The sequence below is a fragment of the Arachis duranensis genome, chromosome 7 (genome assembly GCF_000817695.3).
Source record: "Arachis duranensis cultivar V14167 chromosome 7, aradu.V14167.gnm2.J7QH, whole genome shotgun sequence".
NCBI classification, from domain to species: Eukaryota; Viridiplantae; Streptophyta; class Magnoliopsida; order Fabales; family Fabaceae; genus Arachis; species Arachis duranensis.
This window is the reverse complement of record NC_029778.3, coordinates 23,486,214-23,558,302: the sequence shown is the minus strand read 5'-3', so window position 1 is coordinate 23,558,302 and position 72,089 is coordinate 23,486,214. Positions and strand designations below refer to the sequence as shown.

Genomic DNA, 72,089 nt, shown 5'->3' with positions numbered 1-72,089 from the left:
TGAATCACACTTTGTCACAACTCCGCACAACTAACCAGCAAGTGCACTGGGTCGTCCAAGTAATAAACCTTACGTGAGTAAGGGTCGATCCCACGGAGATTGTTGGTATGAAGCAAGCTATGGTCACCTTGTAAATCTCAGTTAGGCGGATTCATATAGTTATAATAGTTTTTTGAAAATAATAATAAATAAACAGAAAATAAAGATAGAAGTACTTATGTAAATCATTGGTGGAAATTCCAGATAAGTGTATGAAGATGCTGTGTTCCTTCTGAATTTCTACTTTCCTGCTGCTTTCATCCAATCCCTCTTACTCTTTTCCATGGCAAGCTGTATGTAGGGCATCACCGTTGTCAATGGCTACATCCCATCCTCTCAGTGAAAACGGTCCAAATGCTCTGTCACAGCACGGCTAATCATCTGTCGGTTCTCGATTATGTCGGAATAGAATCCATTGATTCTTTTGCGTTTGTCATCATGCCCAACAATCGCGAGTTTGAAGCTCGTCACAGCCATTCAATCCCTGAATCCTACTCGGAATACCACAGACAAGGTTTAGACTTTCTGGATCCTCAAGAGTGGCCGCCAAGGGTTCTAGCTTATACCACGAAGATTCTGGTTAGGGAATCCAAGAGATACTCGCTCGTTCTAAGGTAGAACGGAAGTGGTTGTCAGTCACACGTTCATAAGTGAGAATGATGATGAGTGTCACGAATCATTACATTCATCATGTTGAAGTACAACGAATATCTTAGAGTAAGAATAAGCCGAATTGAATAGAAAATTGTAGTACTTTGCATTAAAACTCGAGGTACAGCAGAGCTCCACACCTTAATCTATGGTGTGTAGAAACTCCACCGTTGAAAATACATAAGTGATCAAGGTTCAGGCATGGCCGAATGGCCAGCCCCCAAAGTCTAAGAACTAAACGTCCAAAGATGGATGCTAAGATAAAAGACGAAACCAAGATGTCTAATACAATAGTAAAATGTCCTATTTATATTAGACTAGCTACTAGGATTTACAGAAATAAGTAATTAATGTAGAAATCCACTTCCAGGGCCCACTTGGTGTGTGCTTGGACTGAGCTTGAGCTTTACACGTGTAGAGGCTTCTCTTGGAGTTAAACGCCAAGTTGTAACGTGTTTTTGGCGTTTAACTCTGGTTTGTGACGTGTTTCTGGCGTTTGACTCCAAAATGCAGCATGAAACTGGCGTTGAACACCAGTTTGCGTCGTATAATCTCGAATAAAGTATGGACTATTATATATTGCTGGAAAGCTCTGGATGTCTAATTTCCAACGCTATTGAGAGCGTGCCATTTGGAGTTCTGTAGCTCCAGAAAATCCATTTCGAGTGCAGGGAGGTTAGAATCCAACAACATCAACAGTCCTTTGTCAGCCTTCTATCAGAGTTTTGCTCAGGTCCCTCAATTTCAGCCAGAAAATACTTGAAATTACAGAAAAACACACAAACTCATAGTAAAGTACAGAAATATGAATTTTGCATAAAAACTAATGAAAACATCCCTAAAAGTATCTAGATCCTACTAAAAACTACCTAAAAACAATGCCAAAAAGCGTATAAATTACCCGCTCATCATCAAGTCACACATCTTCCTTCCTTCCTTTTTAACAAAACCACATTCTTCAATTATCCATCTCTTCTTCTTTGGTACGTTGCTTTCAAGTTAATCTTTTCTTTTCTTTTATTAATGTGGTGGTGGTGGTGGGTACAGAGGAGAAAGCAGGAAGCAGTGAAAAAGAGTAGATTAGTAGAAAGAACTGAGCGGCGAACACAGAGAGCACATGCAGTGAGACTAGGAAAGCAGAGAGCAGAGCAACAATGATCAATCGTAGATTGGTAAGATCTATTTACTTCCTGTTATCGTTTTTCTTCTTTGATCTAAGATTTATAAGTAATGCAACATGAATTATAAATTTTTTCTTTGTTTTTTAATGTCCTTATTTTTGTAAATTCAGAGTAATTTAGGAACTACGGTAAAGGATCTTGCTGCAACTACTAAGGAGGTTTGTATCAATTTTATTATATTTTTATTAGTTTTTTATTTAGTTGCTTAAATTTGTTCTTTGCTTCTGCTTATTATTATCTCCTCTCTTTGAGTTATCACTATATTTGATTGATGGCCATAATATATCTATTTTCTTAATATGGATTTCAACCTTCAAACTATGTTACATTCATGATAGATTCATATTAGGAGTCATATTTCATGATGCCATTGTAGTTGACCACTTACTTTCCTAGCTTGATTCAATTACACCATTTAAGTGATACCATTATGTGAAAAATTATTGTTCTTATGATGCGAGAGCTTATGCTTTTAACCAGCCATCTATTAAAAGAAAGTTTACCCATAGTGAGAAGATTATGACATTTTATTTTTCAGTTCTTATTTTCTCCGTTTGAGTTTTTTTACTTCAGTAAAGTTTGTCACACTTGAAAATATGAGGTGTGTGTACTCATGTTGATATCTTTATGTTTCTTTTTTATAGGATTGTATTTTTTCCTCTATGGTTATTTAATGCCAAATATATCACATTTACCCTAAATATGCATTAAATGTTATCTTAATTTCAGTTTTTTTTATCTCATCATAAACTTCTTAATAGTTATCTCTTTTCAACTATTTGTTTATCCTTACTTTCATTGAAAAGTTTGGTTATGCCAAAGTTAAGGGGAATAACAAAACTTTGTTGAATTCCATTAGCTGAAAAGGAATCAGGTTTGTCAAATCCATAGCTTTATTCTTTTTCTGAGCCATATAGCTTGCGTGGACAAGATTATATTAATATCAGCTTATGTATATATCAAATAATGATTCAAGAGTGCAAAAATTGAGTTATAAGCATGACATTTAAGTTAAGTTTATTGGAAAAAGAATTGTAATTTTTTTTTGGTGACTTAAAAAAAAGAATTATAATTTAAAAAATTCTTTTAAATATTTATTTATTTATTTTTAACTAGCTCTATTATTTTTCCTTGAAGCTTATGATTCGTAATGCCACTTTCTTTGGATCTTCAGATTTGTTCCAAGAATTTTAACAAAAGAATACTCTCTTTGTAAGAGTACAAAGAAAGTATTCTGTTATGAAACTCTTGAAAAAAAGTACTTTATTTGCACTTTACAACTAGCTTCGTGTTGAGGACTTATGATTACATTTCATTTAAAGAGTAGCTTTTTATTTGATATTTTTTTGGTTTAAGTTTTAAGTAGAGTTTCTTTGTTATACTAAAGGACATTTACCTTGAACTCTTTTCAATTAGTTCAACTTATTATTTTATAATACATGCAACATATTTATGGTTAGATATTTGAAGTGAATATTTTTGCTTAATCAAATTTGTGTAATGTTGTGAATTATTTATCAAATCCATTTCAAGAGTTATTATTATTTTTTAATCTAATAATGTTCTTATTTATCAATATTTACATTTGTGATATGTGTGAAAGTTAGATTGTTATAATATTTAAGGATCTATTGATTGTTGAGCATTTTTATTTCTTGAGGCTCCTATTTTAATAATGAAACATTATTGTACTACAAAGAAAATGAAGTGACTGAAGTGTCTGAGTCAAATTTTCTAATCAAAATACTTACAATTTCATGCAGCAGCACAAAAGAATTAAGAGGAACATCATTGATTTTTTGAGAAGCTTAGGCACTGACGGTCATCATTCCCCTAGAGAAGCCCAAGAACAATTTAGGCTTTAAGGTGAATGAGTTGAAAATTTTAATATAGACATGTGATTTGGATATGATTGGCTTATTATATGTGCCCTTTTTTTCACTTTAAATTTTGGAATTGGAATGCATTGTGTGGTGTTTGTTGATTTGTTTAACTGAAAATACATTTTATTCATTCCTTGAAAAGAAGGGTTTTGCAGCTGGTTGGAGACTCAGTATATCCTTCTTTAACCTTGCTCATAATGCTCTCAACTCACTTGGCTTCCTAAAGAGAATCTCTAGGTGGCTACCTTCTCTTTCTATGCACTTAACTATTTGAGTGTATCATATCTTCTCTCACTTTAGTTTTGACTAAATATCTTCTCAATCCTGTAGTTTTTTGCCAATAGAGTATTTTTTGGTAGTGTTGCCAATTTTATCTCTAAGAACCAACACTTGCTCTCACTTCCAATGGCAAGATTAGAAAGGTTTATATCAAATGATTGTATTGTTTTTTCTACTTTAATTATGTTCACTTTAATTCTTTTTTTCCCTATTTTAATTACTAAATTGTGTTAACTTATTTTATTTACATTTCAAGTAAGTTACGACAATAAACTTGCTGGGAGAGAATTTCAAATTAAAGTTGATTGTTATCATGTAATAAAGCAATTTGAAGTCTTTTTAAAACAAAAAAAAAGAGTTTTATTTCTTTAAATTTTTCTTTTTATTATAGTTTTTGAGTTGGATTATTTTTTTAAGGTGAATGAGTTGAAAATTCTAATCTAGACATATGATTGTCAGAATGACCGTTATTCTATACTCTATACACATCATATCAAATACACGATGTGACTAATGCTCCTTGGTTCACCAAAGCTACCATCCAAAGGTTTTGTTTTCTTTTCTTTTTCTTGGGAATTTTAAGCAAGATTGTTTATCTCTTGAATTATGAGTTTCAGGTATCTAAATGGAGTTTATGAGTTGTGAACAAAAGGAGCGTGTTTCATGGTGGTGTTGATGTTGTTTACGTTCCCTCTCCTATTAAATCATCTGGGCACCATCATCTTAACAGCAACAATTCTTTTTGTTTTCTCTTCACATCCTCTTTATGTTGGTTACTTTTTCTATTTTTTATTCCCTATCCTAATTTAATTCGCATCCTTTCTCTTCTGACACTTTTTCTCTATAACTTCCTTCATTCCCCAATCCTCTGCTTTCTCCATCATCATTAACGTAATTCGAGGTAATATCCAAAATGGTCCTTGAAAATCTCAAATCGCTTCAGATTATTTCCTCACTTTTTAAAATGACCAAATAAATCCCTCACTCTTAGAATCGTGAATCTCTGTTAGTCCAAAAGTTACTAGACATTTTAACGGTGCAAAGGTGTATAGTTAAGTGCCAAGTTGGCACTTAACTGCACGCTGATGTGGACAAACAATGAATTCAACTCAAACTGGTGTTCCAAATTTGATTAAAATGCCTAAATTGATCCAATTTTCACTTATAAAACCCTAACCTCCAAATGTTTATCTTTATTCTTTGTCTCCACTCATCTCGTCCTCGTTGTTGTTGTTGTTCTAGCCATAACAAACTTTACACATCAGAATCATAAGAAACAAAACACAAAAAGAAAGAAGAAAGCAAATTAAATGAAAATAAAAATATTAAAATAATTTCCAAATTTCTATTTTTGTGAGATTAGAACTATTCTGAACTTTCAAGTTTCTTCTCACACATACACCACCTTTGTAAGTAAGAAACAATCTCAAAGAAAGAAAAATTGAACCTTGAAAATAAACTAATAATTAATAAAAGCAAATCAAATGCACCCTTATTCCAATCAATACAATAATGGATCCAAAAGTAGCATTACCCTTTGGTTGATCCTAACCACCATCTTACTCTACATTTCATATTCTTCCAACCTTCTCCTCTTTGACAACAATGACCAACAAGATTGCCCCACATCACCACCACCACCAAACTCGATGGCACCGGAAAACAACAAATCCTCCAAATTAGTACTGACAACAACACATCCATAACCATATCAAATAAAGAAGAAGAAGCTTCTAATGACAAAAAAAAAACAAAAACAAAAAAGAAGCGATTACGTCATCAGAAGAAGAAGTGAAAAATAACTACCCCGTGGTGGTTTGGTTAACTCCGGACAAACGGCACAAACAACCGAAATAGAATGAAAGCACGTTGTTTTTAGGATTGTCGCATCATCGAACTTGTGGGAACAAAGAAAAGAATACATCAAGGTATGGTGGAGACCAAAAGAAACTAGAGGCTTTTTTTGGATCAGAAAGCAAGAACAACAAAAAACAAAATGTTACCAGAGATTGAATATCCTTTAGATTAATGCAAAGATCAATAACATTATTAAGAATGAGAGGAGTGAAGATGAAGAACAAAGATGAACATTTGAGGGGTTAGGATTTTATAAGTGAAGATTGGATCAATTTGGGCATTTTAATCAAATTTGGAACACCAATTTGAGTTGAATTCATTGTGTGTCCACATCAGCGTGCAGTTAAGTGCCAACTATATACCTCAGCACTGTTAAAACGTCTAATAACTTTTGAACTAATGGAGATTCACAATTTTGAGAGTGAGAGACTTATTTAGTCATTTTAAAAAGTGAAGGACTAATCGAAAGCAAATTGAGAATTTCAAAGACCATTTTGGGCATTACCTCAACGTAATTCATCTTTCTTTTTATTCAAATTTTAATGATGTATCCCCCTTTCTCTTCCACCCACCATGCAGGCTTCCTATGATGACAAGAATGGTGTTGTTGTGCCGTTATGATATATGGTGATGATTATGAGATTCGGCAGCAAATAGGCGGTGACGGCAGTTTCTATGGCTCCATACATTATTCCAGAAATAATCCTGATGTAATGGTCTCTTCTTTATCTCACTTCTTATTTCTTATTTCTTATCTTCAACAAAAGAAAAGATATAAAATCGAAATCTTTACCAAATTCTCGGTTTGTTAGTTTTTTTTTATGTTGGAAATGGGGTTATGTGCAGATGTGGAAAGATCTAATTCAAAAGGCGAAAGAATGAGGCATTGATGTCATTGGAACCTACGTCTTTTGGAATGTTCATGAGCCTTTTCCTGACAGTGTACTTTGCTTTATTTTATTTTTACTCTTTCTCTCTCAAGTCATTGGTTTTGTATTTGACTCAACCATCTTTTCATAAATTTTTCTAACATTTTGAACTATGTTCTGTGGTGTATTTTGGTGATGTGAATGGAATTTAATACAATTTTAAATTTAGGTATTTTTTATTCAAAAATTTAGGTATGATCTGGTGAGGTTTGTGAAGACAATATAAAAAGCAAGGCTATATATTGTTGTATATCATTAAATTATTACTTGGTTTTTTTTTCATCACAAGTTTCTGAGATTTTTTCATTAAATTACAAATAATAGTAGTCACTTAATCCGTGTATATTTTCTTTAATGTTCAGTATCCAAGGTATATTTGATCCCAAATCTCATATTCTCTAATAGTGATGCTAATTATATCATCTAAGTACCTATGTAATATATTAAAATTAAAAAACCATGTAGGGATGACCATCATTCTTCTAACATTTTTGTAGATTAAACTCTTCATCAATAGATTATTTTTATTATATTGACTGATGAAAGCATATTTTCTGTACCATCTAATGTGTCATAATTTTAGTCATGTGTTCACTATACTATAGATGTATTCATGTAGGTATTATTTGTTACAATTTGTTTATGTAAATCGTTAATGAATCATACATCCCAACTATATTCTTCAAGAGTTTCAATGTATTATATGGGGGAATGTTAGAATTTTATTTCTGTCATCTTTTTTTCTTTATGTTTAATGTTCAAATCTATTGTGTTGCACGTATTGGGTGTTGGTGGTACAACTAGGCCGGAGGCGGTGTCGAAAATGAAGTAAAATTTATTGGTAGTTATTCACAGGAATGCATTCTCAAAGAGTCCTTTAAGAGGATTTTCAATTTTTATCCATAAGGTGGTGGTCTATATATACAGATTAGATTTGTTGTATCATCCATTTCCTTTGTTGTATCAACTATTTATTTCTAGATATAAACCAATGTGCTTATTCATTTTATTTTCATTGTGTAGTATATTCCTACTGCTTTATGCAAGGAGCTCAAACCTTTTGGTGTTAGAAGCGTATGAATTATAATTGGTCGTGACTCTTCTACTAATAGAAGATTCTACTTTAAGTTTTTCAATAATTTTGGTAGGCAAATTGAGTTTTAAGTTTGATTTTGGATGGATGAATTTTATTTCTGTTTACAAGTTGTAAGTTGGGGATGTTTGTATATTTAAGATTGTATCAACATATCCATTTGAGATTTGATATATTCAGAGATTGATGTTGGATTGTCGATGTGTTTAATCATGTAATTTTTCTACCACTGAACTTTAATTCTTTTTTCTGTATAGTTAGTATATCGTATGACCAACTCAACTTTATTATATTTAATTGTAAATCTTATATTAGTACAACTATATTTAAGTGTGTATTACAAGTTTAAATGTTTCTATATGATTATGTTTTTGTCTTACAATTTGATATGAAGTTTATTACGCTACACAATTGTTACTATATTATCAGTGTTAGCATGCTGACAATATATAAGCTCAATAGAAAATTAACATTAGAAAGTATTTTTAGTTATGTAATACATGAAAAAGCTTTTTAACATTAGTGATTACCATGTAAAGAATGATTTTAGTTTATATTCGTGTATCTTAATTTGATTTGATTAACGGTACATATTATGTTATGCATGTATAATGTAATTTTTAATTCCCGTGCTTAGCACGGTTTCATTCACTAGTTAAATTGAATTGCACCTTTCGTACTTCCGGCTTGTGAAGATTTTATTCTTTGTTGTTTTCCAAAGTTAAAAAAAATCTTTGATGGTTGAACGAAACTTTGTGAAAAGAGAGAATAGAAAGGACAATCACTACCGTCATCACAAATTTAAAATCTTGCATATCGCTTTTTTTTTAAATGAGAATCTAATAAAACTAGAAAACAAGAGGATCTTTCACTACATGAAAACAAAATTAATAGATAATTTATTAATTTGCATAACGATAAATCATGGAATATATTTACAGTATAATTCAAACTTATGAAAAAATTAAAACAAATTAGAATCTCTTATGGGTGGTGAAAAAATTCAAATCCCCTAATTTTAAATTTTAAATTTTTAAAAAATCCAATTAATTATTTCAAAAAAATAACGAACCCAAAATTCTAATTTACCAAAATATTTCATTTCAATACCCTCTTTTTTTTTTCAATTAGCGACCACCCCACCTTCATCAATAATCATTCCACTCCACCTTTACTGTTTGGCTTGCCACACGCCACTCACCCTTAGTAAAAATAAGCATCTACTTAAAAATAAAAATAATCATCTGCATACCCAATTAAAATTGAACATCCAACATATTTTAATTATATATAACTAAACTCAATCCAGTCAAAATAATCATCTACATAAAAATTAAAATAATCATCTGCATACCTACTAAAATAACCATCTTAAATTGACCATTAAATATATTAAAATATCTCATTTACACTAAAAATAAACATCTTATTTACATGAAAAATAAACATCTACATGCATATATAAAACTTCGGCTCCATACTGTCTCCCAACAAAGAATTTCTTCTGTTGGTTGCTTCAAAGGAAGTGTCACTGCAAGTAGGTTTATGTAAAGGTCTTTCAAAGATACCAACATTTTGCTTCTTGGCATTTTTCTTCTCTGGCCTTCGCTTAAAGCACCACAGTATAAAAATACAAATGCCTAACAAAATAAATATCATCAAAAGACCAGCACCAACAATCCAAATGATATTCTTAGCTATAAATGACTTCCTAACATTTGCAAGCATTGATGCAGTTGGAGAAGAATGACTATTTGCTACTCTCCACGGTGATTTCTTAGGGGATGGAGCCATAGCCATATGATGTATGATCTTATGTGTATTCTAATCTAAACATGCAGGAAGTATTTAATTTTCTTGCCTATTTAATTTTCTTTCTGAAATATAATTTCAATAATAATAATAATAATACCATTAGCTGCATTTCATATTCAATATACATCACTACTAATATTCCAGCGGATCTATTGCCATCATGCACAAGAACATAGGTGCTTACTTATTGGGTGTCAAAGTCTCCAAAGTATTTAAGTCTCATGCTTGTACATGCAATTTAAATTTAGTCATATAAATTTATATATCAATAAAAGATAGTCTAATAAATATCTAGTTTCATCCAGCGTCAACGAAATATGCCATGATCAATTAACACAAACCAAGGGCTTCATACATATAAGCATACCATGAATATAAAATCATCCCAAATGTGGTTGAATCATGAATGTTTATGATGCATCTGAGTAAGCATAAAACATAAAACTAAACACACCACTTGCATTGATTATGAACATCTAAATCGCTTGAAAATAACCATCCATTATCAATACTTTCAACGTACGTTGCTCACCTTATTACATTGCTCACCCTCAACGATGGAGTGGTTGGCTACGTTTTCATGTGGATGTGATGAATTCTCATTACCTCCGGAAGATGGAACACAACACAGTGGTTCAACCAAACTAACCTCTATTAAGAAACTTCCGGGGAATGATGAACGTGAAAGATGAAACACACTCGAGAGCCCTTTCTCTTGCGACGTCGACGTCGACGTCGGGAAGAACATCGGCTGCGATGGAGTCGCTGGACGTCCGGGTTACTGCGGTGCCGCGCATTCGGCTCACACAATATGCGTCTCCTCCCTTGGCATTGGGCGTTAGCGGATGACGGCATGAGTCAGAACAATGGCGGGGCAATGTCCAACGGCAGTTGCTGATGGTGGCGGCGTTGTACCGGTGAGATTCAAGGAGAAAGGGAGAAAGGAGGTCACACTGTATTGAGAGAAGGAGGTCGTTTATTTGTTTCCATAACTGACGGTAATCCTAATTTGATTCAAATTTCAAAATACAAACTATTCAAAATTAACTAACTGCCTATAACTTAATTTAATTTTCAATTTAACCCCATTATACACATTATACAAAATATATATTGACTCCTCATACTTTCTCTTAAAAATTATAGAGCCAGTTAAGACACTCTCACACTCATCATAACAAAAAAATAAAATAAAGAGTCCAATAACCTTCATTTAATACATATAGCTTAAGTTATTTTGCAAAATGGTTCTTTTGAATATTTATTTTCAACTGCATGATTCAAACTTTCCAATACAAATATGATATATTGAATGAATTCTCATTAATGATTTTTAATATTTGAGGAGTGATAGGGACTAACAATTTTTGTAATTTATAGCTATCAATTAATCATCAATAATATTTTTAATTGTGTGAGATTACATCTAATAATGTGGACTTTTTATTTACTGATTAAATACTGGCCAAATTTTAATAAAAGTGTTGGCTCCTAGATTTTCTCTTTATACTTTTACCTCATGCATGGTCAGAATTGATACACGTTGACAAAAATGTGTTACCCATAGTTTTATTGCAGGTTTGGAAAAAATCACCTTATATTATATTATAATGAGTATATTACTATTGAGGTAAAATCTCAATTATAATAAAATAGATATATTAAAAAATATTAATAAAATTTTTATTTTTTTATTTTATTTTTATATCTATTTTCTCTTTTTTATTTATTTATTTTACCAAAAGATTTATCTAATTTTAAATATTTATATTTTAGTATTTAAACTTTTTTCTTTAACAATGAAATTTAAAGTTTAAAAAAAAATAAGATTTAATTATTCTGTAGGTTCCTATAGTTTCATCGAATTTTCAATTAGGTCTCTATACTTTTTTCTTTTCAATTGGATCTCTATACATTTTTTTTTCAATTTAGTCCCTATTAACATTAAACGTCAAAAAAATGTTAGTAAATTATGAAATTACTTATATACCCTTAAGGACCCAATTGAAAAAAAAATATAGGGACCTAATTGAAAATTCGGTGAAACTATAAATATTCAATAAAAGATATTCCTATAATCCATATTCAATGATTCTACGACATGAAAAATATTCCTATAATCCCTTTTATTTTGTCACTATCATTCTTTTACTTATTTATATACAAATTATACCAAAAATACTTTCTCTTTTTTTTTTTTACTTTCAAAATATCTTATCATAAGAACCTAAAAAAAGAATGGATAAAATGAAATAGAAATAATAGTAATAAGCATATATAAAATTCAGTTTTCATCCTTCAAGTATTCATTATGATAATGTAACATTTTACATTTGTGTAGATTCATAGAATATAATTTGTGTCTTTATCATATCATGGTACACAATAAAAAACCACAAGGCTATGTAATTTGTGTTATTGAAATTTAAAATTTGAAAATTAGTTCTTGTGTTGCACCCTCCCACTCCTTAGCATAGAGATCAATAATAACAATCCAAAAAAATTTTATATAGCATCAATTTAGTCCCACAGTGAGGTCAAACTTAAATAATTAACGGAATGTCCTACATAACAACAGTACAATAACAAAATCGATAACCTGGAGAACAAGTACAAGCTCCAGAGGCACAAAATCAACTGTTGATGCATCAATACATTTATTTATTATTTTTCTTATAATATAAATAAAATATTTTCTATAGAACTAAAGAGAATGATAAATAAATGTATTGATGCATCAACGGTTGATTTTGTGCCTCTGGAGCTTGTACTTGTTCTCCAAATTATTGATTTTGTTCTTGTACTGTTGTTATGTAGGACATTCCGTTAATTATTTAATTTTGACCTCATTGTGGGACTAAATTGATGCTAAATGAAACTTTTTTGGATTCAAATAGGACACTTTAAACCTTAAGGATCAAAACAGAGTTACGCCCAAACATAGGGAACTAATTTAGTACTTTACCCTATACATAATTCAATTTCCATCATTCAAGTATTCATTATGATCATGTAAAATTTTATATTTCTGTGAATTCATGGAATATAATTTGTATCTTTATTATATCATGGTACACCATAAAAAATCACAGGACTATGTAATTTGTGTCTTTATTGTGTTGCAGCCTCCCATTCTCTAAACCAGTATACGATTTCACAATAATAAGAGATCAACAATAACATTAATAACTGCTGGTTTCTGAGCCGAAAAGAATTTTGAAAGAGCAATGTATGGTAATTGGTACCGAACCAATGTCTAGATTGAAAAAAAAATTAATCATCACACAAATTGAACCATTATATCAAAAATGATAATTTTAGAGGTTATATAACCATAGTGGAGTGGGGGCATTTTGATATACCAATCAAAACCATTTGATACATGAATCAAGAAAGGAACGATTCCCTTAAACAAGAAATTATTAATTTTAAAACATTAGATACAGTACAAATTTAAAAGCAAAACCCAAAGAACATTTATTATGCTGTGTTTTTGTTTTTGCTTGTTTAGAATCATAAGCTACTTAATCAAAGTTTCTGTAGACCCATTTGAAAGTCGTTAGCTCAAGCACTGGTGCTTGATTTGAAGCTCAAATAATTTAAAACATAGTTATTTTTTAATGAGAATTTTAAACGATTTGCAAGGATCTTCTTAAAAGATACAAAATTGAAAATTTCCTCTCTACCAAACAAATTAACAATACAACAAACAAGGTGTTGGGTTCTCACCTAAAAACTCCGAAGCCATATTTAGAAGTACGTTCTAAACTCTATTTCATAACTTCCTTCACCTCTATAAATTTTGTCCTTCCTTTGGTAAGAAAATTGATATTAAGCATAGCTCACTCTAATACTAAGGAAGTTCACAGTGTTTATTCTTCTCAAATTCTTTATTATTACACCTATGTCTTACTTGATTATAAACCTACATGCTACTGTAGCTTAAAATTTATAATTGAAAATAAAATCATGAGACAAATTCTGAAGTGGAAAGTCCTTTTTTATTACAAGATTTGTAAGAGTATGGCTTTTATAATATTGCCACCCAACTTAGTTATCTTTTATATAATATATATAGATCAATCCAATGCTAACTAATTGGTAATCCTCTTGTAAGGACTATTCTTTGCCAAAGAGATTAAGGGATGTGATTAATAGCCGAAAGCAGGGAACATAATAAACTAATAGCAGACGATTAAATCATTCTATGTGACTAACCTTCCTAGAATTAGGGCCGTAAGTTATCGAACCAGACCGAAAATTACCGCAAACTGAACTGAAAATTACAACAACCGATTTGAAAACTGAAAAAATCGATTTTTTTGTTTTTTTTCCTGACAAAATCGATCGGTTCGGTTCGGTTTTCGGTTGGCTCGATAGAAATCGAACCGAACCAAACCAAACCGAACATATGCATCCATTTCAATGTTTTAACAATTTTAATATTTAACCTAACAACAAAAATCCCCAACCCCTAACCATTCAATGTTTTACTCTTATTATTTTAGTTTATTGACTATTTTGAACCTTTAATTATTGTGATTCATATTTTTCTCATTAGAAATTAAAAATCAAAAACACCGACCAAACCAAACCGCTATTAGTTCGGTTCGGTTTGATTCGGTTATTTTAAAAACAGCAAACCGAATGATTGTGTGTCTGTAGGAACCGAACATATCGGTTCGGTTGGTTTTTGGTCCAAAACCGAACCAAACCGAACCGATAACACCCCTACCCAGAATCACTAGGATTTTCAGCATAGATTAGATACGGAGGTGGGAGGAGATTCACATCCAAAGGCTCATAAACTCCATGTCTCAGTTTATCCATGTTTTCCTTGCTGAAATCCTATAAAAGCAGCCAAACAAAGTCAAATGACTTATTAGCATTCATTTATCATTCTACAACAAGATTTAATAACATCTATAACGAGCGCCATCAGAAAATAACATTAAAACAAAAAAAAAAGTTGGTTTTATGAGATGGATGAAGCATACCTTCTTCAAGAACAATTGTAACAAAAGATGGATGGGGAACCTTAAACAAAATTCGACGATAAATTTGACAATTAAAACAAAATTAAAAAACATAAACAATTAAACAAATTAAACAAATTCAGCAAATAGGAACAAAAAGAGAATCAAATATGAGGTATTAAACAGGAACAATTAAACAAATTCAACAAATGTTTATTAAAAAAAAATTCAACAAACTCTCATCCAAACAAGAAAAGAAACAGGAACAGAGAGAATCAAGCATGAACAGAAATAGAAGTAGAAACAAAAGAATTAAACAAACTCACATCAAATTCAATGGGGATGGCGCAGCGACGGGATGCCAGCGAAAGAGACGGCGATGACAAACGCGAGTGAATGAGCGAAGGGAATGGTGATGGAGGAGCGGCGTGGCATTCTGTGAGTAGTGGAGCACATCAGGATTATGATAAGTGACGGCGGACGACCACGCGACGGATGCCAAGCGGAGGAAACGCAGCGACAAGGGAGCTCAGCAAAGAACTTAGGACAAGGTATGAGTGTGGTACAATGTGAAGGAGTATTTTGGAATTTAAAAAAAATTAAAGTCTCTTTAATTAGGTTTTTAATTCGTTTTTTAATAGAATTGTTTGTTATTTTAAATTGTCATGATAAAGATTAAATTGAAAATAAAATTATAGTATAAGAACTTAATTAAAAAGAAAGAAAGCATAAGAATTTAATTAAAAATTTAATAAAATTATAAAAATTAACAAAGTAATTAAACCAAAAAATAAATTAAAAGACAACCGTGTTTGAAAATGAGATTAGCTTACTTAATACTTTGACTAAATCTGACTTTAGTGTGTAAATCCCTTTGTATTATTGTATATTCTTTCAAAGTATAATATCAGAAATTTAAAAATAAAAATTGAATTAAATCATATTTATAACTTCAACAATAACAAAAAGATTATGTTAAGTAATCAATAATTTTTTTAAATAACATAAACAACCATCAATTAAATTAAAACATATTACACCTCTAATTATTTGTCTAAATCTTAATATTAGAATAACTATTTGCACACTTAATAAAATAAGAGTAATGCTAGGGAACCAAAAGGATATTAGTCAAAAATCAGCTAAATACGTTTGGGTGAATCCAAAATCTCTACAAGTTAATATATATGGATGTTTCTTCTACTAAGTATCAGAATGTTTTTTTTCATACTAAATAGATGTTCTTTTATATATTTTTCAAATTTTTTTGTATATCTTTATTTTTTTTAAAATTTTATAATTTTTTTTAAATTTTATAGATATTTAATTATTTTTGTTAAAATATAACTGGATATTTCTTTTGTTAAGTATTAGGATATTTTTTTCATATTAAATAAATATTTTTTATATTTTTTTGTATTAGGGGATTGCATTATTGCCTCTGATATCTGGTTGCACCATGTGGCAGGGTGTACGGCAGCTTTGGTAACACATTTGGTTCATAAAAGGGAAACGGTTCTTGTCGACCGTGGCAAATTCGACGAGCCAGATGTCGGTGATAGAAAAAGAGTGGATCGCGGTGAGAAGACAGAGAGGGCCTGACGGTGAGAGAGAGAGGTCTATATGTGATTGTTGGAGGTGGGTAAGTTAATGTGAGAAAGAATAAGAAGGTTTTTATAAGTTTTAATTATGTTTACCTAATCAATTTTAAATTTTTTAAATTTTAAAATTTTAAAATTAATTAATTATTAATATAAATTAATGTGGTTTTGTTTAGTTTTTGACTGATAACTTTTTGGTTCTATATATTTTTCCATAAAATAAACATCTAATATATCTATTGTTGATATTATTTAGTATTTTCATTTGTATACTTATACTATTCCATAACTAAATTTTCAATGGAAATATCTCATACTCAACAAGTAACACAATGAGTGAGTGAGTGACAAGACATGTAGATTTCCATGTCGAGCACCTTATCACCGGAAACACCACCAATACACACATTCCTCATCTTCCCCACACTTATGCAAAACCCAACTACATAACAGAATTCCCAAAAAAAAAAGGAAAAACAAAGAAGTGAGGATCAATGGAGAGGAATCTTATTATCATACCCAATAGACCAAGTGGACTTTCACTCCCTTCGTATCATTACAGTTCCACCCAGTTCGAGTTCCACAGAAAAACAAGGTTCCATGCAAGTTCCAACCTTGTTTCTGTCACAAAAGACTCACACCCAAAATCAATTGAAGCCCAATTGAACCAGCTATGCATCAATGGTCCCTTAACTGATGCTGTAGCAATTCTTGACTCACTGGCTCGGCAAGGTTCCAAGGTGAGACCGATCACGTACGTTAACCTTCTACAGTCCTGCATTGACAGGGATTGCATATGGGTGGGTAGGGAATTGCATGCTAGGATAGGAATTGTGACAAATTTGGACCCTTTTGTGGAGACCAAGCTGGTGAGCATGTATGCGAAATGTGGGTTTTTGGAGGAGGCACGTAAGGTGTTCGATGAAATGCGTGAGAGGAACTTGTTCACTTGGTCTGCTATGATTGGTGCGTGCTTGAGAGAGTGTGATTGGGAGGAAGTTGTGGGGCTGTTCTATGACATGCTGCAAGATGGGTTCTTGCCGGATGAGTTTCTGATACCAAAGATTCTACAGGCATGTGGGAAGTGTAGGGATTTCGAGACTGTGAGGCTGATACATTCGATTGTGATCCGGCATGGGATGCAGTGCGCTCTGCGAGTGAGCAATTCAATTCTTGCCGTGTATGCAAAGTGTGGGGAGATGAGTTATGCAAAGAAGTTCTTCGAGAGTTTGGACAAGAGGAACAGCGTGACCTGGAATGCAATCATAACAGGGTGTTGCCAGAATGGTGAGATTGAGCAAGCTAGGAAATATTTTAATGCAATGCAGGAAGAAGGGGTTGAACCTTGTTTGCTAACTTGGAACATAATGATTGCCAGTTATATTCAGTTAGGACATTGTGATATTGCAAGGGATTTAATGAGGAGGATGGAAACTTTTGGGATTTCTCCTGATGTGTATACTTGGACTTCCATGATTTCTGGGTTTACTCAAAAGGGTTTTATACATCAAGCTTTTGATATATTGAGGGAGATGCTTTTATCAGGTGTGGAGCCCAATGGTATTACAATTGCCAGTGCTGTTTCGGCATGTGCATCTGTAAAATCACTATATGCAGGATCAGAAATCCATTCTCTTGCTATGAAGTTGGGTTTGGGTGATGATCTGGTAGTTGGTAATTCACTGATTGACATGTATTCCAAGTGTGGTAATCTGGAAGCTGCTCAGCGAGTTTTCGATATGATGTTAAAGAGAGATGTTTATTCTTGGAATTCAATTATTGGAGGATATTGCCAAGCTGGTTTCTGTGGCAAAGCCCATGATTTGTTTATGAAAATGCAGGAATCTGATTCACCTCCTAATGTTGTTACATGGAATATAATGATCACAGGATATATGCAAAATGATGATGAGGATCGGGCCTTGGATCTTTTACAAAGGATTGAGAAAGATGGGAAAGTTAAACGAAATGCAGCATCATGGAATGCGATAATTTCTGGATACCTGCAAAAAGGACTACTGGACAAGGGTTTGCAGATATTTCGGCAGATGCAGTCTTACCACACTTCTCCGAACACAGTTTCAATGCTAAGTATTCTTCCTGCTTGTGCAAATTTAGTGGCAGCAAACAAAGTGAAAGAAATCCACTGTTGTGCAGTGCGTAGAAATTTCATATCTGAAGCATATGTATCAAATATATTCATTGACACTTATGCTAAGTCAGGAAACATGATGTATGCAAGAAAAATATTTGATGGATTGTCATCAAAAGATATAATCAGTTGGAATACTCTGATTGCAGGTTATGTTTTACATGGCCAGTCAGAGTTTGCTCTTGATCTTTATGGTCAGATGAGGAGGGAAGGACTTGAACCGAGTAGAGGTACTTTTGCAAGTATTATCTTAGCTTATAGTGATGTTGGAATGTTAGATGAGGGGAAGCATACTTTCTCCAGCATCAGTGAAGCATATCAGATTAGGCCGAGTCTGGAGCATTATTATGCAATGGTCTATTTGCTTGGTCGTTCAGGTAAACTTGCTGAAGCACTGGAGTTTATCGAAAACATGCCCATTGAGCCTACTTCCACCATATGGGCTGCCTTGTTTGCTGCCAGCAGGTGTCACCGAAATTTTGGATTGGCTATCCTTGCCGGAGAACGCATGCTTGAGTTGGAACCTGGAAATAATTTAACTCAGCTTTTACTTTCTCAGGCATATTACCTATGTGGGAAGTCTTGGGAAGCCCCAAAACTTACAAGGTTGGAGAAAGAAAAGGCTGTAAAGATACCGCTTGGGCAGTGCTGGATTGAAAGGAAAAACATGGTTCATACTTTTGTAGTTGGTTATCAGTCTAAGACATACTTGGACAAGCTACGCTCTTGGCTAAAACGGGTAGCGGTAAATGTCAACGCTTCCATTTCTGGCAATTTGCCTTCCATTGAGGAAGAAGATGAGGAACATGGTAGCATTGTACATAGTGAAAAACTTGCATTTGCATTTGCTTTACTAGACTCTCATCATGAAGGACCTCAAGTTTTACGAATAGTAAAAAATTTGAGGATGTGTAGAGAATGCCATGACACTGCCAAGAATTTATCGTTGGCATATGGATGTGAAATATACTTAAGTGATTCAAATTGCTTACACCATTTTAAAGGTGGCTACTGTTCTTGTCAGGATTATTGGTAGAGGGAAAAGATGTGAGAGAGAATCTATTTTTTATGTGAATAGATTACATAAAAATTTATGAAATTCTATCATATGTATAGATGTTCTTGTATGTTGGTTTCTGAACAAATCTACTTTATGAAAATAAACCTTTAACACACAAGTTTTTGGCTTCGCTTTTTACATTGTTTACATATTAAACTGTATCCAACTCCATTTGGTTATTGTACAGGCAGATTAATATATTATGACACTTTCTGGATGGAAGATTTGAATGTTTGATAGATAGATTGTACAGACACGGCATATGGTTTATAGATATCCATTAGTTTGATAGACAGATTGTAAAACCTTTCTACTTTGAAGATATCCATTAGTTTGATGATATCCACTACGTAAAACTTTTGAAGCTTAGCCTTAAACCCATGGATAGCCTAATATGTCTACTTTGAATCAATCTAATCCTTAACTGATCAAGGCAGATGATTAATTAATCAGAGCCAACGTTTGGTTTACACAATGATGCTCTACACAAGAGTAATCATCAGCAGACACAAGTTATGTTTTCTACATTCAATCATAAAGGGCCACTTGAGTTGAGTTGTTCTTTTTAAATGGTTGTTTGATACTATGATAATTATAGTGACAAGAGCAACACCCCTTCTGGTTTTATTCTCAAATTGAGGAAGCACATTTGGACTTGGAGGCTTGGAGATGTTAGGAAGCTTGGCTACGATACGATAGGGTATTACCCCTACCTTTTTGTTCCCCTATTATTTTATAGAAATTTATTATATATTTTATAATTTGATTTTTGTTTTCTTTAAACTGCAGCAGATTATTCTCTTCCAATTTGGATCGAGGAAGAGTGCAAACTATGTTATATTTGATCTCTATGCTGACGGGAATATCCTCCTTACAGATGCTAACTTTATGGTCCTGACTCTCCTGAGATCTCACAGGTTAGTTCTTGTGCTCGTCATTAATATCATATTGTTCCTTCCCCACGATATGTATACTATGAACTATGAGGCATTAATTATTAGTACACAAAACAATGATAACAAATGCCTGTACTTTGTATTTTTTTTTTTTACTAGCTTAACTGTGATAGGAGTTTGTGATAAAAGAATGTGCTGAGACAGCAAATTGGAATAGTTATAGAGGATATGGAAACTGTTATAAGATGTTAATTTCTTACATAGCACATACGTAGGTTGTCAATTTTCTTGTGCTTTATTCTGAATGTTATGGAAGACCAGGCTTATGTCCTGGTTTCACAAGAATCTTCCAACTTCTATTTTCATTTTTCTTGGATTCACTTTTATTCATTAATCTTTTAATAATACAAGTTCCTCATGATCAACCTAGGAAAAATATTTTTGCAAAATAAAATATGCTATTCCAAAGTTCTCAAATTAAGTTTATAGTTTAGGTCCGAAATTCTGCTTATAAGTTGAGTTTTAGGATTCATATTTACGTAAGTTTCAAGACTTTAAGTGAACTCCTACGTTTGATAAATTTGTTCTGCATTTTGCATACTCTATTTGACACATGATTTGATTCTTCTCTTTCTTTTGTTTGATACTCTATAGGCCATAACATAAAGAACTTAGCATAAAATAAATTACTCTCTTGTTGGACGGACGAATCAATAACATTCTTCAAGATATCTGAAATAGCAAATATCAGAAAGTTATTTTACATGACAAAATCCATGTTTGGCACAAGTTTTCAGTTTTTAAGAGAAGGGACACTTACTATTATAAACCCAGACAAACTAATGAAAGTAAAATCTAGGTGGTACAAAGAAAAAAATTTTAAGACTCTGTGTAACTTTAATGAAAAATCTACATAGAAATTAAATAATCATAAATGGATAGGTAGCAATATGTCCTAAGTAGCCAATCAATGAAATCCCTCCATCTTGTACCATCTATTCTTTCTCCATTTGATTTCAACTCAAAATTTGATTTTTCTTTTTCTTTTTTTTTTCAGCAGATTCCAAGCAACAGTAAAAAGAAATTAGACAGCAAAAGGAAAATTTTGCTTTATGTTGGGATTGCAATTGCTAATTTAAAGTGATGCTACTACTATCTTAGGATAAAGTTAAAAATAAAGCATTATAATTTCTAAATTATAAACTTTCAGTTTCGGGTATGCATTTTTTTAGCTCTAGATGGATGGCATAGGGCTTGGAAATAGAAGAGGAGTTGGACAGTTAAAGATGCCGTTAACTTGTATGATGAAAGGGTTGCTTGTACTGATGATACTCCTTCATTGAAGAAAATTCAGATGGAAGTCTCATTGGTATGTTAGAATTTATATAAAACTCTTCATGTTCTTAGATTAAAATTTATCTCTATACTTGAATAATAGCTAATTGCTATCTAGATGATTTCTTAACTTTTCTTAGATTATGGTCTAACAGCAATTTTAGTTGGTTTTTTCACTCTCAACATATATTTTATATTAGTGACTGATTTTGGTGATTAATTTTAATATATACATAGTATAATCATTTCATCTTATTATAGTAAATATTTTGAAAACACCAAAAAAAATATTAGAATATAATAAAATAAATATTATTTAAATTACATTATTTAAAATTATTTTTAAATAAAAAATTATTAAAAATATAAATTTGAATCATTTTTTATATTAGTACTTTTTTAAATATTTTATTTTTAATATTATTTTAGAATATACTTTTTTACTAATTATGATTCTATTATTACTTACTGTCAATTTTTTCTCTCTTCCTCATCTACTGGTATACATTGTGCTTGTTTGGACGTTATTATTTTAATAAAAAAAGATCTTTTTTCAATTAAAAAAAAAGATATTTTTTAAGCGTGTTTGACAAATTTCTAGTAGTAAAAGTAAAAGCACTAGAAAAATAAAAAAAATCTTTTATTAGAAACTGTAATTTACATCTTTTTTTAAAATATTTTTTCCTTAAAAAAAAGATGTTTTTTATTTAATAAATAAACAAAAGGGTTAAGTACGATTTTGGTCTCTAGCATAGAGGCTGAAAATTTATTTCGTTCTCGACATTTTTTTCGCTATAAAATGGTCCCAAAAATTTCAGTTTATTTTAAAATTGTCCTTTTTACTAATTTTATTTTTTTATGACCAAATTACCCCTTATTAAAAAATTATAAAATAAAATAAATAAATAAAAAAAGAAAGAAAGGCCATGAGAGGGATAAAGAGAAGAGGGGAGGAAGGGAAGCCGCACCGCCGCCCTGCCGCCTATGATCCGCCACTGCTCTCTACACTAATGGCAAAAGAGGAGAGAGCAGAGGGAGAGAGAAAGAGAAGAGAGGAATGAATTATTTTATTTTATTGCAGCTTCTGCTCGATATGTTCAACCCATGTTGCAGATATCATGAACATTAGAAATATATAGAACACTCCATGATCTTGTCTGATTTTTTATTCTTTAGAGATCACAGATAAGTTTGTTCAAAATAGGGTACTGTCAAAAACAGTAAATGATGTTGTTTTTGGTGTTGCTATGATAGAAGCATACCCAAGCAGTGGGATTAATAGGATTTTTTTTTTGATAAATATTGTAAACTTGTTATTGACATTGTTAATTTAATTAAATATTTTATTTTTGTTAGAATTAATTTAAATATATGTATATTATGTACAAGTGATAATAATTGTTGGCAAAAATAATTTTAAAATTTATAAAAATATAGATTGTTATCTCTCATGTAGCAGTGAGTAGAACTAAGAAAAGTTTTAAAGTTTTAGGGGCAACAAAATGACAACTATAAGCAAATAATATGACAATTTTAAAATTAATTTTAGTGACCATACAAATCACTGAGAGTAATAGTCTCTAAAAGTTATAATTTTTTTTTTTGCAGCCACTAAAAGGAGTTTTATCGGTGAATGTTATAATGGTCACTAAAACCCTTTAGCCGTGAAGCATAAGCTAGCCAATATATAATTATCCGTAAAAGGTTGGGAGGTTTTAAGTCGTAATCTTTTAGGTATTAGAAAGTGATTGGGACTAAAGGGCACCAAAATGAAGTATTGATGATTGATTATGTGATATAGGAAAGGGGGTATCTGTAATAAAAGAAGTGAATAGTGATGTTGTAATCACTCAAGTTCTTGAACTTTAACAGGTTTCCATCAGTTTGGTCAATATTAATCATGAATGAAGGTACCAGATTCTTCTATTAATAATAAGCAGCATATTATGGCTGAAAAAAGTTTCACAACTAACATAAAGTGGGGTTGAATATGCAATTATCATACATAACAGAAACAGAGAAAGCTGTACCATTCCATTCACAGATGTGGTAGAATATGCAATTATCACGCTTTTTCAGTGGTAAATCTTTTCCTTTTCTCTCAATCATATGATTCTTAGTTTGGGGAATAATATTGTGGAAAGAAAATGTTTCCCCAGAAAAAATAAAAAAAAAAGTTCATTTGCAACTTTCTCTGATTGATTTCAAAGAGTGTGATTTCTATTGGGGGGGACCTGATTCCCTGCCTTTCAACCCCTTCCCTCCATGGTGGAACCAGAATAGCTTCTTCCACATAGATCCTCATCTATATTAATTTTCTAAACATAGTCCTGTCCCACAATCAGACACTTCCTGCGGCCATAAATTGATCTTGTTCCTTCCCGTTGCTACCCAAATAAACAATATCACTTCCATTGTGGTGTTTCCAAGCTCCATACTTTGTTATATTAGTTTCTTCTAACACAAGTAGAAGAAGATGGTAGTACATGCTTGAAGCATATGTTATCTCAAAGATTTTATTCAACAACTTTGTCTTTGCCACCTCTTGTTAACAACTTGGAATTACATGATGTTTTTGGGTGCAGAGTTTTGATGATTCGGTGAAGAAACCTGCATCACATGGGCCATGGGGAGGAAGCGGAGGATCACATTGGGATGATGGGGTGTACTCTGGTGTAAGGCAACTGGTGATAGCTCATGGGACAGGAATTGACTCCATTCAGATTGAATATGACAAAAAAGGGTCCTCTATCTGGTCACAGAAGCACGGTGGAAGTGGCGGCCACAAAACTGATAGGGTAAAGGTTTCATATCCTTAGCTAGTTAATCTTGTGATATAGTGTGTTAATTTCAACTTGTTTTTTACCATAAAAGAAAAGTTTAAATTTGATGCTGCAAAACGTTTTATACGTCTTTTAATCACATCCGTTCTTTTCGAACGACCATTCATGCAGTCAATGTTAAAAGTAGTTACTTTTGCTGACGTGGCACTACTTGGATACACGTATAAAACTATTTTACACTAACCTTTATACGGTTTTTATCCAATTACATCCATTCTTTTAGATGACCCATTCACGAGTTCGATGTAAAAAGTAGTTAGTTGATTTTGCTGACGTAACTTTACGTGATTGGATGCACGTGTAAAACTCTTTTACATTGACCCATTGTTACACTATTGTTGAATCATATTTGTTTTTTTAAATGATCATTCACGCGATTAATATAAAAGGTAATTATTTTGTTGTTGTTGTGTTACATAATTGGATGTATGCATAAAATTGCTTCGGTGCATCAAAATTATAATTTTCTTAAATTGAAAATATAATTTCTTTTCCGAAAAACACTGAACAGATTAACTTCGGACAAAAATCAAATTTCAAAACAAAAATCAAGTAGGAAAATCGTGTTCCTTTTTGTCTGGATTTATCTCTTCAAGCCAATTCAGAAACACAAGCACCTATAATTTGCCACATTGGGCAAAGGAAATTATGGTTGTATGGTTAAACTTAAGCATACTACTATCTACAAACTTGTCACAGGTGAAGCTTGATTACCCTGATGAGTTCTTAACTTCAGTTCATGGATATTATGGTAGCTTAAACCAATGGGGGCCAAACTTTGTTCGGTCACTAAGTTTCGTGAGTAACAAGAAAACTTATGGACCATTTGGTGTTGAACAAGGGACACACTTTTCAGTGTCAGCGAGTGGGACCAAGATTGTTGGGTTCCATGGCAAGTGTGATTGGTACCTAGATGCCATTGGAGTATATATGAAGCCCTTGAAGCAACCAAAGCCTTCCAAACTTCTTGTTCAGCCACAGAACCAGATTGCTAGTACTAATAATTTTGGTGGTTTTTCTGTGATACAAGGAAGTGTGGGTGAAACCTATGATATTGTTCTTGCTGTAAGGCAGAAGGACAATTTCGGTATGCTTCAGTCGAACAATGTCCCAAGGAAGATTTCTCACATCAAAGAATCCAAAAATACAGAACACAAAGTAAAGGTACAAGAGCCTGAGTCTCAAACTAATAATGTTCCTGGGAAAATTTCGCACATCAAAGAGTACAACAATATAGAACACAAAGAAAAGGTATGAGAGCATGAATCAATAATCTCTTTGGTGTTTTGGCTTCTGCACACAACTAAACCTTAGAAGTTAGAATATGTCTTTGTTTCAGACAGCACAATTGGAGAAGTTGCCTCCAAAGGTCGCAGGCGTGGTCAAATACAAGGCATGTGGTGGCACTGGTGGAATTCTTTTCGATGACGGATGCTATACTGGAATCAGGCAAATCAACTTGTCGCGTAACGTTGGAATTGTATGGATTAGAGTTTTGTATGATTATGAAGGAGAGTCCATTTGGGGATACAAACAAGGTGGGACAGGAGGATTCAAAACAGATAAGGTGAATGTCAAGTTTACATGCAAATCAAGCTTTATTTAGTAATATAGGGAAACCAGATTTGATTTGTTAAGTGATTCTTGTACATCATTTTGCAGATAGTATTTGATTTCCCTTATGAAGCGCTGACACATATATCTGGTTACTATGGACCTATGATGTACATGGGACCTATTGTTATAAAATCGCTTACTTTCCACACAAGTAAGAGGAAGTATGGTCCATTTGGGGATGAACAAGGAACTTATTTCACCACAAAGGAGAAAGAAGGTAAAGTGCTTGGCATTCATGGGAGAAAAGGTCTATTCCTAGATGCTATTGGTGTTCATGTAGCCGAAGGGAAAGTTATCATGCCAGCGGCAACACCTCCCAGAGAGATCACAGCTACCAAATTGATGCTAGCTAAACCAGGAGCAGCAGAAGAGGTATATATCCCTCATTCATTTACACAATAACTTTTTTTATAAATAACCTTTTTGAAGATATTCAATGCATTTAAGAATTTTGTTATCTATTTTTATTGCTTACCCCATTCAATTTTCCCCTTCTTTCCAAGGTTTCTTGTGGCGTAATCAAAGAACCAGCTCCATGTGGACCAGGCCCCTGGGGTGGAGATGGAGGTCGACCTTGGGACGATGGCGTCTTTTCGGCCATCAAGCAGATTTATCTGACAAAAGACAAAGAAGGCATTTGCTCTATTCAAATTGAATATGACAGAAATAAGCAATCTGTATGGTCTGTAAAGCATGGTGGCAATGGAGGAGACACCATGCACAGGGTATGTTTTGTAGCTTCCACTTTCTTCATGCATGTTTCACTACTTCCTTTCCTTTCCTTAGAACACTCCTCTTAATTGTGAAGATTAGATTTGATATTAGATTATGGGTTAGTTGCACTTTACCCTCCTTAACTTTACACCATGTACAAATCAATCCCTGAACTTCTCTAAATGTTTACAAATACCTTTGTTCACAAAATTATAAAAACTAAAAACACTAAAAGTGAAAACAGAAAATGAAAACTTAAACCAAACGCACCCTTAAGAGTCGGCTTGCACATTTCTAAAGTTTAGGGGGCTAAAGTGCACATGGTGTAAAATTTAGGAGTTGATCCTGAAATATGCTTTCAGTACAAAATGAACTTGATCATTCTTCTATTCTAATTGTGGTTGTAGATAAAACTGGAGTATCCACATGAAGTCCTTAGTTGTATATCTGGCTACTATGGATCAATCACTAAGGATGAGAAGCATATAATTATCAAATCACTGACTTTCACTACCAGCAGAGGGCAATATGGTCCATATGGTGAAGAAGTAGGGAAATTCTTCACCTCAACCACTACAGAGGGCAAGGTGGTTGGTCTTCATGGGAGGAGCAGCTTTTACTTGGATGCCATTGGGGTCCATATGCAACACTGGCTTGGACATCAAAAAGCTTCAAGGTCCTCACTCTTTAAGCTATTTTGATCATGTGTTCTTGAGAAATGATGCACTAATTTCGTATTTGGAGAAGTGTTTAAGGGGTTTCAATTTTTTTAGTAATAATAACACTTGAAGAATAATCATGTGATCAGATTTTAACATGATTATTTGAGTTCTGTGTATGTCTAATAATTTAGTATTTTATAAAAATATATAATGGGTATTAGAGACGGAAGTGAGCTAAGTTAAATTTGACCAAATTTAAGTTATGCTCACAAAAATTGAGTTTGGATTATTAACAATTTGACTTAATTTTAAAATTCAAGCTCAATTCACTAAAGGTCATAAGTTAGTGCAACGTGATCCTTTTAAATATTATGAATCCTATTCATAAATATTAACTACCTCTTTATACGGTCCAAAAGAATAAAAGATCACCCTACGAGATTATAAACTTTTGTCGATAACCAACTTGGATTGGTCGAGTAGTCAACTCACTTGTCCAATTAAGCAAGTGTTGGGAGTTTAAACCCCGTCTTGTGCATGCAGCAATCTATTAGCCAGTGATAGACCCTTAAATGGAGTTCAGATTTGCGACGGATTAGTTTTTAACCTGTCAGGTTAGGAGATACCGTTTGAGTAAACCAAAAAAATAAAAAAATAAAAAAATAAACTTTTGTCGATTAATTTGCTAAATGCTAACAAATCAAGTTCAAACAAATTCACTCCCTCATTTCCTACCTTGGTCAATATGTATAGAAGAAATTTTATATTTAGATATTTTGATACATCAAAAACCAAATTGAACTAGGCTACCATAATCATATTGTTACATATTGATAGACTATGACATCAAGTTGAGGCTTTAGAGAATTTCTTAAACGCTTTTTTTTATACAACTTTCAAATTATGTTATTAATGTCTAAGTTTAAACTAGGGATTAACATTTCAGTAAACCCTCTTTTTTCTCTCGATAAAAGTTGTCAAGGACAAATTGTCTTTGTTGGAAAAGACAATTTGGTTATCAATTTATAATGGTCAAACTGAAAATACTCAATAGACTAAAAAACTGATTTAAAAAATATATATAAAAAAATCAGGACTCTCAGGTTAATAATTAATGATATAATTATGATTTTAATACACTCGTAAAATACTTGACGCAATCTTTTTCTATAATTATTTATATAATCAATATAAAAGTAAATTATTTTTATTATGTAATATTACGTAATTAAAATATAAATATAAAATTATTTTACTATAATGAATTAACACTATTAAGACTTTAAGAGTATACACTCTTAGTTGATGATAAAAGGAGAGTAAAATTTAAATAGGAAACTACGAGGAGTCAATAGAATACTTATACAATATGTATAATAGAGATTTATGGAATATTAGACATATAATTATTAGTGTTACCTTTTTTTATTAGCTGAAACTTTTGGGATAAGTGGTATCATAACATAGTATTAAAGCGCTAGATCTAAAAGGTCAGGAATTCAATCTTTGGTGAACCCTAAAATCAATTTAATATTTTGAAAAGATGTTTATTATCTCTAGTGCTCGAATAATTATTTTAGATAATATATAAAATGTTCATTTTATAACTCAATAATCCATTACACATATTGTATAAATAATCAATTGTCTCCCTAGCGAGATCCAATTTAAATTTATCCAAACTAAACATATCGATTTTTCTTTCTTATTGTATTTGTATGCATCCAAATAATTTTTCTGGGGAGTACGTAGCAGTGACGTGCCAAAACCAGTCGGTCTAATGATGCCACCATTTGTTTCTTCGTTCAGATGTCATATTGATATTTGCATTACCTGCTAATAATTTTTCTTGTCCGTGGTGCCAAGTGCCAACATTTTTCAGCTATTCAACGACGTGAAATTTACAAATATAAGGCACACACAAAACAGGTCATGTTTCCAAATACTCTGGTAGAGGCAAGAGAGATTTTTTTATTATTATTTCTATATGTTTTCTTTTTTTTTTCTTTTTTGAAAAAAAAAACTTGATTATATAAAAAAAATTGCCCATGCTGATCCTCATATATGAGCTCAATTGCTTCAAAATATATATTTTCTTAAATCTCACACTTGAAACAATCGAAAATTTAAAAAAGACAACATATACAGAAAATGAATCCAATATAAGAAATTGAAACATATGTTGTTGGCTTCCTTTTAGTAACTCCATAGTGAAAATATTGGAAATACGAGTAGCAAAGGAATTAAAAAAAAAAAAAAGTAACAAATAAGAGTCAACACCCAATTCGATCCTTGTCCATTTTTACGAAATACAAAGCGATCCTTGTCCAAAAAAATTGAACATTTTGACCTTCAATTTTTTTATTTTAGGACAATACGATCCCTTCGTTAAAAAAATTATTTAAATAATAATAAAAATTAGTTTTGTGGGGGTTTTATTTGTATTTTGTGGGGGTTTTATTTGTATTTCATGGGGATTTTAAATCTTCACAAAATTATTTTCAATAATATAGCTAATTATTACTACTACTACCACTATCTTCTTCATCCTCATTATTATGGCTCATACTTCTATTATTTTTATTGATTTATCATCATCATTATCTCCTCTACCGTTATCATCACTAATACCAATATTATCAACATTAAGGTTCTTTTTTTTCATTTCTTATTCGATGTTATTTTTTTCTTTTAAAAAGTATTTGTACTACAATTACTATTTTTTTGTGGCTTCATTTTTATTGATAGTTTTTTTCACTTAACCACTATGGGTGAAAAAAATTTTCAAAAACAAACTTATTAATAGTATGTGGAGGTTTAAAACTCCCACAATACAAATAAAACTCCTACAAAATCAATTTTATTATTATTTAAATAATTTTTTTAACAAAGAGATCGTATTGTCTCAAAATAAAAAGATTGAGAGTCGAAGTGTCTTTTTATTTTAGATAGGAATTGCTTTGTCTTTCGTGAAAATGAACAAAGACTAAATTGGGTGTTTACTCTAACAAACGAAGCAAATGATATTTTAAAGGTTAATAGTTAGAAAAATAATTTGTTTTCTAAATTTATCTTTAAAAAATTATCAATTAAATTAATTATTTAAAAATTATAAATTAATTATTTTTATTTTTTAAATTTATCAATGGGTTAAATTAGTACTAATGTTTATATAATTGAAAAATCAGACTAAATTAATAGATTTTAATAAATATATTTGTTTAGCATTCAATTAAAAATGATATATGTCATGTATATTATCAGTTAATATATTTATCAATCGTTGATAAAAATTATTAAAAAGTAACAGAAAGATAAAAATAATTAATTTATAATTTTTAAAAAACTAATTTAATTGATAAAATAAATTTAAAAAATGATTTATTTTTCAAAAATTAATTTGATCATTGATATAAAATATACATTAAAATTAAATTATACATATATTTATATATAAATATAAATAAAAATTCACATGCACATAAAATAGCTGCATGTAAATTTTAAAAAAATAATTTTTAATATATACATAGTATTTTGATAAAAATAACCTCCAAATGAGTGAAAATTATAAATTTTTGACGAATTTGATTGATGTTAGAAGAAAACCTGAAAGATTTATTTTATTAAAAGAAAATTTGAAAGATTAATATAAAATTTAAGAAAAAGTATAGATAAATAATAAAAATATTAAATAATGTAAATAATAGAAATATCTGATATTTATTTTATTAGTGTACGGATGGTTATTTTAATATTAAAATTTAGAGGTTTAATTTAAAAGTATAATATATTTTTATTTGATTGGTGAATATTCATATTATTCAATAAAATCATTGTCTCCTATCATTCTTCAAAATTTAATTATTTAACCAAAATTTTTGTTTCACAAATAATAATGGATGCCTTGCGACGATGCTGTGTATCAATGTAAGCATCCTTTCTCGAAACAGCCCGCCAACCGCGCTCTCTCTCTCATCTCACAAAACAGAAGTCAAAGTCTGAAACCCCCCACTTTTCTGGAATTTCTTCGCTCTTCTTTCTCATTCTTCTTTAATTCTCTCCTCTCCCTCCCTCCCTTCTAACAAAATCACAAACCATGTCCGTATTCCGCAACCTCTCCAGAATTTCCCAATATTCATATTCGTCAAAACCCCACACACTTAACACAACAGTAACTAACCGTTTCCATGCACCTCTCTCCACCTTCCTCTCTCACTTCGCCACTGCCACCGCTACTAACACCGACACCAACTACCTTGCCCCTCATGTGGGCCTGGGCCCCACCAAGGCCCACGAGAAGGCCCGTGTGGTGGTTCTGGGCACTGGTTGGGCCGGTAGCAGGCTGATGAAGGGCCTTGACCCTAACATCTATGACATTGTTTGCGTGTCCCCGAGGAATCACATGGTGTTCACGCCTCTATTGGCGTCAACGTGCGTTGGAACGCTTGAATTCAGATCTGTTGCTGAACCCATTGCTAGGATCCAGCCCGCCATTTCCAGCGAGCCCGGTTCTTACTTCTTCCTTGCCAATTGTACTTCCATTGATACTGATCACCATGTGGTATGTGCAATTCCATGTTAATTGTTCATGATTATATTGTATATATGAGATATGAGATTAGTAACTTTTAGGATTTTGAGCTGGTTAATCATTTATAAATACAAAGTTTGTATTCGTACTTGGAAGAATAAATAATTTCTATGCCTTTATTATATTGAAAGTTTAAATATCACTATAATGGTAACCTTAACCAACTGGTTAAACGAGACCCCAATTTTTATCCAATAAAATTGCAAGTGAGGGAAACAAAACTGGTTCAGTTCAATATGTTCATGATTGTGTATTGGATTAAATTTTTTTCACTTACACGACCACTAAATTGTAGGAAACTGACAAATCATAGTGGATAACTATTATTATGATGGGTAATTGGGTAGTTATCTATGTGGATATTGCAACTTCGTTAGTCGATCATGCTTACAAAGTAATTCCTGTGTCAATATTAAGTTTCGAAACTTAATTTGTTATTCCCATTGATGTGGGTTCAAATTCCTCTAAAGACATTCAATCCTAGTTGGTAGGGAACTCTACATAGGGAGGTTCTCTAACGTTTATGGGTAGTTGGTGAGTCTTGATGGCTTTGAACTAGCTCAGTTCAGAGAGAGATAAATTTGATATGTGTAGACTGTAGAGCTCAGTAAATACCCCCTACCTCTGCTTGCTAGATCCTGATTTTCATTACAATAAAAGAAAAAGAAATTCTTGTGTTCATAAGTTCGATCTTGGGGGTGTGCATAGAAGTCAGTATGCCAGAGCCACCTTCTCAGTCAATTTAGCAAATTTAAGTTTGAGAGGATCTATTCTCAAGATTCATATGGATACATGGTGAGGAATACAAGAAAAGGAGGATGTTTGGAAGATCTCATTAGATCAATGATAAGTTCCCGAAGAATTTGAATTGTAATAGTTACTTTCTTAGTTGAATTTCCAATACTATTTTCTCACCGTTACTTCCCCTTCTCCTCAAACAAAAGGGTATGATGTTAGGTTAGTTGAAACACTGGTTCTAACAGTAAGGCCTACATTGATAGAATCTAATTTGTGGTTCTGAAGGTGCATTGCGAGACTGTAACTGAAGGAGAGGAAACATTAGACCCTTGGAAGTTTACAATTTCATATGACAAGCTAGTAATTGCATTAGGAGCACAACCCACTACTTTTGGAATTCATGGAGTCTATGAGCATGCAATTTTTCTTCGTGAAGTTTACCATGCACAGGAAATCCGTCGCAAGTTGCTCCTGAACTTAATGTTGTCAGATGTTCCAGGTTTACCATAATCTTACAATACTAGCCTTAAGACGAAGTCATTTGACATTTGACAAAAACAAAAAAAAAGGTTTGTATACATCACAAGTAATTTGCACTTGATTTGGATGCAGGGATTGGAAAAGAGGAAAAACAAAGGCTTTTGCATTGTGTAGTTGTGGGAGGTGGTCCGACTGGAGTTGAATTCAGTGGTGAACTCAGTGATTTCATCATGAGAGATGTCCGACAGAGATATACCCACGTGAAGGATTATATCCATGTTACTTTAATTGAGGTATGCTTATAGCATTAGATATGTGATATCACTGTTCTATGTATTTGGAGGTAATTGTTGATGTTAACCAAGTTATTTATGCTTTTAAAGGCAAATGAGATATTGTCTTCCTTTGATGACCGACTTAGGCGCTATGCTACCAAGCAGCTGACAAAGGTGAGCTCCTCTTTATTGTTTGAAAATGTTCTTGTTTATATTCAAAACTCTGATATTCCATTTCTTTCTAAGAGGGGGGAAAAAAACAAAAACAAAAAATCTGTGGTAGACTACCAAATGGCCTTTATAATTTGCTTCTAGCAGAGCATTTGGAATTTTTCACATAACAGATGGACCCATTAGATAAGTATGAATCAATATGCTGAAAATTGATTGGCATTTGACAGGCTAGATATCAAATTTTTCAGTATTAGTTTTATTGTCTCCTAATATAAAAGTTTCTCTCAGTCAGGGGTTCGTCTTGTTCGTGGCATTGTAAAAGATGTTCAAGAGAAGAAGATTATCCTTAATGATGGTACTGAGGTTCCATATGGGTTGCTTGTATGGTCTACTGGTGTTGGTCCATCACCTATTGTTCGCTCTTTGCATCTCCCTAAATCCCCTGGTGGAAGGTTTGTTCTTGTTAGTGGTTACGCCGCATTGTTGCATTATATATATTTAGTACCTTGACCCGTCATATCAGAAAGTAGGACAAGTTTGTCAAAGAAAAATTACTTTTCAAAATTATACAAGAACTAAGCCTTATCTTACTAGATGTAGTCGACTAAAAGATCAAATGACACTTAAGTGCCCTATCAGTGTTTAAACCATCTATGTCTAAATCTCTTCTACATTTTCCTTTAAAGTCTCTCTCTTAGCTATAACCTTTGATTATAGTATTATCCGAAGAGAATGTGTTATGAGCTTTGATTTTGGATGGGAAGGAAGGGGATTGAAGTCTCTTTGTTCTCAAAACCTTCCCTATCATCTCTTCCTCTCCAAAACTAACTTGGAAACATACCCTAAAGGAAATTCTGAAAATCTTTTCTCTTCCCAGGATTGGCATTGATGAGTGGCTCCGCGTTCCTTCAGTGCAAGATGTGTTTGCAATAGGTGACTGCAGTGGATTTGTAGAAAGTACTGGAAGACCTGTACTTCCAGCTTTAGCCCAAGTAAGTGATATTTGGCTCAATAGTGTCTTGCACATTTCATATCTTCCATTTATTTCTGTTGTGCTATTCCTTTATTTGTTCTCTTCCTAAAATTCCTTGGCAATTTGATGCATTCTCACCTAATTTCCTTAGGTAGCAGAAAGGCAAGGTAAATATTTAGCAGCCTTATTAAACAAAATAGGTAGAGCCAATGGAAGCCGCGCAAATAGCATCAAAGACATGGATTTCGGGGATCCATTTGTTTACAAGCACCTTGGAAGCATGGCTACCATTGGCAGTTACAAGGCTCTTGTAGACCTTAGACAGAGCAAGGTGTTCTTTTTTTTCCTTTTTCTTATTTATTTATTTACTTTAATCATTGTTGTTCCTTTTTCTTGTGCTCTAGAAACTTAAATGTAGTGCTTTTCAATTGTGTATTTTCTACAGGAAGCAAAAGGGTTATCTCTTGCAGGGTTTCTCAGTTGGTTTGTTTGGCGTTCTGCATATCTGACACGCGTTGTCAGTTGGAGGAACAGATTCTATGTAGCTATCAACTGGGCTACAACATTTGTGTTTGGTCGTGATATAAGCAGAATATAGAGATTTTTAAGGTAAGGTACTTCCAGCATGATTGGTAGTTGAGCCTCACCCTCTTCAGATACACTTGTAATGTTAGCAGGACCTTATTATGGTAATTTTCTCTATTGACTGCTTTGCAGGTTATTTTTAAAGCAATAAGGTGAATTTGAGTTTGGTGGAGATATCTCAAAAACCATGGAAAGTTTTGGAGGATGTACTAGGAAAGCGGGAAAGCCATTCAGTCTTGTGGATAGGAAGGAACTGTACTAATTCATAGAAATGTGGCTATTTAAGAGTCTAAGCAAATAGTGCACACGTCATGATTCAATTCTATAAATAATTCAACGTTTCATGTTTATAAACGGTACCAAATATATGATCAGTTGATCACAGTAATACTATCTGTCAATAGATAATTAGATTATTTCCGGTGAAAATGTTTCACTAGTTATTCTTGTGTCCCTCCCACTACAGTTGCACTTGGATAAGTGTTTAGCATCTCAAATGTTATGACATTTAATGAATTTGATAAAACCTGAATTAATCTACTTATTTTTTTTCAACATAGATTAATGTTTGCTTGAATTACCTAATAACTATTCACAGTAGCTGAAAATATAACAAGCTCTCAGAATGTCTCAATTTTAGAATGGATGTGCAAGTTGCACCAATAAGAAGCTTAAATTCCTGGACTCTTCTCAGCATTACTTGGTCATTTCAGTATAGAGTTCACATTCTAGTTTTTAAACAACTAAAGACATTGTAACATAATATTCCTATGGTATCTATACACCAACCTCTACTTTACAAAGCAGAGGCAGGTCCAGTTCCATCATTTGTGCTCTGTATTCTAATTTTTAACAAAATGTAGATGAGCTATGGCCACAATTCTGGCACACCATTTGCAAGTCTAGAATTAGCCATCTTTTTGGTAATCAGATTTTTCAACTCTATTTCTCCGGGAAACCTTCCTTCTTTCAGTTTGGAGAACACCTTCAAAAGAAACAAAGATTTAGAACAGGTTATGAAGAATTAAAAAGCATTGAAGGTGACACATGTTACCATCCAAAAGGATACATAGGGAGGCAAAGTTTGACCAAGAAGAACTTTTCTAATTGATGAGAATACATCCTTGTTTTCATAATTAATTTACCACTGTCCCATTTGTTAGGGGTTATACAAGTAAACCCTATAAGAATTAGAGGAAGCAACTTGAATAACCCAATCATTGATATCAAGAAATACCAATGAAACAAAACTTAGAAGAATAGTTCATCACCCTAAGGTATACCCCAGTACCCAACATCAATAATCACAAATTACAAAGTTGAAAATGATGGAACACAAGAATCCTAATAAAGAAAATATTATGTTGCAAAACGAAATGCCTGATAAGTTGAAAGTTCAACACAAGGTGGGAAACCTCCCCCAATTACTAGAGAGAGAAAATGCGAACAATCATAAAATAGATACTGCAAACTACGAAGGTTGCTATAAGCATTTCGCTGAATCACAATTATTGTGGCATAACTGACAGAAATGTTTTTTTTTTACAAGAGTTATTGATGGAAGATACTCCCCGATGGCCCCAACTCTAAATCTGCTAACTCTCCAGAAAATCATAACCTAGTTTTACATTGTCATACATAAAGTTATACAATCCAAATGCATTCAACAGAAGACACGGAGTTTCCATGAATAAAGAATGATAAGTTGCAAATTTTAGTACAAAAATATTGATAGGGCTAGCAAGATATAAGTTAGTAGCTATAAGTTTCCCAATGGGGACTCTCCTAACAGTGAAAATCATAATAAATAATATAATAAATATTAGAACTAGTCATAGTATTAGCCAATCGAATATGACTGACGTGTGCTAAAACAGTTAAAAGTCATGAGGAGAGTTGCATTTGCCACAGTGAATGATCAGAACTTCCTATAGTGAAGAAATACATAATAGAAGTTACGGGGAAAATAGATCATAAAAAGAAGTAAGGCACCAACCAGTTCACCATTGAAGTAAACTTCAAATGCCCCGGAGCTGTGTAAAAATGACTGCAGGGCGTTCCCAAGAAGCCAGGTACTTGCAACAGTTCCAAACTTATTTGCACGCAAGTTATAATACCAAGGAGGGGGTGCAACAAAACCCAACATTGGAAAAATCTGTTCTCCTGCTACTACGATCCCTATGACACCAATTTGAACAACTGGGACTACCTTGCTTAGCAGACGCTTTGGGAGAGGTGGGGGATAATTTGCAAGAATAAACTCAGTACCAGGAAAAGCAATCTCCAACATATTCTTCATAGCTACTGCTTTTCCCCTGCACAAAAACACAATGTCCCATTCATACCAATTACCCTATTCTAAGCACAACCATGTCTAACAAACAAAAGTAATGAACTAAATACTAAGGGTGAAAACTTAAAGGCATAAAAAGGAATGATATCTAGTAACTCCTGTTGGTGAGCTATTTTTATGCACACCTCCTCAATAGTATGTCACCACAAATAATCAAAAAGGAATTGGACTTCAATTTAAGAGATTCAAAATCAAGCAAGTGTGAAATGTGTAATAGATGGCCAGAAAAGATTGAAGATCTGGAGCTTGAAGTGTAATGAAGTTCAGTTAGCTTGGTTTTAGGCTTTTGAGTTTTGAGGGATATCAACATTACTATCCTATTGTGAAATATTTACGATGGAATTCTCTAAATATGGTAGAGAAAAAAGACTCAAAAGAGTCTAAGGTCCGGTCATTTTCCTTAAAATTTTGTAGTGTTTTACAACGAGTGCTCTAAGGAGCCAAAAGTGGAAAATCTTGTATAGAAAATTAAAATCTCTAAGTTTCCAACACATTAATTCTCTTCAAATTTTCTCCACTTTTGGCACCTTTGCCACTCTCTAGCAAAATACAAAATTTTACTAGAATTACAGAATATACCAACTAAAGTTTTGTTCCTTCTACCTGCTCTAATATGTTGATAAATTCAAGAACCTACAAACTAGAAATTCATCTCGAACCTATGATGCACAGACACTGACCCTGACCCTGACCCTGACCCTGACCCTGACCCTGACGGACACGGACACGGACACGGACACGGACACGGACACGGACACGGACACGGACACGGACACGGACACGGACACGGACACGGTTAAATAATAATATTATACCATATCTAAAATTATTTTAAGAATACATATTAAGAATAAGACCGGACACGCTGACACGTGATGAATATTTTTTACTGAGACACGGTTTGGACACAGCACACATGTCGGATGAGTATCGATGAGTGTCGTATCCGAAATGTGTCCCACACATAGACACAGCAACTCAGTGTCCGTGCTTCATTGTCTCGAACAAATAAGAAAAATTTTCCAATGACAACCTAATTCTCCAGAGATCACTATTTAGATGAACGGGCTCTCAGCAATGTTTTATATCGATAACATCTTCATACTGATACATAAACCCGAAATGAAAGAAAGAAAATAAATAAAAAATAAAAACACAAAGGCAAGATGCTTGAGATAATTAGTCAGAAAGCATTCCTAATTGCTAGCTAACTAAATTAGACAGATAGGAACTAATAAATAATAATAGCGATGGAAGCAACAGTAAGAAAATGAAAATTAGAAAACAAAAAAAAAATGAAAATGTAGAAAAATTGAGACAAGAACAATAAGGGAGAGTTTATAGACCTATAGGAGCAAGAGGAGCAGTAATTGATGGTGACGGTGTTGCCAAGTCCAACACCTCCAACAATAGTAGTCTCCGGTTTCTGAAATCATTGTATATTAGAAGCAATGAAGAGAATTGAGTTGAATTGACAGAATTGAAATAATAGATACCTCGGATGAGGACTCTACGGTTGCAGGGTCAATCGCTGGTCGGTGGTGGTGGTGGTGAGAGGGCTTCGAAGAGAGTGGCGGCGACGGCGGAGAAGAAATGAATAGGGATAAGAGGTCGGAACAGAAGAGGAAGAGTGGCAATCCCAGAAGCAGAAGCTGAGCGCGATCCATCGTTGAAAACTCGAAACGAAAGAGAGCAACGCCCTTCGCTCTTCGCTCTCTCAGTCTCGCACTCTGTTATTAGCTGAGATGGATTTAGGGTCCTTTGGAAACACTAAAAAGTTACCTTTTTTTCAATTTTTGACTTATAGAAAGTTATATTAATGTGTTTGGTACAATTTTTTAGATTAATTTTTAACTTTTCAAAAAGTTATTTAAGAGCTTTTGAAGAAGTTAAAAAATGTAATTTCTCCTATTTTCAAAAGCTATTTTATCACTCTTATTTAATGCACAACTTTAAAATAAGAACTTTTATAATAACTATCCAAACTCAAAATAACTTATTTAAAAGTTATTATTAATAAAAGTCCTTATATTTTAAGCTCCTTTTTCAAAGAACTTATTTAAAAAGTTTAGGCAAATTGGCCCTTAACCAAATTTATTCTTTTTATTGACTATTTAAATACTTAATGTGAAGAGTAATTTTTTCGTTAATGCACAATTTTTGAATTTGAATTCTCTGAAAAAAGTTAATTTTAGAAAATAAAGAATAATTTATTATTATTTATTTATAGGTAAAATTAAAAAAATATATAAAAAAAATATTTAACAATGAGAGATCTCATTTTATTCTTTAAAATAAAAATCTAAAATTAAAAAAATTTAAATTTAAAAAATTTAAATTTAAAATTTTTTATTTTATTGATACTTATGTTAAGCTTTTTTTAATTTTTTTTACGGTAAATTTATTGGCCTTTGTATGACACTTTTTTAATTTTAATATGATGCTAGATATGGTGTATACTCTGGTTATTGGGGTATGACGTGTTTTACCTTGGTGTGGGGGCTGTGTAGATAAAATCGGACGGTCTGATTTATGGGGGAGTAATCGGACGGTCCGATTACTGGCTTGGAGAGTAAATAAATCGGACCATCCGATTTACGTAACAATGCCACGCATCACACATGCAGATACCAGCTAATGGACTCCTTTTCAATGCGGTAAAACCCCAGCCATCTATTCCAAATACTCCACTTCTTTTCATCTCTCACCCTCCAATCTTCAGTCCCTTTCAAACCCCACATTCTTCTTTTCTTTTCTTCCATTAAAGTTTAAGCAGAAATTAAGAAGTGTAAGGAGAGAAGACAAAAATAAATAATGCCAAGATGACAAAAGGTAAAAGATATTAATCGTCTAGAATTAATTATCTTGATCATCTTAATTATGTAAATTTTTTTATTAAATTATTTATTTTAATGTAAATAGTAATAATTAAGTTAAGTTAATTGTTATTATAAACATGTTTTTTGAATATTTAATTAGTGTATGTTGTAAGTTAGTTAAAGTGTTAAGGTTGTTTAAGTATAATTAGTGAAGTAAGTAACATAGATTATTTGCCTGACTGAGGTATATTATTATTATTGTTGTTGTTGTTGTTGTTGTTGTTGTTGTTGTTGTTGTTGTTGTTGTTTCTGGTGACCGTTAGTTTAGGTTTAGTTTATTAATTTAACCTAGTTTAGATAGTTAATTATGTTAGGAACAATGAGTTTAGTTAATAGAATAGATTATGTATAATTGTTAAAATAGTGATGCTATAACATCATAAATTCATATAACAAGTTCATATAATAGGTTCAAATAGTCATGCAACAGCATCATAAATTCATATAACAAGTTTATGTGGTTGGATCTGCACTTGTACCATCACGTTGACGATATCTGTTACGGTTGTGGCCCTCGATCCCACATTGCTTACAGCGCCTTAGTGCACGCAACATCCGAGTGTCCATCTCATTCAAGAAGCAGGTCATTTTTGGCCGACCTTTGGCAACACGTCTGAGAAACGGATTGCCTACGAATCGAAGTCCAGTATAAACAGGCCACGTTGTCGAATTTTCTAGTGGCCTAAACCTAACTCTGTAAACTCTTTGAATTTGGTCCATCTTGTATATGTCATGAATGTACACCTGCCAATCAAGCTGCTGACTTGCACAACAAACAAATATATGTCGACACGAAATGCAATCCACTTGGAATTCGCCACAGTCACATACTCTTCGACGTAGGTCGACTGCATACTCTACTGCACTAGGCATCTTACGTACCTCAAATACCTCATTCTGTCTATCAAAGCAACTAACTTGGATGTTTCCTAATGCCCGCTAATTCGCATGCAATTTAGAAGTCACAAGCTCAGAGAACACATGTCCAACATTAATACGAGCCTCAGCCTCTGCTCTTTTTCGTGTGAACAACTCATTAAGCCTGTAAAACGTTGCCTTAACAAGTGCAGTAACTGGGAGATTGCACGCTCCTTTAAAAACCGAATTGATGCACTCCACTAGATTGGTTGTCATATGACCCATTGGTAACCACCATCAAATGTCAAAGCATACTGTTCACGTGGGATACGGTCTAGCCAGTTACTGTACGCCTCACCGTGTTTGCGCAATCGCTAATAACGTATCTCGTACTCGCGAACCGTCCTCGAATATCCTATGATACACAAAAAGCCTCATCATAAAATCAGGCATTATAACATAATCTGAGACAATAACAATTTGTTGTATTCAAATTTACCTATGTTGACAATAAGCTTCTGCAAGTACGAAGCCTTGAACTTTTTCAGGAAGTTCGACTCTATATACCTGGTACAAAACATGTGAAAAGCCCTAAGAGGAGACCAGGCTCCGTTACTCTGAGCAATAGCTGAGTTGATGGACTCATGTCGATCGGAGATAAGGCCCACACCATCACGCATCACCACATGCTGTCGCAAGTTACTGAGAAAAAAGTGCCATGCCTCATATGTCTCTTCCTCCACTATCACAAATGAAATGGGCACAATATTGTTGTTGCCGTCCTGAGAAATTGCAACCAACAAACAACCTTTATATTTTCCATACAAATGAGTTTCATCTACCTGCACTATTGGCTTGCAATGTCTGAATACTCTGATACAAGGGTAATAACTCCAGAAGACTCAATGTAAGACACGGATGTCAGGAACCAAGTCATCACCCTAGTATGCAGGCATTGTTTGAAAGCGAACGACTGCCGATGGCTCTTTGTGACACATGGCCTCAAACCATATAGGCAAAGTTTCATACGAAGCTTCCCACCCGCCAAAAATTGACTCTACTGCATTCTGCTTTGCTAACCAGGTTTTGCGATAACTTACGGTGTAGTTAAACTTCGACTGTACTTCTGCAATGACTGATTTGATCTTTATAGATGGGTCAACTTCTACCAAGAGCTTAATTGCTTCTACAATTGTGTTGGAACCCAATTTCGAATGATCTTGAGAAATGGTTGCTCAAGTACACGTGTGACTACCATTGTACATCCTTATCTCCCAGCAGTACTTTTCGCATTTTTACTCACCCTGATCAGCCAGTCACAACCAGCACCGTACTGTGTACATTTAGCATAGAATGTTATTGGTTTCGACTCGTACACCCGATAATCTACGTCTCGACGGATTGTATAATCTTTCATCGCCTTAATCACTGCCTCCCTAGAACTGAATTTCATCCCCACGATGAATTCACCATCCGCTACAACAGAAAACTCTGCTACATTCACACCACAAAATATGTATTTTGATTAATAATTATAAATTACACATATAAATATAAATAAGTAATAAAATACATAAGTAATAAAATAAATATAAATATAAATAACTAATAATATAAATATAAACATAAATTCTATCAATATTTATAAAGAATACATAAATAATTGATAAAAAATAAAAAAAAACAAATAATTAAATGCTAATTACTAAATAAGAAAACATTGCACAATCAATTGCCATTTCTACTGATCACATGTTGATCATGCTAGCTAATCAATCTGTCATATTAATTTACCATACATTGTATCAAAACTACATACCTACATTCATATACTGAGAAAATTCTGGTGAATGCATGACCTCCAAATCCAGCGAGCACATGAAAGTAGGCTCCACAAACGGATGCTGGTTTACTAGTGCATTTGCCACCTCCGCCACATCTGCCTGCATAGTACCGTCGGCCTGATCTTCGTCTCCACCCGGATAAAGGCATTCATAATTACTTTCGAACTCCTCACTATCACTATTATAATTTTTCAGCTCAATATTTTGGTCTGCTTCCAACAGTTCGAACTCAATATACAGCTCGATGAACGATATCTGTGAGCGAGTTTTCATGTACACTGAAAACATATCTTGCATGCTCGCTTTATCGATTACATATTTAGTTTGAAACTGAATGAACCCACTAAATACAGATATAGGGTTCCTGTACAAAATGCACGATATTCTCCTAAATATTTGAGAATACATTTTCTCACAAATTACACATTTTAATTCTTTAAACGACAACGTGAATGGAATAACAATATCCAACAGATTTTCACACACAAATTTTACACCTTCAGCTGTTTGTAACAAAATCTGACCATGATAATAAACTTTTAACAACACTCTATCATCCATTATGATATACTCACATCAAACGCTCTCAAACTTGGAAACGCTGATGTTCAAACAATGAAGATGAAGAAGTTGCTGTCGAGACAATGAAGAAGAAGAAAGAATGAAAGGGTTTTAGAAGAGAGATTTTAGAGACGAAGAAGAAATGGAGACTTCAGCTAATGTTTAGGTATATATAAAACCAAAACTCGGACGGTCCGACCACATCTCAACAGTTAAATTTTATTAGGAAATAAAATTGGACCGTCCGATTTTGACCACATTCGAATTCAAATATTTTAGCATGCATCAAATCGAACCATCCTATTTTAGTTAAATACTAATTAATATTTCAGCTTCAGGTAATCAGACAGTCTGATTACTATGTTCAAAATTTTTCATCACGCACAAATTAGACCGTCTGATTTGTGCACTCCTTTCTCCCGCAAAGAAATCGGACGGTCCGATTTCTTTTTCTTATTCAAAAAACTAACGCCATCACATTACTTTATTAACCTCTCAAACCTTCGTAACGTTGAGTTACACACATTTCATTATCATATTAAAATTAATGAGCCCATCTAAGGTTTTTGGAACTCAAAGGATATGATGATATAAAACGTATCCCCGATCCTATTTGCAGGTTGAGAAAATTACAAGTCTTGAAACTAATTCGTTTTGATGGTGTTAGATGTTTACCAAAACACTTAACTCAGCCTACAAAATCTGAGACATTTGGTGATTGAACGTTGTGATTCAATGTCTGAAATGTTTCCCAACATCGAAAGATTAAGATTCCTAAGGACATTGCCTTTATTCATTGTAAAAAATGAGACAGGGCACAGGTTGACAGAATTACGTGACCTAAATCTGGGAGAAAGGCTCACCATCAAAGACCTAGCAAATGTTGGCAGTTTATCTGAAGCTAAAGAGGCTAATCTCAAGGGTAAAAGAGACCTTCGGGTGTTATTCTTGTATTCGGATGATCCTGATCCTGTGAATGCTGAGCAAGTACTTGAAGGGCTTCAACCTCACTCAAATCTCAAATTGTTGCACATAGTTGGATATGACGGATTACGGTTGCCGAGTTGGCTCGGAGATAGTGCAGCTCTTAGCAATTTAGTTTCTCTTACGCTCATCGAAGGCATAAAATGTCAGCAGGTTGGAGCACTTGAACTCCCATCTCTGAAAAAGCTATCCATAATAAACATGCATAATGTACAAGACGTGGACGATGAATGCGAAATGAATACTGTGTTCCCATTTCTTGAAGAACTCTTGTTAGTAAATTTACCGAATTTATCACGATTGCTGAAAATAGGAAGAAGAGACATTTTTCCTCGTCTTTTTAAGATGGTTATCCAAGACTGCCCCAAGTTTGATGCCTTGACTGAATGTGTACTACGCCTCACTTCACTCAAGTATCTAGGGATTACCGGCTGCCCAATATTGTCTAGGCGATGCAAAGAGGAGTACTGGTAGAAACTGGACCATATTGCCTCCAAATATATATAATAGGGTAGGCTGGCTCTTGTATTGTATTGTATTGTTATTAATATGTCTGCAGGATACAACACTTTTGTAGTTATTGCACCTGCGTTGTTAGGGATGGCAATTCCATCCGAACCTGCCGGTATCTACTCTGTCCCTATTCGTTTGGGGCGGATAATTATTCGTATCGCACTGAGACAGATTTTTAGTGGAGCAGATTCTTGGGTAAGATGGGGTCAAATTTAGGTAATATCCGTCCTATCTGTCTCTGTTGGATTTTAATAAGGTTTAATTACTCTGCAGGTCCCTATAGTTTCACCGAATTTTCAATTAGGTCCCTATACTTTTTCTTTTTAATTGAGTCTCTATACATTAATTTTTTTTTAATTTAATCCCTACCGTCATAAAACCATTTGAAATAACAGAATACTCCATTAAAAAATTGAATATTCTCATAATTTAGTTAAAAGACCTAATTAAAAACGCCTCTACTTTTTTAAAATACCATAAATACCCTTTATATTTTGTCCCCCAAAATCAGAGAACTCTAACTACCCCCAAGTTATTCTCCTAAGGTCTCATTTCTCCTCCGTCGTACTCTGCTGCCATCTTCCATGGCGTCGTCGTCGTCCGTCGCTGGGTGGTTGTCGTCCCTCTGCGTCACCCACAGGTGTTCTGTTCTGCTCCGCTCGTTCGTCTTGCCTATTGCACCCCCTCGTCCCGCCTTGCCTCGAATTTCCGCTCCTCAACTCCGTTTTGCTGTTTGGACTGACTCTGCAATAACAGGTGATGATTGAATATTGTTTTTAGTTTTTCAACTGTTGGATCGGAGGAGATGAAGGGACCACGTGGCATGTGGGAAGGAAACAGTCAGATGGCTTTCATTTGTTTGAATTGCAAAAATCGAGAGTAGAATGAACATGTGAGTTTCTGTCAGCGTTGGATAATAATTCTTCTCAATAATGTCTTCCTCCCATTACACTAAAAATGGGAGAAATGTTATGCTTAAAACAACTAGTAGTCAAACGGCATCCTCTCCCGATTCTAATATTTCAGGTACAATGTTGAGAAATCTTGATTGTTAAATATCTCTAATTTTGCTTATGCTTATTTTTTGTTGCCGCTTGTATATAATTTGACTTTATTTGATTAGGTAATCAGCATCCTGAATGACAAGGAGAACCAATTGATCTAGTTGTGAAGCTTAGTTTGCTAAAATTAGTTTTGATTGTGTTAAAAAATTTTGATTATGAGTTCTGATTATGTATTTTATTTGTAATTAATTGATTATGTTAGATATAAGGAAAGAGGTGAGATTGGAGATAAGGTGTTTGATTAAATGCCTTTGAGAGAGTTGAATGGATTATGAGTTCTGATTATGTATTTTATCTATAATTAATTGATTATGAGTTTAATTGATCATTGTCAAGAAAATTGGAGTTCTTGGGTTTGACCGATAGTGAGCAGAATGCCATAAACGGGGTAAGTTTTCTTCTCTCTTTTACCTGATTATGAATTAAAGCTTTCTAGCTCTGATTGCATGCAACATAGCTGCTTAGAAGGGCTAATAGTTTGATTAATTTCTGCTTTGTAGAGGTCCAAAGTTAATTTGCTTATCATCATTATTACTAGCATCTTGCTACCATATATAGTAAGAGAGGAGGAAGGAATATATAACTACCTAGAAGAGAAAGGGAAGAGAAAAATGTCACATATCTCTGTCCACTGCTGTAACAACTTCAGTTTGGCTAGTCCCCAAGCATTTATAGCCACTAGAAGATGCATCACAATACCCTTTGCTGCTAAATCTAGAGGAAAAGAAGGAAAATTTTATGTTCTTGTAGAGTTTGTAATATAATTAGATTATAGATGTGGATTGAGAGCTTAGTTGGCTTTGAAAATCTAAGGTTACATATTGGTTTATTATGTGTACAAGAAGATGCAATAGATCGGCCAACAATGTCCACAGTGGTTGTGAGACAATGACACTTTCTATTCCTAATCATCATGCATTTTCAGTTGGAAGAAAGATCAAAGAAGAGCCAACATCAAATGCTTTTGATAAGGATCCTTTGGTCAATAAAGTATCAATTTCAAATATTCTACTTAGATCATTAGTATAAGTGTTCTGTTTTGAAATTGTTTGAATTGTATAAGTAAATCATGTCTGCCTTTTTGAATCATTGTTGTCTAAATTTGTTATAGTGTAGTAGATTCTACTCATCATTCAAATATATAGTGATAATTTTTTCTTTTTTAGTTGATTGAGTATGTTATATCTATTTGTTTAACAAAAATTTGAGTTATTCTGGGTGAAAATCGATCAATTAATTAAATATTGTAGTTATTGAACTGTGTTGAGATTTGAGAAGTGATTCTATAAATTCCTAATATGGCTAATAAGGCTATGCCACTATGTTCTATATTGAGATCAAGATTTTAGCTGCTACTGCAATATGATATAAAAAGAAGCTGTAAACAGATAAAAGGAATTTTCGGTATAATTTGTATATAAATAAGCAAAAAGAATAATATTGACAAAATAAAAAGAATTATATGAATATCTTTCATTGATTATTTATAGTTTCACCGAATTTTCAATTAGGTCCCTATACTTTTTTTCTTTTCAATTGAGTCCCTAAGAGTATACAAGTAATTTCACAATTTACTAACATTTTTTGACATTTAACGTTAACAGGGACTAAATTGAAACAAAAAATAATGTATAGGGATCCAATTGAAAAAAAAAGTATAAGGACCTAATTGAAAATTTGGTGAAACTATAGAAACCTGCAGAGTAATTAAACCTTTTAATAATTATAAAAGCAGGACAAATACCCATAAAAACGAGTTAGGATTCAACTTTTTACTACTTGTTCATACCCTGGTCTAACGCTAAGGCCCAGGTCCAAACTACAGATCCAACCATAAGGTTGGGCTCCTCAGAACACCGACCTTCTCTTTAGAAGTCGATTCTCCCCACGACTTGCTCCAAAGAAGTCGGGAGCAAAGATTAGCTTGCAGATAATAACTGCCCCTAAAATCTCTCAACCCACTTCTAGGAGTCATATCGTAACCTCCTTAAGATAAAGAGATGGTTATCCACCCTAAAAGGTGGAACTACTCCAATGGTGGTTATTGGTTCACCACTATAAATATACTGACACCCCTCAGGTATCTCTAAGTCCCAATACTCTCTAGACCTGCTCACACCCTTGCTAACTTAGGTATCGGAGTGTCTTTGCAGGTACCACCCCCCATTCTCTCACACTCACAAGTCGGAAGGAGTCTCTAAAGGCACAAACCCGCTCAAGGACTTCCTCACTCATACGATTGGGACAACCCAACGAGTTCAGCTCATTAACCTCCGGTTATCCAACATAACACTACTTATCAATAAAAATGGGGGCAAGTTTTATGCAAATTATTGTAAAATGGGACAGAATCGCATAGGATAGAGCAAAAACCCATCAGATTAACCACCCTATGCACTGCTTAATGCATTCAAGGTAATAATAATATTCATCATTTCTTACAGATTCTGAATCACATTGTTTGCTTCTAATCAAGATTTATCTCAATTAATCTTCATCTTTCACTAATGATTTGACTTCCACCTTTCTTTAGTGTCAAGTTCAATTTATCTCAATCAAGTCTACTTTCATTTATCAGGGAACATTGAATTGGAACAATCATTTCTTAAATACATAATAACAAGCCATGCCACCTACCTTTTGCATCAGGTACAAAAAATTGCTTCATTAATATGATTTTCTCTTTAGACCGTTTATACTTTATACATATGATGAGAAATAGTTAAGGGAATATTTCTTATTATTATACAACAGTGGAGACCAATTATGTTAAAGCCAGGATTGTAGATACTGATACTTGTAATATATTGAGATGTAACTATTAAGAAATTCTAAGTGCGCGAAATATTGTCTCTTTTTTTCTTGTAAAAAATTCTTTAATATATACACTTCTTAAGTTAAATTGTGAACTAAAATCCAAAATTTAAATATCCTAATCTATTATTACTTTATATTTTATTTGAATATGTATGAAATAATTTTTGTTTTCATACATAAATAAAATTGTTAAATTGCTACTTTAAGGTTTGAAGCGTAGGAACAGGCTATGTAGCTGATCTTCCCTTTTGTAGACAGTGCTAGTAAAATAGAGAAAAATTAGTTACCTAAGAAATATGAAATCTTAAACATATTGATACATAACGAAAAATTTTTTTGGTAGAAACTCAGGTACAGTTAGTTTTATATAAAGTTATACTTGAGAGTCGTTAGATAAAAATTAAATTAAATTAGTTAAATCATTTAACAGTTCTCAACTATCAACTTTATATAAAATAAATTTAATCAAATCAGTTAAATTATTTAATATTTCTCAATTATCAATTTACATAAAATTGACTGCACCTGAGTTGTTTTTTTTTTTTTATGATAAGATAAAGCCCAACACTGACATTATTGTATTAAAAACTCAACAAAACAAAACATTGTACATACCCAAGAATTTCAATTTGTTAATTCTTAAATTACAAAGCTCCGCTATCCTCACTGTGCCAAAAGCCCAAAAGTCCAAAACCTTGTAAGCCTAACCTTACAGCCAAGGGATTTGATATCTTGTACTTTTTTTTCTAAACTCATTGTAAGTAAAGGTTTCGTATTTGGAGGCTTGGAGCTTTGAATCTCAATATCTTCACCACGACACACAACGTAGCATATTGAGATCCTTTCTTTATGTTTGTTGATCTTCACCCTGTGTGTTACGCTCTTGTATCTCTCACCGCTTATTGGCTAAATCAAAATTTATTATTTATCCAATAATTCAAAATATCAATTAAAGGCTAATAAAATTACTTTTACTTTGAATCGATATTAATCTAAGTGTTTGATTAATCAAGGTTGCGAGAACCGGACCGGTCAATGAACCGGTGAGGTTACTGGTTCAATGGTTTAATGGTTCGACCGAAGTTTAACCGGTTTAATTAAATATTAAATAAAATTATTAAAAAACCTAAAAATAATTTTAAATATATTAATTTAATAAAAAACCGTTAAAAAATCGGCCGATTCGACCGGTTTACCGGTTAACCGGCCGGTTCGACCGATTTTTTGCTAGACAATTTTTGAGCTTATCCGGACCGGTTAATTGACCGGTTCCCGGTTTTTCCGGTTGAACCGGCCGATCCGGTCCGGTTTTCAGAACCATGTGATTAATAGCTTTTAAAATTCAATTTATTTATATGCGTGCATTAGCATTTTAAATAATTTTATATTACTATATAAAAAGAAATTTACGAAGTTTATAAATAATGGTGGATAAAGTCCAATACTAATTATTTTTATATGGAGTAAACTATTATTTTTATCTATAATCTATAAAAATTTAGAATGCTGATAAATTTATTTATGAATAAATAAAATTATTATTTCTAACTATGAAAAATAGACTTTTGCTAATAAAATTACTTGAGCTCTAAAATTTTTTTTGAAATTATCAAAATATCCTCTAATTTAATCTAATTTTAAATTTTCTTTTTACTCCACACCACCACTCCCACCCAAATCCTTCCTCACCACCACTCTCATCCCCAACTACCACTATCACTGTTATCATCATTATCCTAAATCCTTCTATTTACTACCACCATCGAGTAAGGGAGGAAGAGTGAGAGAGAAAGCTGAAACTGAGAAAATGACTAAAAGGAAAAGTTATTCATTACTGTTAAAAGTTCATTTTGAAGAGGAAGAGCATTTAGATTCAAATTCAAATAACAATACCTCAACAAACCCATATTATTACAGATTCAACAACAGAACCAATAGAACTGTAAACACAAATTTAAATTCCTTTAACAGAAGTGGAGCATTCAAATTCAACAATCACAGATTTACAATTCAATAATAAGTCATATTATGGACATGTAGAATTAGAGAATGGAACAAAAAAAATTGAAAAATGAAAATTAAAAAAGACCACAACGATGTCATATTGTCGAATCTTCGAACTCCTTAGTCTCCAACCTCGAAGCTCTGTGAGTAGTCATTCCAAGTCGAAATGCTGGCACGGAAGCTGTCGTCAGAGATGGTCCTAATTAGAGTCCACGATATTCTTATAAAAGGTAACATGAAAACCAAGGATTGAGTCATTGAAGCAGAGCTCTAGGAAATCGAGAATGCCACCACCATGCAGGACCTCTTGCGTGCTTACGAAGGGAAGACAAAAAACGTTCACGATCCTCATTTGATGGAGGAACAATGGTGGTGAATACAGAATTTCAAACAAGGACGCGCGCAAATCTTGTCGCCGCTGCTGCTACTAGAGGTCGCTGAAATCGCTACTACAAAGCTACCATTGTTATCACTCTATTTCTGTCTTTGTCATGGTATTAGATAAAGAGGTAGTGATGGCAGTGGTGGTGAGCAAGAATTTGGGTGGTGGTAGAATTTGAGATTGGAAAAATGGTGGTGTGGAGTAAAAAGAGATAGAGTTAGGTTATATTAGAGGAAATTTTAGAGATTTCAAATAATTTTTTAGGATTCAGATAATTTCGTTAGCAATAGTCCATCTTTTATGAATAGAAATAATAATTTTATCTATTTGTAGATAGATTTATTAACGTTCTGATATTTCATAGATAAAAATAATAGTTTATTCTTTTTATATGTATGACTTAACTATCACCGGTCACATCTTAAAATAAAAACCAATAATTTTATCTGTAAGTCAAGGGTTTAAACATTTGCAATTGAATTTATAATTAAATTCTTATTAGTTATTTTTTTAATAAAAAGTAATAATTTTAGAATTATTTATTTTTATAACATTCTATATAATTTATCTTACATCAAACATAAAAATAAATATTTAAAAAATACTTTTTTTAATAAAAAATAATTATTGAAAATAACCTAATTGAATTTTCTTAGTATAGGAATTCATTTATAAATTTTTAAACTATATAATAAAAATTTAATAAAAGTATACGAACTTTCAAAATAATTAAGCCTTCAAATAACTTACTCATCATTTGAATCCTAAATTATCTAAGTAAAAACTAAGAATTTTACCAAATGAATAATTTTAAGAACATTGTAAGAATACCAATAAAAAAAAGCATTCAGTAGTATCATTGTCATTGAAACTTAATTTTTTTTAATTGTTATCTTTTAAATAAACCCTACCACTTATGTATTTATAAATAGCGTTATTAGAACATTTTAGCAAAATTTATTCTAATCTTTTACGTATATTTTTTAAATAATTATTCAAATATTTTTATAAAAATTTAAACCAAATGAATAAGTTTGTTAAATATAGAAAAATTTTTGTCTACTTATAAAATATATAATATTCATTGATTTTTTTTTATATTTTCAAATTATTCATGGACTTAACTAACTTGGATTGATCTAATGGTTAACTTATTAGTTCGCTTAAGCAAGTATAGGAGATTCGAATCTCATCTTGTGCATGTAGTAATTCATTGATCAACGATAAACTCTTAGATGTTTTCAATAATCAACACCGATTAACCATTCATGACTTATTTGTTGTTCTTATTTTTAAAAGTTATTTGAGTTAACTACCAATTTGGTATCCGAAAGATTCAACTGCAGACAAAATTTTTTTTTTTAAAAGATGTTATTAACAAAACAATTCCTGAATAATTTGAAAATACAGCCAAAAAAAAACAATGAATATTATATTTTTATAAGCAACAATAAAACTTTTATATTTAGCAAACAAGTTATTTATTTGATCTAAAATTTTGTGATAACATTTGAATAAATATTTAGAAAATGTAAAAAAAATTCGAAATAAAATTTGATCTCTAAATTTTCTTTTTATTTTTGAAAAAAATATGGTCATTCACAATAAATTTTTTTTATAAAAAAATTTCACTTGATAAAAAATTACTAAATTTAAGGATCAAAAGATATTTTTTTTAATAATAATTGCAAATATTTGAATCAAAATTTAATTTCTAAAGTCATTTTTTAGAATATATATTTAATATTTAATATATAGTTCCTTTTATCGCGTTTTTAAATTTTTTGATGACTTATTTGTCGTTAATATTTTTTGGGATTTTTTTCAATGATATGATTTTTGAGTATTATTTTAGTAATTTATTCAAATTAATTTTATCAATATAAATTTTTAGATGCTATTTTAGTAATTTATCTTTCAGAATATAAATTTAAAAAATAAATTAATAATTTTAAAAAATCTTAAAGACCAAAATGAAATACGTTTCTAATTTCAACGAAAAAATCTATACTAAAATTTGAAATTAATGAAGAGAGATGGTATAATAAAAGAGCAAAGAGAGTTTCAAAATTATGAAATTAATGAAGAGAGAATATTAAAAAAAAGCTAAAAAATTATTAAAATTTATTATTTTTATTATTTATTTAGTTATTAACTCAATTTTTTAATTTAATAATTCAATAATATAAGAATAAAAAACTTAAATAAACCAGTGCCAATTTAAATTTACACAAATCATTTAAACAAAGTGTATATCTCAAATGAATATTTTTAATAAAAGTAGCTATATTAGAATTAGCATATTTAGTAGTAAATCGAATGAGATTTGATTTAGTAGAGAGATACAAATTGAATAAAACTGATTCGATTTATGTGCATGGTTTGGTTTTCCAATTTGATTTACCAATGGACGTAATATACAATAAATCGACACACTCCAATTCTATTTACCATGTATTTATCGATATGTATTATGGTGTAAACGTATATAAAGAGTACAATAAAAAGTATATTTAATAATACATATAATGAATACAATAAAGAGTACATTTAATAATAAATTAAAAAAATAATAAATTAATTATTAACTAGTCTTAGCAATGTATTTTCCATAAATAACACATATAATTTATATAACTTTTGTTTATACATTATGTAATTATTTTTATAATGTACCTTTTATTTCATAATAATAATATTTGAAAGATAAAAAAATTAGTTAAAATAGTTCGAACTTATTTTATTTAACATTTATTAATTATCGTTATAATTAATAAATATTAAATAAAATAAATTTGGTAAAATTAAAATTTTTAATTAAAAATTTTTTTGGTAGAATTATGAAATTGAATTTTTAATGATTTGTTGAGCATTTATTAAAATAAAAATTTAAAATTTTTATTAATAACAATCTTAGCATATATTTTTAGAAGTTGGAATACATCATAATTAAATTCAAAACTAATTGATGTTTTACCAAAATTAAATGCAAAATAGAATAAAATATTTTTATGTGAGTTGGATATTATTGTGGTCAATGGATTTAATACTAATTGACCAACAAAATATAATATTTTTGGCAAATATTTCACTAATTTTAAATATTAAAGACTGAATTCTAAATTTTAAATTTTAAAATATAAATTTTTGTAACACCCTAATATTCAAATCCTTATACTCGAGTCATAAGTCAATGGTAATAAGGTGGTACAATTTTCAAGGAAAATTTTTTTAATACATAATTATAAGTAAAGTTGAAAGGAGTATTAATCAAGAAGGCTGAAAAGAGTAAAAATAAAATCGCGAAGTCGTATCACTCACGCATCGACAACTAAAGATAAAACGTGAAGTCAAAAGCGATATACAGATAAATGCATTAAGGAGAATAAGAGAAGGACAATATATAAATATATAACATAAGTAAATAGCCACTAGCCACAACCCGCAAAGTTTAGGCCGGCTAGGGTACAGTATAACAGTAGTTGACAATAGTACTCCTAATCTCTCCCAAAAGAAATATGAAAACCTCTATAGGCAAGTTCAAAAGAGTTCAATACATAATATAGGCTTTTCAAAATAAAGGTATAGAGATTCTAAGCAAAATATAAAGTAGAGAATATAAAGATCTTCGCCATCTCTCAGATATATACGGAATGAAAACTTCTGACCCATGGGTTCCCAGTACGATAAAAGTGCTAAATAAATACAATGCATTGTAATAAAAACTCACTAAGCATCCTAAACTTCTTTTCACCAAATATTCATCCTATGTTCTCGCTAATCCATATTCACCAAATATTATCAATAGCTTTGGTCACTAAACTAAGTGGGTTGAGAACCTTGCTATTTTGATCGTTGTTGAGAAAATGGTTGGTGAATTGATGAGAAAGGGAGAACCGTAAGGGTGGCTAAGTCCGAGTTTTAGGGGAGGTGTTGTCGAAATTTTATAAAATCTAAGACTTTGTTTGAAATGCTATTTTTTTTAAAAGATTGGGTTTTGAAAAATTAAATTATTTGAGATTTATTTAGTTAAGAAAAAATTTATTCTATTTTGAATTTCAATTTACTAAGAAAAGTAGAATTTTGAATTTCAATTATGATATGAGTTTGATTTGATAAGAAAGAAAAATAAAGGAAATAGAGATAATTAAAGGAATCTCTGGCATAGGAGAGCAGAAAACAAAGATTAAAGAAAAAGTTTTGAAAGACTGTCTGCCACAAGAGAGCAGATGCGACTTTGTTTGGGTCTTAGTGCCAAATGTATAGTGGGGACGCCCACACACTGAAAACTGTTTTCCAGATGTAAGCACATTGAAAGTCACATTGTATGCGGCTTAGCCGTAAGACTTATATAATATAAGCACACTGTATGCATCTGGAAAACCATATCTGGGACCCATGCCCGGGTAATATCAGGAGCGGATAGGCAATCGAGACATGAGCTCATGGCCTGCATTAGGAATAGACATGCATCATGTTATTTGCACATTTGCATTTGGTTGTGTTTGCTTGTATTATTCTCTGTGATTGTGCTGTTTGACTTGTTTGTATGTTAGTTTGAATCCTTTACTTCTGTTGTTAGTTCACGGATGTATTGAGGTGAGATTTTGTTGTTGAAAAATGATTATGTGGCTGAGAGATGGTTAGTATGACTAATTTTGTGATTAAAATCTGTTTTGAATTTAGAAATTTAAAGAAAAGTAATTATTTATCTAAAGTAGAAATAAAAGTATTTTCAAAGGTTTAACATAATAGTTTTACTAAGTAAGTTAATTATTTGCATTAAATTCATTACTTTTACGGCATTCCCATTCCCTACTGAGAACGTGCGGTTTGTTCTCACCCCAAAATCTTCCACCCTTCAGTGACAGGTTCGAAGATTCAATATGAAGCTGCGGATGATTAGTAGATATACTTGTGATACCTGCTGTTTTTATAGAGTTCCCTCGTCCTTGTTGCTTTAGCTTTTATTTTATCCAGAGGGATAATTATTGTATTCAAGTTTTATATTGAATTCATTTGTATAACATTTATTGTTATTAATAATTATATGATTATTATTATTATTTGAAGACATTTGATATGTGATTTTAATTACTAAAAATAATTTTCTGGATTTTTTTCTATAAAAATGAAACGCGATATCGAACTAAAGGCTCAATATTAAATAGCTAATAAAAGAAAGTAGAGTAGTAATGCTTTATTTTTAGTACGATCATGACGTGCTAAAAATTAGGGTGTTACATTTATTAATTTAGTTATTAAATAATTGAGTAAATATTTTTATTTAAGTTAATTTATTAAGTAAATATTTTTACTTATTTGTTGAATTTGTTTTTACTTATTAGTTAAATTAATTTGTGATGTGAATGTTTATTGGAAGTCTTTTTTGTGTTAAATTTGATAGGTTATAGCTTTATAGATTCTTATTCAGTTTTTTATTTTTTATCAAAGGTTCTGCCAGCTTCTCTCCAAGCGAGTAAGTCACACACTTACCCCACTAGATGCCATTGTCCCCTAGTTGAAGGAGGCTGGCTTTGACGACACGGTGTCACTCAGAGACTTCGTATTTGACAACTCCCTGATCACGGCATTCGTAGAGCGGTGGCGTCCTGAGACCCACACTTTTCACCTGTCATAGGGTGAGTGCACCATCACCCTGCAAGACGTTACCTACCACTTCGAGTTACATACGCATGGAGAGTCGATGGGTGGGTGCTTCTATGATTTTCACACATGGTATAGGACTGAGACCTGGGAGTTGGTGGAGCGGCTACTTGGTGCCAGACCTCCTACACTTCAGTAGCAGGGTGCACAGAGGAAGGAGTTTTTCTTCCTCAAGCTGACACAGCTTCAAGAGCGACTTCGACAGATGCCCGATACCGATGATCAAGGCACCCTCCGACAGTACATGAGGTGTTACATACTTTTGATGATTAGAAGTTACCTGATGACTGACAAGTCAAACAATCTGGTCTATCTCTGGTGGCTGGCCCTACTTAATGACTTTCAGAAGTGTCGTTCTTTATCTTGGGGTTCTGCGATGCTTGCATGGACATATCACTCCCTATACTCTGCAGCATATTGAGCCACCATAGCCATTGCAGGATGCACTCCACTGCTAGTCTCTTGGATATACCAGAGATTTTTCCAGTGTGTCCACCCTGTGCGACTGGTTTATACGTATCTCGCGACTGGTTTATGACGACATGGAAAATGAAGTGATTGAAAAAGGCCATAGTCAGACGTACCTGCCGTCAACCAAACACGGAACAGATCTTGCGACCAACCCTCGAAAGGCTCTAACTCTTCAACCACAAACACTGAAGCCCGTCTGTCGTAGTGAGTAACTCAGATCTTCAATATCCCCTCTTTTTTCTTCTCAACAGCAGCTATCATCCATTGAAAAAATTGATTCCCCGCCCCAAGTTGTGCATGTGCCTCCCTTCCCTTCCTGAGAAACAACTGATGCAGCCTCTCGTAGGTGCATCGTACAATGGCTGAAATCGGTAAATAATATGTACCCTTAAGTACTACATTTATGCACTTGGAGAGGTTCGTTATCATGTGCCCAAACCTTCGACCGTTGCTGCAGTATTATGCCAGATCTCTTTGTTGAAGCTACCAGCCCAATTTGCTATCTCTCGCGACAAACCTCTCAAGACATTCATGTACCACTCGTACCCAGCTTGGTTTGGACTATAAGCAGCATTTGTGAGATATTACTTTCCCTCGGCAGACTTGAAATAAGACATGAAATTCGCCGCCATGTGCCTGACGCAATAAGCATGAAACGCTCTAGGAGGCTGCCAACCACTATCATCGGCTCTCAGTGCAGCCTTGATAGCATGAAATCTATCAGAAATAATTAACAGACCATCTTGTGGAGTCACATGTCATCTCAGATTGGTAAGGAGAAAAGACCAAGACTCGGTGGTCTCAAAATCAACAATTGCAAATGCTACAGGAAGGATATTACTGTTACCATCTTGTGCTACTGCAATAAGCAAAACACCACCATATTTGCCATACAAATACATGCCATCGACAGAGATGAATGATTTGCAATGCTTGAAAGCCTCCACACAGGTAGGGAAGACCCAAAATACTTTATCAAACATGCTACAATCACGCACCATAAGGTGACTATCATAGTACGGTACAGCCCTAAACTCACATATCGTTCTGGGACAACAACTCTGCAGTGCTTGGAGCAACCTCGACACCTTATTGTATGACTCCTCCCAATCACCATACATCTGCGTAATAGCCTTTTGCTTTGCCATCCAGACCTTTTTGTATGAGGGTTTGAAGTGATAGCTTTGCTTAACTACACCTTGTAGAACAGAAATATTAACGGATGGGCTGGACTGTATCAACGGCAGGATGACACTGTAGATGAGACTGCTTTTCAACTGTCGATGATTCTGGGACATGGTGAATGCTAAACACTTGTGTGCTCCTCCAACCCTATGCACCTCCCTAACGAAATAATACATACATGGTTTTCTGAACAACTACTGTCGTTACTATCCGCAACATACTCCTCGTCAGAATCCCACCATCAGTGTCCATGTCTTCCACTACATGTAGCAGTGGTGGTGCGAGAGGAGGGTCGTCTTGCACAAAATTCGATTGGCCAGACCTACCACCACCAACATCACCTACCTCCGCAGAAAACTCCATCACTTGTTCTGCCATAATTCTCCCATGGATATCAAACATGAGGCGCACATGCTTGTCGCCATGGAGGCAAAATAGACAAAACTGAAAAACTCAATTTCCCATCTGTGCTAATACCCCATCCTTCCAATCTCTTTTCTTCCGCTACCACCAATGCTACCCAATATCAGTCTTTTCAACTCCGATAAAGAACTTACTCACTGGGTATGCAACAGAATGGAATTTTGGCACTCAAATATCACGCGAGTATCACTGTTTCTCATATGGCAATTGGGATATACACTTACAATCACATATTCACTACTACTAGATATTTTGGCTTATTTTTCGGAAGAAAAAAGGAAGAGAAAAAGAAGTGAAATATTTATGGAGAACAGAAAAGGCTGCACATCCTTTTATAGCTGCTGAAAATTTGTCGAAACGTATCTCGTTTACACTGTAAACGTTATATATATTCATGTATCTTGTTTACAGAGTAAACAAATAAAAATACATGTATCTCGTTTATACTGTAAACGAAATATACACATCTACTCTCTTGGGTCTTATCTCATTTACAGCGTAAACAAAATATGTCTATTTTTATTTCGTTTATATTGTAAACGAGATAAAAGATATGATGAATTTTGATAAAAATGCTACAAATGATATATTTTAATAAATAAAATATTTTTTATTTAAAAAAATCCAATATACTTCTCATATTGATAATGACATAAGTACTAGAGTATTTTTTACATGTACTCATCTAATTTATTTCAAAAGGCTAAAAGATATCTTGTCTTCAGACATGGAAAAAGAAAAAAAAGAGGAAACTTAATCCTTTAATAAGAATTAGGGGTGGCGAAACGGGTCGAACCCGCCGGGTCAAACCGCCAAAAACGGCGGGTCGGGACGAGATTTTGAACCCGCCAAATTTTAAAAACCCGCCAAAACTGCACCGCCAAAACCGCGGGCCAAGGCGGGGCAGGGCGGGCTGACATATTTTTTTTTTCAAGGGTAATTTCGTAAATTTACAAGTGATATATAAATAGGAAAATTAGGTTTTCCTTCCCCTGCTTCCCACTTCCCACTTTCCACAAACAGCCGGCCCTAACCCTTCGTCCCTTACTCCCTTCCCTGACTCTGACTCCCTGAGACGGTGAGACCCTCAGACCGACGGACCCTGACCCCCGGCTTCATCCTTCGACAGCTCAGCTCCCGCGTCTGTCCTCACTCCTTGGCCTCGCTGTGTTCAGGTGTTCCCTGAGCTCCCTGCGCGTCTATCCTCACTTCTCGGCCTCTCGACGTGTTCAGGTGTTCCCTGAGCTCCCTGCGCGTCTGTCCCTACTCCTCGGCCTCGCTGTGTTCAGGTGTTCCCTGAGCTCCCTGCGCGTCTGTCCTCACTCCTCGGCCTCTCGACGGCTGTGAGCCAGTAAGTAAAGATTTTTATTTTTTTTTTGTTTTTTTTAGTAAGGAACTGTGAATCTGTGATTGTGGTTGTGGCTGTTGAAAATTACTGTGGATTTGTTTTACTGGTGTTTGTTTATGAAATTTGTTTATGAATTTTGAGAGTAGGCAAGTAACCCTCTCAGATATCAATATTGTAGTACTTGTTATGCAGGAGCAGGACATACACTGCTTCCATCCATATATGGAAGCATTATTTGTATTTAAATGGCCGTATATATATAACATAATTCTGCTACCATTTCATTGTTTTGCCTCCCTTGAAATTCACCTATGAATTGAAAATGTAAGCATAGTAATTTGAAGGCCTATGTTCATTAATTTATGCAAAGCTTATGATCTACTGAAATAGTCCAGAAGAAAAAAAAAAGAATTACATTAACTACACCAGAAATTATATCTCTGGCATGCTGCTATTACATTTTTCACCATCTTTATCTTCGTCCTTTTAACTAGTGTACTAGTGTGAATAATACATGCTATATTCATCTTGTTTTTTGCCTATCTTTGTGTGGCTTCTATTAGAGTATTACTATATTAGTATCATTTTAACTATGTAACTTTAGTTTGAACTCTTACTTCGTTGCTTTCTGTGATGCTTGGCGTATGTGTTCTGACTTCTGATGCAACATTATTGATTTATTGCTGATTTTGATATTGTTATGTATTTGTGTTATTTAGGTTGAGTTGTTGATTCTGCAATGGATGATTCTGTCTCTATGGAAGTTGATGGTGGGAATGTAACACAAAATCCTAAAAATATGGAAAGATCTGAAATGGAAGAAGATATTAAAAAGAAAAAGACAAAGGCTGTAACATCTGATGTGTGGAGATATTTCACAAAGCTTGGACCTGGTGATGATGGAATAGATCATGCTCAATGTGATGGATGCAAACAGAAGTTTAAGGCTGGTGGTAAACAATATGGGACATCGTCACTTAAGCGTCATTTGGACAGGTGCGTGAAAATAGATTTTGAGGATATTGGTCAAACTTTGATAGAAATGCAAAATAAAATAGGGGCTCTCAAGATAGATAATCATGTATCGCGTGAGATGTTTGCTGCCTTTGTGATTGATTGTGATGTTTCATTTTCTATTGTTAATAATAAGAAATTTAGAAATTGGGTAAAATACATCAGTCCAACTCTAGGTCTAATTACTAGAAATACTCTTAAGGAGGATGTGTTGAAAATTTACTCAAGGGAAAAAGAAAAGCTTAAAAGTACTTTATTAGCCATTCTTAATAGAGTTTGTTTGAATTCTGATTTGTGGACATCCATCACTACAGAGGGTTATTTATGCCTAACTGCTCACTTTGTTGATCTGAATTGGAAATTGCAAAGTAAAATTGAGTTTTTGTCATATGCCTCCTCCTCACACGGGATTTGAATTGTCTTATAAGATTTTTGAGCTTTTAAATGAATGGGGAATTGAAAAGAAGATTATGACCCTTACACTAGATAACGCATCTGCTAATGATACATGCCAAGGTCATTTGAAAAGTACATTAAATATGCATGATTGGTTGTTGTGTGATGGAGAGTTCTTTCATATTCGTTGTTCTGCTCATATCTTGAATCTTATTGTGCAAGATGGATTAAAAATTGCTCATGATGCATTGAATAAGATTAGGAAAAGTGTGAAATATGTAAGGGGATCGGAAAGTAGAATGATAAGGTTTAAAGAATGTGTTTCAGCGATTCAGGGTTTGAATTTTACAAGTGGGTTGCATCTAGATGTTACTACTCGATGGAATTCTACATACATTATGCTCGAAAGTGCTATCAAGTATCGGAAGGCCTTTGAGTATTTGAAGGCAACCGATCATGCTTATAAGTATTGTCCTTCAGTTGATGAATGGGGGAGAGCTGAAAAGATATGTGAATTTTTATACCCCTTTTACGAAACTACTAATTTGATTTCTGGTACATCTTACCCTACTTCGAATTTGTATTTTCTACAAGTCTATCATATTCAATGTATTTTGATGGGAAGTTTGAGAAGTGAAGATGAGTTTCTAAGGAGCATGGGAGAAAAGATGATGAACAAATTTAAGAAGTATTGGGAAAAGTATAGTGTCATTCTTGCATTTGGTGCTATTCTTGATCCTAGACTTAAGATTTCTACTTTAGAGCTTATGTATGAAGAGATTGATGTTGAGACTACAAAAGGGAAGGTGGAACATGTGAAAAAAAAATTATACAAACTTTTTGAAAAATATGACAAAAATTCTCTTCCAACTGTTCAAGCACAAGGACCTAGTATTCAATCTTTATCCATGGTCCATACCCCTGAAAGTGCAAGCAAGAAGCGACTCGCAATTGTTGGTGTAAGTAATGTTTAACATATTTAAATTCTCTTATTAATTGTCATTATTCTATACTAACAAGATGTGATTATTTCTATTTTGATAGAAATTGATGAAACATAACCATCAAGCTGAGGTCTCTAGTGGAAAGAATCCACTTGATACATATTTGGAGGAGCCACTTTTGTCAAAGGATTGCTTTGAAGATTTAGATGTTTTGGAATGGTGAAAATTATATGAGAGTCGTTATCCGAAGTTATCAATCATGGCACGTGACTTATTAAGTTTTCCAATTACTACGGTTGCATCGGAATTTGTCTTTAGTATTGGAGCTCATATCATTAACAAATATAGAAGTCGAATGTTGCCAGAAAATGTTGAGACTGTGATTTGTACTCACAATTGGAATAAAGGCTTTGTTGATGGTAATTACATCTACTAATTTAATATTTATATAACATTTAAGTATTTATATCTTGTTTTAAATTTGGGTATTCTTCTAATTGCAGGTGAAGGCGAAGGTGAAGATGTGAATCCTCAAGGTGTTAGGAGATGTGGTGTTTCAACTTCTGGATCAGATTCAAATTTTATTGATTTAGAAGTTGATAATTGATTTATGTGTGTTGATTTAAGGATTTTTTTGGGTATCTTGTTGATTTATGAATTATGTTGTGTTTTGTTTTAATTATGGTAGAATTTATGTGTGGATTATATGTTTGTTTTATTATTATTATGCACTTATGTTTGAGACTTTGAGACTTATTATTTGTTATGTTATTTTTATTATTGTTAATTTCAATCAAAAAAGTTATTATGGTTAATTATAATTTTTTTATGGATTAATAATTAATTTAAGATATTATTCTATATATTAAAAAATAAATTTGATGGAATAATTTTATTATAAAGTAAAATAATTGTTAGTACTTACTAATTAGTATGTTAAATTGAATTTTATTGAATTTTATTATAAAAAAATTTGATAAAAAAAAAGGGTGGACCGGCCCGCCAATCCGCTAAACTGTCCTTTAACAGAGCGGAATAGCAAATTAAGTCCATATTAGTTTGGCAGGACAGACCGGTTCATCTCATATTTAAACGGACTTTGACAGAACAGGACAGAACGAGACGGACTAACCCGCTTTACCACCCCTAATAAGAATAAAAATATACATCAGGTAAAAGTATCACGCACGCAACAACAAATCTAAAAATCAATGTCACTTACTTTATGAATACTTGCTTATCACTATGTCTTCTAGAAGCACCCCAATATATACTTATAGAAAATATGACAAATTATTCCTTGTTTCAATTTTGGACATAGTGATGTTTACCATTCCAACTGTATTTTTTTTTAAAGATAATTATAAATGGAACTTCTAATTTTATTATTTTAATTATTCTCTTAATATTTAAAAATGTGAAAATCTCAATATATATTTTTAAAACATCAAACAAATAAAAAGCTCAAAATTTTTATTTGAAAATTAAAAGAATAATAATTTTTTTGGGATAAAAAAGTAATATATATTTAAAATTTTATAATTTTAAATATTAAAAAATAAATTAAGACTCTTAATTATTACTTTTTTTTTTAATTCACGTAGTCAAATTGATGACCCAAAATTATTATGCCTATATTTATATATCATCTCTTCCGTTAATCTTTATTGGTTCGAATTGTCTACATGCATTTAATAAATACACGATTACTCTATGTTCATGCATTCTCATTTTTTATACTACATTCATGGATTCTCATTTGAATATATATTAAACAGCACTAAACACAAAATACAAAATATAAAGGAGTCTTCGCCATCCATGAGAAACCAGCACGCTCAGCGAGGAGTTGTGACGAATCCAGAAAATTTGATTAGTGGGGGCAAAAAGATAGTTCTTTTTTATGTATATTATAATTATATGTTATTATTATAAAATATGATTAATTTTTAAAATATCTACTTTATAAATTAAAATACTAGAATAGTAATTTAAATAATAACATCTAATTTAAAATTTTATTTTTAGGTTTTATATTTTAAAAAAATTGAGCAATCATTTGCTTAACAATACAATCGAAATATCTCTCTTTCTATATATGTCACTAAACAGTTATTTAAAAATTTACTTCTCATACAATTAGAAGTCAACTTTTATTTACTGATATTCATAGTTAAGAAAATACTTTCAATTAATAATGCAGTTTTTACTGAAAAAATTTCAAAAGAAGATAAATAATACTTTTTCGAATTAATTTTAAAAAAAATATCAATTTCATTTAAATTGAGAATTAATCATTCTAATAGATATTTAATATAATATTCTTAAATTAACTATTAAATACCAAAAGTTGAATAAAAATTTATTATAGGATCAAATTTAATTATTTAATAAAAACAAATAAATATTATTATAATCAGAAAAGCTCTACATACAAGCCATTAGGGCTTGTATGCTTTACAAGCTCATTAAGCAATAAACCCACAAAATGCGCTGCATGCCCTACGTCTAATACACGCGCTATATAAAGATCCCGCGTATATGTAACTACCAAATTTAAAAGATTTGTTTCCTTCTTCGTTCTTCTTCTTCTCGTTCTTCTTCTTCTCGTTATTCTCTCCTTATTTCTAGATTTGTTTTCTTCTTCGTTCTTCTTCTCGTTCTTCTTCTTCTCGTTCTTCTCTCTTTCTAACTCTAACTTCGTTTTCTATCAATTTTTGTTTACTGAAATCAAAGTTTGGATTCGTTTTGAAGATAATGGATGATTCAACCTCAGATTCTCAGCTGAATCAGGGGGAAGTGGATTATGAATTTGAATCTAACGAAGTTCCTAAGGTTTGATTTACATACGTTTACTTTGAATTTTGTTACAGTAATTTGTATAGCATTGTGTAGCTGAATAATTCGTGAACATTGACTGTGAGACTAACGCGTCAACATAAATCTGTGGATTGAATGTAATGTATTTGATTGATTATCTGGAATTTATAGCAGACGCTCGGGTGTAGATCAGAGCTTTCTTTGGGTGTATTTGTTTCGGTAGTGTGGGTGTATTTACATTTATGGCTTTTTCTGTTATTTTTAGCTGTTGTTGTCGTTCGGGTGTATTATATGGACATGATTGGGTGTGTTTTTAGTTTTCGTCATGGTGTATTCTGCAGCCTGTGTATTTACAGCTTATGGCTTTTATTGTCATTTTGGTTGAGTTGGTGCCGTTCGGGTGTATTATATTACCAATGATTGGGTGTATTTATAGTTTTTGACATGGTGTATTCTGCAGCCTCTCTCTGTTGTTGATGACCAGTTTATTCTGAAGGTTGGAATGACCTTTACCACCCTTGAAGATGCTAGAAAATTTTACAGCACTTCTCGGATGCTCTTTGATGAAAAACAAAGAAATTGAATCATTCAAATTGTTATTTCAATGTTAACTTCGTTGCATGGGAGGAAATGCTCCGAAAGGGTTTTTCGCCGATCAATGCGCATCAATGAAAAGGGTTTTAGAGGCCTGTATGCCAACAACAATTCACCGTTGGTGTATTTGGCACATCATGAAGAAGATTCCAAGCAAATTAAACGGGTACAAGGGACATGCAGAAATTGAACAAGAAATGAGCGAAGTTGTTTGGAACTCTCATAGTAAAGACTCATTTGATAGGAATTGGAATGAATTTCTGCTGAATTTTGGTCTTGTGGACAACAAGTGGCTTTCAGGTAATGTTTGTTTAAAATCTGCTGCAGAGGTGTAAATTTAATTTTCTTCGGGTGTATTTATAGTCTGTGTTTGGGTGTATTCTGCAGATCTCTATGAAGACTGTCATATATGGGTTCCAATCTATCTGGATCACCACTTCTAGACAGGGATGAGAAGCACGCAAAGGATCTCTATGTTATAAAATACTGTTTATTTTTTTTACAATGGTTTAAGGGTTTTGGGTATTAGGGTTTAGGGTTTTATGGTTTACGGGGTATGGGTTAGGGTTTAGGTTTTAAGTGTTTCGTGTTTAGAGTTTTAGGGATAAAGCATCAGGGGATAGATTTTTTGGTGTATATTCAACGTTTTTTGGGTATAAAAAATGGCAAGTTATGGATGTATATTTAGTTTGATTTTTTCCTTCATATTATAGTACCTGTAATTCATACATTTTGAATACAGCAGAGAGATTTTAATTATTGAAAGAAATTTTACAATAAACATAACTATAATTGAAAATTTTTTACAGCATGTGTTCAATTTGTTACAGGACTATATAACATTTACATTAAACAGTGTCAATATCCTCAAAATCTATCTGACAATATGGACTCAATAAAAACGAGGATGGCTTGGACAGTCTTATTGCATTACTTTTCCTAATGGCTTGAGCTTTGTCTAGATTCATGTCATGGAATAGAATCCTGGAAGCATATTCCACTCTAAAGTGGTCCACCTCGTCCTACAGTTAAAAAGAATATTCTGTTTAATCAACCATGTTAATTGAGAAATGTAATACAGAGTTATTTACTTTTTAAACACATTTACCTAGCTGACATTTATTTCATCTAAGCACACTTACATTTGTTCCAACTTGGTTTCTGGCTGCCATTTTTTCTGAAATAAAAAATACACTCATATATATCAGCAGGATACACCCAAGGATATAAATAAGATACACCCATAGATATGAGTCAGATACACCCATAGATATCAGTCAGATATCACTCAAACATGCATTAATATACAAGGGCAAGCAACATTACAAGTTCAGGCAATATACACCCATGGACAATCAAATATTAGAACAGTGAAACTGTTGAATATATATTACAGTATATCAGTTCAGAAAAATACACCCATAGATATCAGCAAGACACACCCAAGGATATAAATAAGATACACCCATAGATATGAGTCAGATACACACATAGATATCAGTCGGATATCACTCAAACATGCATTAATATACAAGGGCAAGCAATATTACAAGGTCAAGTAATATACACCCATGGACAATCAAATATTAGAACTGTGCAACTGTTGAATATATATTACAGTATATTAGTTCAGAAAAATACACCCATAGATATCAGCAAGATACACCCAAGGATATAAATAAGATACACCCATAGATATGAGTCAGATACACCCATAGATATCAGTCAGATATCACTCAAACAAGCATTAATATACAAGGACAAGCGACATTACAAGGTCAAGTAATATACACCCATGGACAATCAAATATTAGAACAGTGCAACTGTTGAATATATTACAGTATATCAGTTCAGAAATATACACCCAACAAAGTATGCGATATACACCCAACAAGTTACTCCATATACACCCATCAAATTACGCATTATATTCCAAACAATCAATTACCAGAAGAACTAGAAAAACAACTACAGTAATACCTAGAACAACTAAGAAGAACACTATAACCTAGAACCAAGAATAACAGTAAAACGTAGAACAAGTAGAATATTAAAAACTTTAAAATGAGACTTAGAACAAGAACAGTAAAACCTAGAAGAATGTAGAAGAACAGTAAAACCTAGTTCTTCATTTTCGAAATCTGAAAAATATAGAATATGAGTGAAATAGTAACATAACGTACCTTGAGTATTATAACTTCGTTTTTTCTTGAGATTCTTGATCGAGAGTTCTACGTTGTGTTGATGGAGAGTTCTGATCTTCGCGACAAGTGCTATCTCTGCAGTTTGGAATATTGCTCGAAAATGGACGGTTTGTGTTTTCTTTGAACGGGTTGGAGAAGTGGAAGAGTGCGCCATTAAGGAGCGCTATTTGCGAAGAGAAACCGTTTGAGTGGGACGCGTGTAATTTACGCTCCATTCAAAGTGAGATGAGTGCGCGTGTGAATGATGTGTAAGTTGAGAACTTGTAAAACTTGTAGGATCTTTTTGCTTGTATGTGTAGCACACCCGTATTATAATATATAGTACTCAAAACAATTTTAAATAGTAATTGGGATACTTGCCCTCACAACAAAGCACATAGATCCGTACCTAGTTACTACTTTTGGTATTGCTCTCTTAATTGAATTTTCTTTTGGAATCATATATATTTATGAGAAATATTTTATATCCAATATTTTTTTCTCCATATCTTATATTTTAAATCAATATTTGTTAATTAAAAATATTTCAGTAACTTAAAAATATTAGTTAAAACCTATTATTTTTGTCTTTATTTAATGTATTCTATAATAAATAAATACTATATAAAATAAATTTTTTGATTTTTTTTGTCTTTCTATTATTATTGTTAGTTAGTTTTCTATATTTTTATTAAAAATGTTAATTTTCTAGGATGTCTAATGTATTTCATCACAAATTACTGTCAGTTGGACAAATTTATAAAAATATTTATTTTTTAAATTAGTAATAAGTATGCAAAATATATAAAAAAAAATCTCTAATAAAGTGATAAGCCCAACTAAAAAAGAGGTATTCACATTCCAAATTTAAAAACAACAATGATATGCAGCTGAACCTTAACTCAATTGGTTAAACCATATATTTCTTAATATGTTGTATCTGTGTGTAATATGGGTGTATTATGATATTTAAAATTGGGATTGTCCAATCTAAAAAAAAAAAAACAACAACAATGATATAACTATTTCGCTATGTCTACATCTTTTATATTGAACATCATTTTAATACCATTATATTCTTAACAATTAAACATGCATATTTTTATTAATTAAAAAATAACGTAAATACACAATTATTTTTATGGGATGTCAAAAACATTTAATATACAAATAGTGTTTTTCACAGTATAATATTTTCTTACCCTAAAATAATAAAATGATGTTATGACATTAATTGTCCTAAGACAGACGTAATAGCATATATAGTTCCCGTAGTATGTTCAATGAATCCCAATATCATCATTATATACTTATTATACAATCCCTCTAAAGTGAAAGAGATATGGAGTCCTTGCCACCCTCTCTCCGCCACCTAAACCACCACCAAGCCCCTCCTACCATAACCCATAATGGGAATAGTAACCCAACCAAGGATAAGGAAAAGGACCAAGAGGAATATGATGAAGTTCCAATCATAGATTTGCAAAGGTTGAGCCATGAGAAGAGCAAGCTTGATGAGGCTTGCAAGGAATGGGGATTCTTCCGTTTGGTCAACCATGGGATTCCGTTGACCCTTTTGGACCAACTTCAAGACCAAGCCAAACAGATTTTTTCTTTGTCCTTTGAAACCAAACAGGCCTCATGCAATGGGAACGGAACTGAAAGAGCTGCAAGCTACTTTTGGGGCACCCCTGCCCTAACTACTTCTGGGACAGCCCTTACAAGTGGGCCTCAAAATACCCATTTGGTTGAAGGCTTTTCTTTTAGTTTGGGTCAAATCTCTCTGTTTCAACCTCAACTTTCTGAGCTTGAGTCTTTCAGGTAAGCATTTTCATGACTATAAGTTATATTATGGTTTTATCTCCCTATAACAGTTTTTTACTGTCACTAAATATCAAGTTTCTTGTAGTGAAATAAATAAAAAAAATATGAGACATCAAATAAAAAATATTGAATGAAAAAAGCAAATAAAATAGAATGGATAAGCTCAAAAACAGAGGAGCAAGCTAAAAAAAATATTCAACGAAGTTCACAGCAACTTTCAAAATCATAAAGCACAACAAACCAAGGCCGCTCCTCCTTTGAATTTTTTCTTTCAAAAATTTAAACTAATAAAATAAATAAATAATTATATTCTTAATATATTTTTATAAACAAAAAAAATTTATTTTTTTATTTTTTAATAGACAAAAATTATTTTATAACTTTTTAAAAAGAAATTTTGTATTTATTTAGATATTATTAAATTGATAAAATTTTTTTTAACATATTTAGTAAATTTCTAATAATAAAAATAAAATCATTAAAAAAAATAAAAAATTATCTTTTTTGAGAAGGTATAATTTACATCTTTTTTAAAAAATAATTTTTTTAAAAAAAGATGTTTTCATATAATAAATAAACAAAAAAGTATTTTTATATTGTTATACCCAAACATAATTGATAGATAAAAAGATATTTTTACATAAAATATCCAAATATAAAATTACTTTTACTTTTTCCATAAGATCTTTTAAAAAATAGATGACTCAAAAAAAGATATTTTCTTAAAACCTCACCTAAACAAGTCTTAAATCTTATGAAAATTGAATGGATATCGAGTAAATAACTAATTTTAAGCATAAAAGATTCAAGTGCTGACAAATTTATCAATAAAAAAATAAAATTAATGTTATATCTATAAAAGATAAATTTTGATCGACAAAATTAATTCAACTCTAAAAAATTATTTAAAATTACTAAATTATCCTCTATCCTAACCTAATCCATCTTCCAATTCTAACACAGAACTTCTACTTCTCATCATCATAAGAAACTAGGGGAGCACATGACCCGATCTGACCTGAAGGTTTGGCCCAGACCCGAATATTTGGGGGCTAATTTGGTGTGATTTTACTGGGTCTAGAGTTGGGTAAAGATCTCGAAAATAAATTCGGTCATTATTTAGGATCAAGTCCGGGTTAAGGTGAACTCGGCTTCACTCGACCCATGTGCACCCTAGGGGAACTAAAAAATGTATATATATTTTAAATTAATTCTAATATTATGTTATATTGATTATGGTAAGTTTAATAATATTTTAAAAATAAACATATTTAAAAAAAATAAAAAATTAATTTTATTGATATTTTTAAATAAAAGTAAGTTTTTTAAAATATTTTTATATTTTGTACATATATCTGATATTGGATCGGATCTAAATTTAATATTTACGGATATTAGATCCAACCCAATAATTTTAGCACGGATCGAATCAATATTTTAATTATATCTGATCCGATCTAATTTACATCACCCCTAGACGTGTATCTTAAGAATATTACGATAGATCAGGCAAAACTTTATTTCGAAACAAGTTAATTATGCAATATAACTTTATGAG

General features: G+C 32.4%; 5 protein-coding genes across 7 annotated transcripts in view; 4 read left to right on the top strand and 1 right to left on the bottom strand.

Moving 5' to 3' along the window:
- The first annotated feature begins 16,622 nt into the window (after positions 1-16,622).
- On the top strand, positions 16,623-21,765 carry LOC107458313 (pentatricopeptide repeat-containing protein At1g19720). 3 transcript variants are annotated; one of them, XM_052251969.1, is made up of 3 exons: positions 16,623-20,216; positions 20,306-20,433; positions 21,645-21,765. In XM_052251969.1, the coding sequence occupies exon 1, from the start codon at positions 16,799-16,801 to the stop codon at positions 19,490-19,492; it is 2,694 nt and encodes an 897-aa protein (XP_052107929.1). In that variant the 5' UTR covers positions 16,623-16,798; the 3' UTR covers positions 19,493-20,216; positions 20,306-20,433; positions 21,645-21,765. The 3 variants fall into 3 exon arrangements, with proteins under 3 accessions (XP_052107929.1, XP_052107928.1, XP_015932004.1); XM_052251968.1 differs by lacking the exon at positions 21,645-21,765 and having other exon boundaries at positions 20,309-20,530; XM_016076518.3 differs by lacking the exon at positions 21,645-21,765 and having other exon boundaries at positions 20,306-20,530.
- On the top strand, positions 21,568-27,759 carry LOC107458314 (jacalin-related lectin 3). Its single transcript, XM_052251970.1, has 7 exons — positions 21,568-21,781; positions 24,333-24,545; positions 25,290-25,841; positions 25,930-26,157; positions 26,253-26,579; positions 26,711-26,932; positions 27,329-27,759. The coding sequence occupies exons 1-7, from the start codon at positions 21,767-21,769 to the stop codon at positions 27,620-27,622; spliced, it is 1,851 nt and encodes a 616-aa protein (XP_052107930.1). The 5' UTR covers positions 21,568-21,766; the 3' UTR covers positions 27,623-27,759.
- Positions 27,760-31,513: 3,754 nt separating this feature from the next.
- On the top strand, positions 31,514-35,953 carry LOC107458316 (internal alternative NAD(P)H-ubiquinone oxidoreductase A2, mitochondrial). The gene is made up of 9 exons (XM_016076521.3): positions 31,514-32,147; positions 33,201-33,414; positions 33,528-33,688; positions 33,779-33,844; positions 34,133-34,296; positions 34,722-34,836; positions 34,969-35,148; positions 35,263-35,426; positions 35,535-35,953. Exons 1-8 carry the CDS (start codon positions 31,683-31,685, stop codon positions 35,413-35,415), a joined length of 1,518 nt encoding a protein of 505 aa, XP_015932007.1. The 5' UTR covers positions 31,514-31,682; the 3' UTR covers positions 35,416-35,426; positions 35,535-35,953.
- A 115-nt stretch (positions 35,954-36,068) lies between these two features.
- On the bottom strand, positions 36,069-39,503 carry LOC107458317 (selT-like protein). The gene is made up of 4 exons (XM_016076522.3): positions 39,252-39,503; positions 39,102-39,181; positions 37,399-37,717; positions 36,069-36,387 (listed from the first exon to the last, which is right to left on the bottom strand). The coding sequence occupies exons 1-4, from the start codon at positions 39,420-39,422 to the stop codon at positions 36,271-36,273; spliced, it is 687 nt and encodes a 228-aa protein (XP_015932008.1). The 5' UTR covers positions 39,423-39,503; the 3' UTR covers positions 36,069-36,270.
- Positions 39,504-70,017: 30,514 nt separating this feature from the next.
- The window catches only part of LOC107458296 (gibberellin 2-beta-dioxygenase 6-like), a 4,313-nt gene continuing 2,241 nt past the window's right edge, over positions 70,018-72,089 (top strand). The window contains exon 1 of the mRNA XM_016076500.3: positions 70,018-70,528. Coding sequence (XP_015931986.1) covers positions 70,050-70,528 — 479 coding nt within the window. The 5' untranslated portion in view covers positions 70,018-70,049. The remainder of the gene's footprint in view (positions 70,529-72,089) is intronic.

Coding starts and splice junctions, on each gene's coding strand:
- LOC107458313 (XM_052251969.1), top strand. CDS start 16,799: ATGGAGAGGAATCTTATTATCATACCCAATAGACCAAGTGGACTTTCA.
- LOC107458314 (XM_052251970.1), top strand. Junction 26,158..26,252: donor GAGGATTCAAAACAGATAAG/GTGAATGTCAAG, acceptor ATCATTTTGCAG/ATAGTATTTGATTTCCCTTA. Junction 26,933..27,328: donor GAGGAGACACCATGCACAGG/GTATGTTTTGTA, acceptor TTGTGGTTGTAG/ATAAAACTGGAGTATCCACA.
- LOC107458316 (XM_016076521.3), top strand. CDS start 31,683: ATGTCCGTATTCCGCAACCTCTCCAGAATTTCCCAATATTCATATTCG. Junction 33,415..33,527: donor AATGTTGTCAGATGTTCCAG/GTTTACCATAAT, acceptor ATTTGGATGCAG/GGATTGGAAAAGAGGAAAAA. Junction 33,845..34,132: donor CTACCAAGCAGCTGACAAAG/GTGAGCTCCTCT, acceptor AGTTTCTCTCAG/TCAGGGGTTCGTCTTGTTCG.
- LOC107458317 (XM_016076522.3), bottom strand. CDS start 39,422: ATGGATCGCGCTCAGCTTCTGCTTCTGGGATTGCCACTCTTCCTCTTC. Junction 39,182..39,251: donor CCGTAGAGTCCTCATCCGAG/GTATCTATTATT, acceptor CAATGATTTCAG/AAACCGGAGACTACTATTGT. Junction 36,388..37,398: donor TTTACTTCAATGGTGAACTG/GTTGGTGCCTTA, acceptor TTTCTTTTGAAG/GTGTTCTCCAAACTGAAAGA.